This window comes from Sylvia atricapilla, chromosome 6 (genome assembly GCF_009819655.1).
Source record: "Sylvia atricapilla isolate bSylAtr1 chromosome 6, bSylAtr1.pri, whole genome shotgun sequence".
In the NCBI taxonomy this organism is placed as follows: domain Eukaryota; kingdom Metazoa; phylum Chordata; class Aves; order Passeriformes; family Sylviidae; genus Sylvia; species Sylvia atricapilla.
Genome location: NC_089145.1, coordinates 58,126,370 through 58,198,458, shown reverse-complemented (window position 1 = coordinate 58,198,458; position 72,089 = coordinate 58,126,370). Strand labels below are relative to the sequence as shown.

General features: G+C 40.5%; 2 protein-coding genes across 2 annotated transcripts; one reads left to right on the top strand and one right to left on the bottom strand.

Annotated features, from left to right (window-relative positions):
• Positions 1-39,264: 39,264 nt before the first annotated feature.
• SSTR1 (somatostatin receptor 1) lies at positions 39,265-42,351 on the top strand. Its single transcript, XM_066322073.1, has one exon. The coding sequence runs from the start codon at positions 39,376-39,378 to the stop codon at positions 40,585-40,587; it is 1,212 nt and encodes a 403-aa protein (XP_066178170.1). The 5' UTR covers positions 39,265-39,375; the 3' UTR covers positions 40,588-42,351.
• Positions 42,352-50,676: 8,325 nt separating this feature from the next.
• On the bottom strand, positions 50,677-53,140 carry CLEC14A (C-type lectin domain containing 14A). Its single transcript, XM_066322071.1, is given in 3 exon segments — positions 50,677-52,994; positions 52,996-53,059; positions 53,062-53,140. Coding segments are annotated over 3 exon segments (1,371 nt in total). The 3' UTR covers positions 50,677-51,766.
• Between the last annotated feature and the right edge of the window lie 18,949 nt (positions 53,141-72,089).

Sequence of the window (72,089 nt, the reverse complement as noted above, 5' to 3'; positions counted from 1 at the left end):
TTTGCATTTGGACCTACAGCATGATATACAAAACCTGGGCAGTAAGGAAATTGAAGCTATGTGAACTGTAGAACTGAAATATCTCCTTTCTGTAGTTGCATCATTATTTTCCTTTGATATGAGGACTTCTGGCTGTGTTAAATATTTATGCACCAGTGTTTCCTAGCAAAACTATCAGAGGTGACACGAGGTCATTTTACAGCATTGTTCTCAAGATCAACATTTGGAGCAGAGTACAGGACTGCAGCAGTTGTCAGTGTGGTAATTTGCTGGGAGCAATCAAATTCCTCTGAAATCAGAGTAACCATCAGTGCTGATTAGCAGAGGTGTGAAATAATGATGTCTTTTTAATCAAGAGGACTCTCCAGGAGCCCAAGCTTATGCACATATTTTATAGTATTTACATTGTGTTTAATTGGGACGCCTCTAAGGCTTCTCCCTGGATAACTGGGACAGTTGGAATGGGCTCTGGTGGCTGATTAACTCTCAGTTAGAGGTAATTATGAGAGTAAGACCCAAGTGTTCAAACAAGCACTGCACCACACTGTGCTGTGATGCACTTTGCCACGCACCTCTCGCTGTGTCCTCATAACACACTGCATGTTCCTCAGTCAACAGTGTTGAACTGAAACCTGAGGGAGCTTTACTGCCCTGGCTGCAGCTGCCAACTCTCATGATGCTTTGAGTGGAGTGGTGTCCTGGGTTGTAGTTTAGGATGTATTCTATCACCATCTTCAGTTAATGGCCCATCAGTGGCCTTGTGCATGACTCACAGATAACTGCCTCCAGGAGTTATCTCTCTTTAATGGGCCATCAAGGACCCACTGTATGACTCATCATCCCATTGGGAGATGCTCCGCCCACGGGAAGGAGCCAAGCATTCTCACCTGGATATAAGCTGGGATTTGGGACAGTAGAAGGAGCCCTCACCCACTGGATTCCCAGAGGACCAGAGCTACCAGACCTTTCTATGTGATCACTGCTTCAGGAAGACCACCTCATCTGGACTGCTTCCATCACCCTGATCAGGTTGTAGTCTGACTCTGTCAGTGGTTTTTCTTTTTGCATTGTTGCATTTATTTTATTTTATTTTATTTTATTTTATTTTATCTTTCCTTTTCTTCTCATTAAATTTTATTTCTGACTTAGAGCCTCTCACTTGGTTTGTTTTCAAACCACAACAAGTGGTAAAGGGTGAAAGTATTTAAGCTCCTTGAAACGTCATATCCCTTCAGAAAGATATTTCGTTTGTATAAAGCTTTTATTTTTGCCCTCAGAGTCCTAATTGGTGCTGTGCTAAATGGACTTTTGGCTGTCCACAGGAAGCTTTGCTCATCAAGGAAAACCAGGACCAGAGCAACCAGGCTGCTGGATGGCAATGGGAGATGGCAGAAGATGCAAGCAGCTAACAGAAAATGGGAGTGTGTTTGTGAAATTAGGAATCTGCAGCCATGTGTGGGCAAAGCAGAAGGAGGAGAGAGAGCAGGACAGCAGACGTGTCCACACTAAGCTGGGAGATGGCCACAAAACATACCTAGGGGTTGTGACTGGTGGAGAAAATCAGAGCTGGTAAAGTGACCCAGGGAAGGGGTCCTTCTTTTAAGGACTGGGACTTTCCATCACGAAAGACTGAAATAGGAAAGGATTTGGGGAATAGATGAAAGATGTCTTAGTGAGAAGTGTGGACTGCTCTTGGTAGACCCAGAAATTGGATTTGAGAGGGTTGAAGTGCTTTTGGGAAGTCTCAGGAGCTCTGGGAGAGCTGGGAGGCACTTGTTCCCTTACTGCTTCCATTTAATATGCACCTGAATTTCTATTAACATGTGGTAGGGAGAAAGAAGGTTAAGGTAGACAAAAGATGGAGGGTATAACTCTGCAATGCCAACAACAAAATAGTCACTTAGAAGAGTTTTACAGGAGACTTAAAAGTATTTTTAATTGGCTAAAATAATTCGGAGAAGTAGAGTTTGAGCAGCCAAAAAATGCAGGGAAAACAGTAAGGAACGTGAGTGATAGAAAGTCCCTCTATCTATTTCAGTGGCAAAAGAACTCCTACACAGCTCACTGGCATGTCTAGTAGAAGCATAAAATGTTAGACAAAATACGTGTGCCAAAACTGCAGGAGGCAAGATGAACCTCTGCTGCAATCAGCAGAACAGAGAACTGTTCAATGTACTTACCCCAAAATAGAAAGTCTTCCTGGAACCTGCCATGAAGAAGTCCTGCTATAACACTGCACTGCTGTCTTCATAAAAAGCAACAAGAATGGTAACATTTTACCTCACAAAAGGGAATGAGAAGCAGATTTCCCGTGGGGTAAGGCTTTTTATTTGTGTTTTGTACAGAATTAATATTAGAAATGTCAACAAATTGCCTTTGGCATCATCTGCTTATAAATATGTTAAACCTATGGGCTTTATTTTTATATATTAATTTCTCTATTTGCAAAACATTTGTGTCTCAATTCCTCAAAGTTTTGGTTTATAGATGACTCAGTCCTCCATTTTAAACCAGCCTTCTTTTTTTTTTTTTTTCCTTGTGGTTTCCTTTTGTCTGTTTTTCAAGTTTTCTCTGCATTTTGTATATTTTGATTCTAATTAGACATTAATATTCCAAAGAAATGTGTACTCCTTGACTTTGGAGAGTAGTGATAATGTCAGTTACTGTCAACCCTGTAAGTCAAATTCCTCTGAGTCATGAACCTAACCATGTTCCCTATTATTTCTTACATTTTTATATATTTCCTATTGGAATAACACTGAATTCTTGGAGGCCTAATCTGTTTCTGTATATCTCTTTATTCTTACAATTGTGTCGAGTGTTGGGCAGAGAATATTTCCGCACAGTTTTTAACAGATGTGCTCTCCTGACCCCCAGTCATCTTAGAAGACAGGGAGGCTAACTGCTGAGCTGCTGGCCTGACAGGGAGGTCAGGCTGAAGCACAAACCCTCACTTAGATATTACAGATATGGACTAAGTATATAACCAATACAAATGAGCAGGAGCACAAGAACAGGGGCATGTTCTTGCTGCCTTTTTTTTTTTTTTTTTCTTCCCCTTGAAAGACTGTTCAAGGAAAACTCAAGGATTTTACTTACCCCAGTCTGTTGTTCATTGCCATAGTACGTGTTTTTGTGTTCTGTACCCTGTTTCATAGACAAGTGAGAAACACATAATGCAGAAACTAAAGCAGTAAATAAATATATGTCCTCTAAATTTCTAAGGCTTCAGCAAGATGTCCCAGACTGCAACAGTAGCCCTAAATGAGGACAGTGGAGAAATGAGATTGGGAAAGGTAAAAAAGGAAAGCGGAACCAAACCTCAGCTCAGTTCTTTTATTCTGTTATTCAACAAGAACTGTTTGTAGTTAAAACATAACAACAGAAAATTCTTACTGGAACTGGCTAAATAACCCAGCTTAGGTCTATTTCCAAATGACAAGACGGAGAGTCCTCTCATGCTGCTCACATCTCCGTTGTTCCATAGCTTCTGAGCTCTCCTCTCCTCTCCTCTCCTCTCCTCTCCTCTCCTCTCCTCTCCTCTCCTCTCCTCTCCTCTCCTCTCCTCTCCTCTCCTCTCCTCTCCTCTCCTCTCCTCTCCTCTCCTCTCCTCTCCTCTCCCTCGGCCATGCACTCTGTTTTTAAACAGGTTTTTCTCCAGCCCACTGTTGGTCTGAAAACAAATGTTTGTTGAGGTAAAAATAAGAAAGGTGCTTGTTACTGTGTCATACATCTCTCTTTCTTTTTCAGTCCTGTTTTTGGTCAAACTGAGCACTAAACAAAAACCTGTTTTGAATTCTTTGGCTGTATTTTAGCCCCTGTCTGTAGCATGGTGAAGCATAGCTTGGCCCAGATTTTCATGGGTATTTATCCAACTTGTATTCTGTGATTCTACCACTGCCTTGCCTCCGGGTAGTAAACAAATTCAGGCACCCTGAGTTACAAAGAGCTGTGAGACAGACCCACCTTGGCTTTCTGAAGACCACTTCTTGGAAAGAAATGCCTTTCTTTGAAAGCATTCCTAAGGTTTAATTTTGAAACTATAACATATTGCCTTTATGTATTTAATGTTTAATATGGCTAAGCCGAATTTTAGCCTTATTTTTGCTGTATTTATTCAGTAATGCCTATGAGATTAGTATCTCAGCAGGAAAAATCGATAGCACTTCACTATAGACATGTAAAGACAATACAATGCCTCACAGTCTTTTCACACTAAACCGAAACACCACTGAAATGCACCTTTGCCTCTAATACAATACTTTCCAGCCTTTTTTTAATGACAGTCTTTTCTGTACTGGGAATGTTGTAGCAAACATTTTAGGATCAATTTAGTGGATGAAAAATAATAACAACAATTTTTCTATGTCAAAACATCTTTAAAAATGTGAAGGACTACAGAGCAAGTGCTGTTTTATGTCTAACCAAGCCCGAATTTTAAACCCCCCTTTCTGTTGTATTGACATTTAAAATGGGCTAGAAATAGAACTGAGGAGAAAAAAACAAACCACACAACAAAAACCCCTTCCATGATACAAGCCCTATCAAAGAGATATGGCATTGCAATCTCGTAATAAAGGCAGATTGGTCTGAGCATTTGCTGAGGTTCTGGAACCATTTGGAAAAGTTACTCTTTATTTTGAGCATTCTGACTTTTTGTAAATCTGGGCTGAAGTTAGTATTTCATGATAAAAACTCTCAAGTGGTGGTTTAGAGGGCAAAATTTCCCAAAGCAGACAAAAAATTGCTCCTTAGGAACAATATGTCTGCTTATATCTAATGAAAGAAATAGATGAAGAACTCTTCAAAACAAAAGAATACTTAGTACTCCCTGCAGATGTTTTAATAATCACTTGCACAACTGAATATGATCTTCATTTCATTTGCACTATCCTTTCATTACTGTCTTTGCTGATAGAACTCTGCTGTCTAAAAATTTTTCAGATCTCTGAAAAAAAAAAAAATGACCACTATAGTGCTGTGTTCACAGTAATGTTCACTTCCATAATCTGATTTAACACATAAATTTGGATGCAACAAAAGCTTCTTCACCTACTGCACTTGGAAATGTACGTATCAATTATCTGAAGGGATTTATGGGTTCAATTACCATCATTTTGAGCTATTCAGTAGGTCCAAGATACAGACAGATTTTCCTGAGGGAGATGAAAAACAGCTATCTGATATAAAAGCAAGCCACTGCTGAATTGCTCATCTCTGCTTCAACACACAGGATAACAGAGCCTTTCAAAGGAAAAAGCAGACAGAATTTGGAGTGCTGAGCACTTTTTTTCACTATCCTTAAGCTCGAAAATAGTATAATATGGGAAAGATTCTATTAGCTTGTTTTCTCTTTGCAATTCCTGGTATGTAATTTTCTTGTAGGTAATTTTTTCTTTCTGGGAATAATTAGAAAGAAAGTTAGCTTTGGCCTGTGAAAATGTATTTTTCTTCGCATTGAGAGACTCATTCAAGGCTATGAAGAGTCAGAAAGACCTTTCCTTTTAAAATATGGGAGAAAAGGAGAAAAGGAAACAACACTGGAAGTCTGAAAGCTGCTCCTTCCTGCAAGCTCTTTCCTTTACTTTGCCATGTTGTGCAATATGAGATCTTGGCTAGCACCTTCATTTCTACTCTCCCCCTAGATCCATACATCTCTTCTCTGTATACAAAAAAATGCAAATGCTTTATTATCATTACCTTACACAATTCAAATAATCCAGATGAGACTGAGCCCCCAGCTTAGCACCACTTCTGCTCACTCTTAAAAGACGGTCTGTGCTCAGATACAAGATCATGAGTTAGCCTCAGTTCTAGTAATTATTGACCTGACCTAATGCTAGTAAGTCAATGGGAACCTTTAATGAGTTTCAAAGGACTTTGGGTCAGGACTTTTGTGCACAGTAAATCCAATGATGCATTAAAGACCCTCCTTAATTTTTGCTTTTAAACACTGACATTTGGAAAGGTTAGTCTGAAATAATCTTTGAACCCATGATTAAGAAGAGTAAGCAGAGCTAAAATAATAGATTATTATCTCACAAGGATCTTGCTCTATGCATTAACATATTCAAAGTAAGATATTTACATTCTTCAAGGATGGTGAATAGAGAAATAAATTACCTCATATTGCTTATGTTATATCTCTATGAATGCTTCCAGAGTGTTCTCGCAGCTGTTGAGTTTTCCAAGTACAATGCCTTCATAGCTTTTAACCTCTAGTGATTGGGAAAGAATGGTTCAGTCCTTCAGCTGGTACTTTGCTCTGACACATTTAAGGAGTTAGCACAGCCAAGAAAATTAGAAAACAAAGTAGCTCAATGAGAACAGCAGGGAAAGAAAGAGCAGCTCTCACTACTTGTGGTAAGATTTTCTAACATTTAAAATTCACTACTGCAGTTGCTGTTTGTTTAAGACCTCCCATTTAAAGTTTCAGCACTTAGTAAACCAATGTGTCATGTTTAATTCTGTAAACTCCAGAAATAAGCTGATTTTGTTGCTGTTGTTGTGATACTGGGACATGGAGTTACTGTGCCCTGAGCCAGACAGCATGTAAAAGCAAACTCAGCTGGGTGAAAAAACCAATTTGTCTTAGGTCAGTAAAAAGCACAAGAAAAGTGATAAAAATTCAGTCCCTGGAAGAATGCAAAAACTCCTGCAGCGTTTGTACTGAATAAAGTTGGCTTTCTCATATAAGTAAACAATCAAAGGTGATACACTCCACATCTGTGAACATCACTGTGCAAGACAAACCAGATAAAGCAAAACCCAGTTTTACCATACAAAGGAGAGTAAAATGACAAGTTTTTACAATGTGCACATGGTGTGATTCTTGAGCTGTCCTGTGCAGGGCCAAAAGTTGGGCTCGTTGATACTTTTGCATTCCTTCCGACTCAGGATTCTGTGATTCCAGTTTATACTCATTAGTCACTCCTTCAATTCCATCTGTAACCAGAGTGAGTTTGCTATTAGGGAGAACATTCAGTCTCCAGCCTTGTGCCTGATGGATGCCTGGAAGTGAAGGTATAATGAAGGCATGAAAGTGGACTTAAACTTTTTGGGTAGCCACTAAAATCATATTTAATTATCTTTTAATTTTCTGTAACTTAATGTCCTGGTTTCAGTTGGGATAAAGTTTGTTTTCTTTTTAGTGGCTAGTACAGTGCTGTGGTTTGGATTCAGTGTGAAAATAATGTTGGTAAGACCCTGATTTGGTTACTGCCAAGCAGCCCTTACCCTCTGTCAAGGGCTTTTCAGTTCTCATGCTCTGCCAGTGATGAGGTACACAAAAAGCTGGGAGGAGGTCTGGCTAGGACAGGTGACCAAAGTGGCCAAAACAATGTTCCATTCCACAGGACATCATTCTCAGAATATAAACTAGGGGGAGTTAGCCAGGAGCAGAATGGTGATTGTGGTTCAGGGACAGGCTGGTCATCAGTCAGCAGTTGTATTGTGCACCACTTGTTCTTTGGTTTTATCTCCCTCTCCCCCTCTCATTTTTATTACAATTATTGTTATGGTTGTTTCAGTTATAAAACTGTTTTTATCTCAATCCATGGAGTCTATTTTCTTTTCTTTCCTGATTCTCCTCCCCATCTCCTTGCTGGGGGTGGGGAGGGAAGGGGAAATGGGCAGCTGCAAGGTACTTAGGGTACTTACTTGCCAGCTGGAATTGTACCATGACACCACGACGCAGCTGAATTGAACCATGACAATTGACTATATGGCCGTAGAGAGGGTGACCTTCTAGAGCAATAACCTGGATGCATTCCTACAAATGAGCTCTGCCTGGTGATGAGCACGGCCTCTCAGTCAGGCTGAAGATTGCTGCGTTGCTGTGGGAACAGTGGATCACCACTGCTGGCTCTGGGAGGAGCGATTACCCAAAATGTGTTACGGGGTTGTAAACAGCTGAGATGCATATTCTTCATGGAGCTGCAGGAACCAGTTCAAGGACTGATGGTGCCAAATGCTGCATATGTGAAAGGAAATTTCCTCCGTCAGATGCAATCCAGTGACTTTTGACAAGTGGAAAGAAGGGTGTTGGTTCACCCTTTCACACAGAAAGTGTTCTGACACACTCTTACCAGTTACATTCCAAAAAATTGTTGCGGTGAAGTAGAAACTACTACAGAGTTGGAGCAGACTTTTTAATAGTTAACATGGTACAGAGTCAGGGACTGCCCTTGACTATGGAAAATAATGACCTATGTGTGTGCTGGCTCATAATATCATGCTAATAATATCATAAAAATGAACTGAAAGAGAAAATGACAATTCTGAAGGTTTGCTTGCTGCTTTATCCAAGTATAACTTTCTTCCTGAGTATGCTGTAAAGTTCTTGCCACAGGGAAGTAACTGGAAAGTGAAACTATAGAAGATGGAATATCCTGCCGTCAAATGAAATTTGAAATCTTAAGCAACTGCATGATGGAAATAAATGTTTAAAATCATCAAAGACAAAAATATTAAATAAGAGAGGGTAAAACTTATGGAATCTCAGAATATAAATAGCTACTCAGAGCTGATCAAAAATGAAAAAATGCAAACATAGATACAAGAAAACTGATAAATATCCATTATACCACAGAGTGAATTGCACCTATGTCTGGGTACAGCACTGCAGAATTATTCATCTGTTCTAAAGTTCATTTTCTGCTGTTTCCTTTCATCTAAGCCCTGTTAATCCCTCATGTATCATCAGACAGAGGTTGCATCTGACAAAGGAGCTTTCTGCTTAAGAAGGTGCTGCATCTTATGCTAAAAAGTCTTGAATTGGTCCCTGTAGAGACCACTGGAAAATTTGTCTGTCAACTACTGAGTACACTCCTACATATTTTCTTTAATACTTCTTCTTGGAACATCTATGTTCACCATAACTGATGGTCCCTGGTGTATCTATTCTGAAGTTAGCACTGTCAGATGAGGCATTTAATTGGGGGGAAAAAGTGTCTTTTTGGATCTTCCCTAGCTTATGGTTCATGAGAGCCATATTCACCTTATTCACTGACCTGTATGTTATAAGAACCAAATCCAAAACTATAGCTTTTGACAGTGTAAAAATGCATTTTGGTGCAGCTGGTCCAGGCAAACTTGGCATCTAGTGAGAATTTTTATTATGGAGACAGCATCACTTGTCATCAGTGTTACTGAGAGAAGTGTCAGCCTTTACCTTTTAACCAGGGCAACAGTAAAATTAAATATTCTCCATAAAGGCTAATTCAAGTAAAAAATCTGACTTTCTGCTTCATTTGCCCTACTACTATTGCAATTCAGTTGGTCTATCAAGTATGCTGACAGTTTTGCAACACTAGGAGGGAGGTAGCTCATGACAACGGTACCTTTGTCAGATAAAACTCTTGGATAAAACCCCAGCTTCAGTGAGCACAGGATGGGTCACAGATGCCTTATGGAAATGCTCAAAAACACACACTGAGGCTTTGTCCTGTCAGATGATCACCTCTCCTGTGAGCAAGCTGACATCCACCTCGGGCAGGCAGCTGGGTGCTTGCATGTGTCACATCTCACCAACAGGCGCCCACCACGTGTCACACACCTCAGGCAGCTGCTTTTGCCTGTGATGCTGAAGTGTCAGTGGTACTGGATGGTCAGGGAGCAAATAAGCATCTGGTCAGATGGGGTGTCTTCCAGTGCCAGAATAAATCCATATTTTGATGTAACACAGGAAAGTCCCAGGTCAAAGGAGAGAATAGGCACACTTCTATTTACATTACTGATCCTATTTAATACAACCAGTGAGTAAGATCATAGTCTTTGAGAGCCTAAACCACTGAAAACCCTCCATTTCTAACAGCAGTTTACATCTAATCTCTCTTCACTAACCAGTTCAGGTTGGTGTTGGATCCATGAAGTTCAGTAGCAGGGAACTTGCTTTTGACATAGAGTTGTGATCTTAGAATCAGTCAGGCAAATGTGATTCATTGGTTCCCACCAAAGCTGCACAGCAAGACCTGGAAGCATAATTGAGACCATTATCTCTCGTTCTGTTGAATGAAAAAGCAGTGCTCTCCAACCTAAACCATGTCTGTCCTGCTCAGAGCCAGCATTGTTACCCCAAAATCTGCCTGTCCAGCTGGGCACAGCACCTACTCCTAGTGCTGTAACTGCAACTCAGTCATATAGAAACTGGGCGTAGGTGACTTCATTTCTGTTTACATAAATCTGAGGGCATTTCTAATGGGTTTATGCTCCAGCTGATCTGTAAACTAAGTCACACAAGGCCAAGCAAGTTGTCATGACATCAGGCTTTATTTGATCCCACATATTACGAGGGGATTAGACAGATTTTAATTTTAAAAGTCTTGGCACAGAGTCCAGGAAAACATCTAAATGGTTAAAATGTATTCATTGTTTAAGTCATTTGAAAGGCAACATTTACAGCCTGCATAAAAAAGCCAATTAAAGGATAAAACAAATCCAAAAGTCAAAATTATGATGATTATGAAATTCCCTTTAGTTCAGAAAAACAGCTCAGTGTTTTGAGAACTGTCACAGAGCCATTTTGAGGGGCCATGGAATCATGCCTGCGTGTTCTTTTGACAGCCTACAAACACCAAGGGAGTGATGTGTTTTCTCTAGCAGGAAAATACGGAAAAAAATTAACTTAATCCTTCTTGGTTTTGTCCTTCAGATAGAAATGATAAAGTAGACAGTATTCTGAAGCTACAAGAAGCAGTGAGGCTGAAATTCATTCTGCTAAGAAAAGGATTTTTAAGGAAGCAGGATCTAATCTAAAAGAGTCACTTTATAAAAACAAGATTTCACAACACCAAATAAAAGTTATTAAACAAATATAATTTTCTACACACAAGCTTGTCATACCTGGAAACTTTATTGTGCAGGCAGGTTGAACAATCAAACATGGATGAGTTTGCTTTGAGCTCAGATGTCTCTTTACACATGTAAATGATCATAAAATATGTGTCCTAGGAGATACTATTGAACAGAGAAACTCTTTATATCAATATGCCAAAAAATGAATACTGAAATTCTTGTTGCAGTAAAATCAGTGGTGTAAAATCAGAAGTAAAATCAGAAGCCCCACTGGATTTTATCCTGATAGAATTTCATTTTTAGCTCTTCTTTTTCAAATCATAATATCTGAAAGGATGGTTAGAATGTTCTCCTAGAAGAATCTTTACCATGCCACTTTCAACTGGGTTGCTAAGGATCAGCTCAATTTTTGCTTTTTTCAAGTGGCTGATTAGAGCATTTGTACCTGAAGGGGAGACTGATTATTATAGTCTGAAGTGGGATTTTTTTTTTCACAGGCAACAAGCTCTGCACCCTGTGTTTTAGAAGACCAATATGTACTTTTCCCCGCAAAGTGGCTTGCACAGCCTTTCATAAGGAACTACAGAATGTAAAATGCCTCTTTTCTTTATGTTTGTTATTCTGATTTCCACCTTCTAACAATTCTTTTCATTCCTACTGTGTGAGCAAACCATCATTTACAGGTGACCTCTAACAAACTAAACATAATACACTACTGATTTTCAGACACCTGAAACCATTAAAGATACACTCACAAGAGCTTATTTTCTAAAGAATTTGTAGCTATAACCACACAAGATTTTTAGCAGTGATAATAGGTCAGCTTTTACATGCCTGGCTGCCTAGTACAATCTGTAGCCTTATGGGCTGCACAGGGCATTAAAGGACCTGAAGAGAGGGATCAGCAAACTTGGTGTCCTGGAGGGGTGACCGTGATGGGAAATACTCAAGAGACAAATAAGCTTATCTTGTCACACCATTTTCAATGACAGAAGTTCCTTAAGCAGTAAAAAGGCACTCTTTCTGACATTAAACAGCTATGCTAATTATGTTTTTACCTCTTCCAGTTATTTATTAGTGCTGGCAAAGCATTCATCACAGTCCCTATAAACTGCCTAGGAACAAATGACACACTCATCTCCTTTGAGAAATCAGCCTTTGAGAAATCTTCCATTTAGATCATCTTCACTGACTTCATAATCAAATTCCTGACTGCATGAAGCAACTATAGGTGTCTTCACCACAGCTGCTTCTACTGGTAGAGCTGTGAAGACAAGTGTATCCCCTGGAGAGGGAATACTGGGGTGCTCCTACCTCCACTAACAGAGCTGTTGAAGGAGCTGTCAATTGTACAGTCATGCATCAAATATTCTGTCTACTCAGAAAATTATCTACTGCTCCTGGTCACATTCTGTCCCAGAATTTGTTGCTTCACACTCCTCTTTTGATGAGGGTTTGGGATTCTGTACAGGCAGACAGAGCACAGCTCTCTGTACCTGCTGTGTAGAAGTGCCCCTAAACATAAGAGGTGATGGATAAACCTGAAAATTATGAGTCATCACATCAGCAATTTTGACATTCTCTTCAGAGAAGCCTTCATAATTGGATTTTTCCCAAAAAGAATGGTTAGACAGTATTTGGAATCCTGAGTTGATGGGCAAGAACTTGGTGTCTGTTGAACATTTTTGCACATGGCTTGAGGGGAAAAAAAAATCACATGGAACATAAATACTCCTGCAAGTTTTCAAAATAATGGATTGTCTTAATTATATTATTTTGTAATGCATGTTTTGATCAGAACGAATCCTTTCATAAAATGCTCTTTGTTAAGAATTTTAGCAGGGTATGTTGTTGACATAGAGTGCAAGCTGTTGTTTATCAAGAAAACCCAGAAGGATTCTTGTGTGGGATAGAAAGAAATGCTCTTTGTCCCTCAGCCTACTATTTCAGGTCTGTATTTCCTTCAGAAGCCGGTGCGAGATGAAAAAATCTTTTCTTCATTTTGGAAAACAAAAGAACAAAGTTATACTGTACCGTTTACCTAAATGTTATGACTAATAGTATTTACAAATTTATGTTGTGCCAATGCCACAGTTTTTTATCATGAAGATAATTATTCTGAGACAGCCTTTTAGTCATGAATAATTTTATATTTGGTTGACTCATTTTGTCTTGCGATTAAATGTGTGTATGTTTTGATCTTTAAAGATGAATATTGGATATTACGCCAAGAAGTAATTGAATTATTTTGCATGTATTTTGTTTTTGCAATTCAGATGTGTTTAGCTAAATAGACTAAGTCTTGTTCTCTAATGGACTTAATTTCATTTGGTTTTTAATGATTCTACTATCTCCTTGGCAGTGTGAGATGTCTCCTTTTAGGAGGCTAAATACTGAGATAAAAATATCATATTCTGGTTCTTAGGAAATAATCGCCTGTAGGGTTGAGAAACATGTAGCTGACCTTCATTTTGAAGGTTGCTTTTAACATTTTTAATCACTTGTCACTACTTCTACTTAAAGCTTCAACCAGCATCTGTCACTGTACCCACAGTCAGGTCATCTGTTACAGTAACTTGATATGGTTGTATCAGACCAATAAATGGCTGAATCAGACCAATTAATATGCTCTTTTTCACCAACCTCAGATCTGCATCAGATCTTGTCATTTTGTCATACTAAATTTTGCATTATTTCTATTGAAATAGAAATTATTTCTATTGAAGTCTATTTGCATTATTTCCATCGAAGTCAACTACTTAACATTCAAGTTTTATGTTCTAAATATCCTTCATCTGGGGCCATTCTCTAAGCTTTCAGGTGTATTTTGTCGCTGGAGCATCTCTGGATCCTCTCTTTAGAGATGTGTTATGACATCCCACAGTGCAGCTCAGTCCAAATCATGACTCATGTGTCCATATCTTGTATAAAAGCAAACATCATATTAGAGTGATCTTTTTCCTGTTCTTTTTCATTTCCCAATCCTTTCTTTCCTTCACATTTACCCATTCATTAATGGGCACACATCTATATAAAACACATGGTATTATGATTTCATGGGGAAATCCTGCTAGACCTTATTGGTTTTGGAAAGAGCCTGGCCTTGAACTAATACCAAGTCAGAACCTCAGAAACTTAAGGATATTGTTTAGGCACTCTAAATACTTTACACATAGAAAAAAGAAGGGAGTTAAGTGTTCCTCAGGAAATTGGGAAGAAACCCAAAATATTTAGGCATCTTAAATGAAAGGAAACCTGCTAGAGGTCCAGTGAAAACTTAAAATCTACAGCTCCCCATGGACTGTATTTTCTTTTTTGTTTTTGTTTTGTTTGGGATTTTTTGGATTTTTTGCTTTTTTGTTTAGTTGGTTGGTTTTGGTTTGTTGTGTTTTGGGATTTTGGGGGGAATTTTTTTTTTTAACTGAAGGTATTTTACCTGCTGCAAGTCCTTTTGTGGTTATAACTGCATCACCTCCTATTTACGGTTATAACTGCATCAATTCGTGCACTCTTGCATGATACTTACCTGAAATGGTTTCCTTCCCTGTTACTGCAGAGAAGGCATGGAAGAAGGAGTTACAAAGCTTTTTTCTTTTGCTTCAGCTTCTACCTGGCCATCTGTGAATAATCACTGGACTACACACTTAACTAACTCTTACAACCTTCCTATGTTCTTCCATTTAGCTTCACCTTTCACAGGTTGCAGTGGATGGGACCCATCTGGGCCATGCAAAGAGAAATATTTTGCTGTCCACTAATGCCCAAAGCACTGAGGTTGTTTTAGCCTGACCATGTTTCCAATCTGTCTGTAACATTATGAAATGGTCTTCATTTAAAGACAAAGTTGACCATTACTCTTTGAAAAGTATTGCTTCATGCTGTCGAGGGTCACCAATGCTATAAAATGGAGTAAATAAATAAATGGAACCAAGAAACTAAGGACATGCTTAGTTTATAAACTCTGCATTTACAGAGATCCCCCTGGACCATTCATGAACTTTTCACAGCCTTTGAAAACCATCAGTTAATGCATGGCACATCAGCAGGAGAGAAAAAAAGGCCAGAATGCCTGTGGCCATTGTGGGTACAGAATGTCACGTGGCTGGTTTTCCTCAGTGATAAAGAATTCTGACAAGTGGAGAAAGAAATGGTTGAAAACCAAGGCATTTCCTCAGAAGTGTGCATGTACACATGCACAGACACACACACACACACATGCTGCTCTTTTATCTTTTCTGGCTTGATATGGATTTTGTGCTGCTCCAAACTTCTGAGGATGTACTTCTAAGAGAGTTGCGCCCTTTCATTCTTTCTCTTTCATTATTGATGTCAGCAGTTTTTGAAATCCCACATTATCAAAATGATATTGGAGAGAAAGTCTGGCATAATTAAATGCTGTATAACAAGTTTTCTCATTCTTATTTCACTTGATAATGCTGCTTTTGAGAGCAATTCACTGTAACAGAGAGAGAAAAATCGAACTGCAGAAAAAACCAGACCAGACACATTCTCTTTCTTCAGAAATGAACAGGATAATCATCCACTTTGAGGTAAAGTAGGTGGAAAGAAAAGAAACTTGCTTAAATATGCTTATCAGTTTTGGTTAGTTAATGATGTTTTTTCTTTGGACAAGATATATTATCCTAAATATATATCATGTCACTGCAATAAGTTTGAGGGCAACAAAACACTAATGAAGTATAGATCTTGAAAGAAGCAGCAGTCTTTTGAATTTACTGATGAAATATTTAAGAAAATACCAGGGAAAAGTCTTGAAAATTTTCCCTGTTATCTTGTACTTACACATGTGGAAAAGAACTAAGATCTCACCATGTCCCACGCCCAGGGGAGCTTGCAATTCAGTGTCTGATACACTGGAACTTTTAGCAAAGGCTCAAGAAAGACAAATGGTTTTTCAAGACATACTTGTTTTAGATACCCTGACTTTTCTTTTGGGATGAATAGCTTTGTCTGTGCTATAAATAAGGTGGAAATAAAATAAGTCAGAAACTACTCCAGTTATCTGAAAAACTTTGGTGAAAGATCTTACTGACTCTAGAGACTGTGAGTTTTCTCAGAGAATTTCATATTTATCTGGAGTAGAAAAAAAAAGGAAAGAAGAACTCTAGATTATCTTACCTTCTGAGAAGAAAGAGGAAAAATTAAGGATGTACATCTACAACTCTGTTCCACTAGGCCAGTTCATGTGGATTTTCCCTTTTTTTAGGACTGTAGTAAACAGAAACCTTTGGGTACAGGTTGCATGAGGTCTGGTGATGAAACAGAACCATGGAAGAAAACACACTCCACAAGCCATTGAGATTGGCTCAGAAAAAAAAAAATGATAATATAAGAATGGCACCACTGCTCTTTGTTTTCCTTGACCTCAGGAAGTTCTCAGGTTATAACTGGGAACATGCAGCAATAAATGACAAAGAGTCACATCAGGTTTGTTATAATTACATTTACCACAGGTTCTTGTTCGGCTAGTGCATCCATGAACCTTTTGGAAGTCTTTGAACAAGTCACAGAGAATTTCAGCTCTTTCCTCTTTATAATAAAGAGGTGGAAGCATGAGGAGCTCTGCAGCACTAAGTCCACCCCATACCTGTGTGAATGGTGGCCAAAGGATCTACAGCATGAGCAGATTAAAGAGGTGGGAGAGAATTTATCTTCATTTCTGGCACAGGAACAGGGGTGATCAGCCTGTAGAGGCTGAGTACAGCCTGAACTGGGGCCAGCTGTTGCCTGAACTCAGTGGAAGAGCTGACACAACTGCCCCTCCATCACATGGCACCCTACATTATCTCTTTCCTTGCAAAGCAGTGAGGGAACACGAAGAGAAGACTGCCATGATCTGTGCACATGCATGTCCTACCAGAGGCCACCTTGGTGGCTTCTCCCTGTTTGTCTAATGTCTAAGCCACAATCACTTCCCAAAATGAGATTCAGCTTCCTCACTTAACACAGAACTGGAATGTTGAGTAATATTTATAAAATGCACATTCTTGCGTTTAATATTTGTTAGTTTCATTTAATTTATCTAGATAAAATCCCACATGATAAATCACATCTAATCACTCACTGCTCAAGGATTCATATTATTTCTGCAATAATTTAGGCCTGCTGATATGTGAATCTAGGGGCATTTGATCTGCAGGCTCCTTTAGGGAAAAGGATTCAGCATGGGAGTCCAGGATGCAATCTGTGCTGCTTCTCTTGCTAAGTTTCTTGATTCCTGTATGGTGGGTTCTAAAACTCAAAGCACTGAATTTTAATTTAATGCAGGCTGAATTTCTTAAAGGGTTTGCAATGTTAATTTAGCATTTAATAAGCTGTATTTGTGTTAGCCCTGCAAAATCACTGATATTTGTGTGGAGCAAGGACAATATCTACTCTACACTTATGCTTATTATAGAGACTGGACCCTCCTTAAACCTTTCTGTCTGTTTTTTAAGCTTCAACCTTGTGACAAATCTATCTTTGGCTAGCAAAGCAGTAGTGTATAGCCTCTGAATTTGTTGAGAAACTGAGTTAACTCACAAGATAAAATATTAGTTTGGTGCCCTCATTCTCCTCTCCAGTGCATCATGTTGCAAATAGAGATGACCTTCTAGCTCAGTGGAACAACATAAAAGACATGGATTGAAATCTCAAGAAAATATTCTCTTGACACAGATATTTATGACAACAGCACAGAAAGCAACAACAACAAAGGTCTTAGTTGCTAAAATAGAAAGGGAAAGGTACAGGCTTTTCCAGGATGAGGTTTAAAGTCCTGGACTGTTTCCTTCTCTGTAGCCTTCAGCTGCCAGCATGAGAACTTGTGATTCCAAGGAATGCTGCAAAACGACTGTTTGTGGTTGGACTGATTGCAGTCAAGGTGTTTTGGATAACCAATTTTAACTTTCTATCAAACTGCTCAGCAGGAAATCTGAAGCTAAACACCATATTTAACCTTGTTCTTCAGATACACTTTTCTTTCGTATTCCTAGGAAACCAGGGGGTCCCTTTTTTGACTGGTGTTAGCTACTAATAACAGTCAGCTGGAGATTAAATGGAATTAATTTGCACCAGTTATAACATATCCTCCCAATTACCAGCAAAACATCCAGAACTCTCTGTGTATCCAAATAACTGCCACACACATTCTGGGATTTAGGAGTTTCAGGAAAGTCTTTTCCCTGCCTGAAATTCCAGATAGGTCCACTTATGAGGAGTTGTATCTTCATCACTGACACGAACATTATCAGCTCCCAAACACGGTGGGAGTGTGAACCCTCTTGTCCTTATCAATTTCACACTATTGTAGAGGGAACTGCAGCAGCTTCCTGGGAACTGTGCTAGTGCCCTTTACTGTTCACCAGCTGTCTTAGAAACTCCCTGAATGAGACACAAATCAAAGTGAAGTTTTTATTTTTGCAAGCTCAAGTAAGAAAAAAAAAGATTCAGCACATTTAGGAAAAAGTAAACCAAGATTATAACACAACCACACCTCTTGAATAGCTTTTATCTGCATTTCGATTCACTCCAATATATTTTTCCTTCTATGCATTGTTATTATGCACTCGTAAGTCTTTTTCTTTTAATTAAAGCTTTTGTGGCCTCTTGTAGATAAGATTTTACTTTCCATTTAAAAAGCACAGAAACATAATTTAAAGTATTTGAGGCTTTTAATTAGATGGAGCTGAAACATACAATGTATATAAGAAAAATGCATACATACCAATGCGAACATTTTATTTAAAACTTTTTCACGAAGTGTTATTAATTTTAATTTCTGAATGGATGAATTATACCAGACCACTGAGGGAATTTTCAGTAGCACCTACTTTTCAGTAGCCTTCACATAAGAGTTGTACAGTTCCTAATTTGAGTACAAATTAAGTTTCCACAAAATAAGTATTTTGCAGTTGTAATTGTTTTTATTCACTTTACCCTGATTTTAAGAACTGTGATGCTGTGGTCCTTCTGTGGTATTCCAGCACTGGGGCACCTTTAACAGGAGCAAGCCTTCCTGAATTTTCAGTTATCAAACAAATGTATCAAAAACTTTCATTGTGACAATTTGAAAGTGAAATCAGCATGCAAAACTTAGAGGAAGAAAGTCAGGGATAGGATATATGTTATAAGCAAAACCAGGAGTAGAATATAATGTGTGGAACTGGGTCTCTACTGGATTTAATACAATGTTAATGTCAGAACCTTGAGAGCACCAGTGACCATAATGATGTTGGACTCTTTTGGGACTTCCACCCACATCTTCTGCCCACGGGCCTTGAAAGCCCATTTTAACTCAGGCTGAGCCCCCAGTCCCTACACAAGTTACACTGTAGGGATGTCTGTTCCCTGTCCCATTTCACACTTGAGAGCCTTGGACCTGTTATAAATAACGAGTCCAATTTCATAAAAATGCCAATTTATTGATAAAACTTCGTGAAATACAATTTTAGGGAAAAAAAGCCAAAATCAATCGGACACCATGGACCCTGGGGTCGATGCTGGGTGAACCTCAGATCCCACAGTGTGCTGTATCCTCCCTGGTTCACAAATTCTGCCCGTGCACAGTCTGGTTTTATACAGTTTTTCTTCCTCGAGGCAAAAGTTGCCTCACCCCATTGTCTACTCTGCTGGTGTTTCAAATTCGTATTCCTTTTCTTTCCCTCTGCTGGTCTGGTGGATGGTTTTCCTGGCAGTGTTGGGGCTCCTGATCAGATTTACAGGAACTTGGCATTCACATGCCCACCGGGCCGATGTAGGTAAGATCCCAATCAGGTGATGATCACTGGGTCGTTGCCAGTCCCATCTCCTGGTGGGGACACATTTCTTTGTTTTGCAGGTGAATGGGTCCCCTATTCCTGGAAGTGACTTGTAGTTGCACCACACTTTTTATTTCATGGAGGCAATAGCGTTTGATACAGTATATATTTTTATACAGGATATTTATCAAAAAAACCAAATTAATTCTCCAATATTTTTAACAGACCTGTACTGTCCTGTCTGCAGCCCTGTCTCCTGCTGCTTCTGAAGGAACCCTCTGGATGGGGCAGTGGATGAACCCTGTTTCCAGCACCAGTGGCTGCCTTGCTGTGCTCAGGACTGTCCCCTGGTCAGTGAGAGCACTCTCTGGGCTGGGACCTCCCTCAGCTCCTGGCTCACTTTTCCTCAGGATCCTGTCCTTGCTGCTCCATGACAATCCAAGACAGGAATTTTTTATTTTTTTTTTCTTTCCTAAATTGCTGTGTGATCTCTACATAATGCTCATAAAAGTATAAAAAGCTGAGTGTAAGTACTTCAAGGATGCCCAGTACTCAAGGGAAAGGCAATCCACTCACTGCTTGGAGACTTGGAGCCTGCAAGCCATAATACTGTGTCTGACAAAAGAGAGGCAGATGAAAGAGAGAATCAGGATAATCCTCTCAACTGCTAAGAGACCTCTATCATGTAACATGAGTGTTCCAAACAGCAGGAAATGTTCTTTATTCTTGGTTAATGTTTAAAGGCTTCAAAGTGCCATACTGCTATGGCTGTGATTGAAAAGGACAGATTTTGCTCACAAACTTAGCTCCAGGTTTTCCCTCTTATTTTCCATTCAACTTTTTTTCTTTTCTCTAAACACTGACAAAATTGTTGCTTTGAAAGACAATGGCAGCAGCTGAAAACAGTTTGGTTGATTCCATGAACTCAGGTCATAGCACAAAATACCTTCTCTTGTGTGGGTTGCAACACTCGTGTGTTTGCCACTTTATCACTGGAAAAACACTCACTGGTGGTGCTGGGAGGTGCCAACACTCCAGCTTGCAGCTGTTTTGAATTCCCAATTTCCTTTTCCAGGAAACCCTGATATTAGCAAAACCATAGCTTATCTTGGAGCCAAATGAATCAGTTTTAAAAAAAAATTGCCACAGACACAAATTTCTGCAAGTGCTCTCTTTTAGAAATAATTTCTTTGATTAGCTGGGGTATTTCCCTAAGAGAACAGAAATAGCTATACTCATTTTTGGATGCTGTCAGTCAGGAAGATACTTTAGATTCCTTATGATGTTCCTCACTCCTGGGAGCAGCCCCAGATCTGGTTCTCTACAGAGGAAGCAGGAATCTGAGACCTGCTGTGACATCACAGGAGCAAGTACGTTCAGAAACTCCGTGGAATCAGCTTGTATTTCAGCAATTGTTTAAGGAGGTAAAGTTTATTTGTGAAGCAGCATTTCCTTAAAGAAAAAAACAATCCCAGTAATACCGACCCTCTCACTGCAGTGTGTTTTCCTTGGTGCTGGCACAATAACTGCTAATTACTCAGATGTTGAAGTGTAGCTAATTATTTATACAAAGTGGGATGGCTCCAGCAAGAGACACTCTGGCGTCAGAACACAAGGTGGGACTCAGTCTTGTTATAAATGATAAGAAGCCAATTCAAAATAACAGAATTTATTTAGCAAATTTCCTTACATTTACCAGTCTGTATTTTAACCTGAAATTTGGAAGATTAAAAACTGGATCTCCTGTTTTTCTGTGACATACTTAAATCCCTGTGAAACAGGATAATCTAGGGAGGATCCAAATTTGTTTTTTTAAAGGAGCTTCTCTCCTTCCAAGAAATGTATTCAGTAGGTGGTGCTTGAGCAGCAACAGGCATATCCCACAGGCTTGGAGTCAATGTGTACCTTCATTCCAGAGCCAAAACTTGCTGATACTACTCCAGCATCCCTGGCTGGCAATGCCAGAGTCTTTCCTCTTCAGAAATCCTCTTCTTTGATTGCATGTGCTTCATTCTCTGTTTTCCAAGGCATGTGAGCACCTATTCTGAATGCCACAGCAACTCTATTGGTGTCAAACATCTCCCTGTGTTATTCTGAGAAACCAAGCCCAGGTTACTCACAGAACAGTCTAGGACCAGACCTGCAAAGGAACATAGAAAATCCCCAGAGGAGTCAGGTTACTCAGTTGAATCTGGAGAGTAGTAACTAAATCATCAGACAGCCTCCTCTCTCAGGTACACTGCATATGGATAACGCAAAAGTGCAAAAGGGAGTTGTAGATTAGTGAGATTCATCTGGAACATCAAAGAGAGGATTTTCCCTTGAATATTGTGATTAGAACTTGCATAGTTTCAGTGGAGCAAATCTGTACCACTTTACTCTCCTGGAACTGGCAAAGTCAAATTAGTCTAATTTTGGCAATATTCGGCTAATTAGGTAAGAAGTAGAATAATTCATCTATTTGTTCTGTCCTTTTCCCAGAAAAAACCCCAAACCTTTCTCATCCCATTCCATTTGGTTGTCTTTTTAAAGAATCTTATTACTATTATTAGCACTTTTCTCACAAATACAATGAATGCCACCTTCACAGCAAGCTGCTACTGCCATTGTTCACACTAATTTTTGATATTTGAGGAAAAAATCTGTTATTAAGATAATAAACAGCATAGATACAGGATTTAACATCACTGGGTGATATTTCAAGCTTCAGAACATTTTATAGTCCTTTAGTGGTCTACTTCCCAGGGTGATTTAGTTCATTTTTGCTCTTGTATTCCAAAAGCAACTGTAGCAGAAAAGCCTATTACTATCTGGACAGGCTAAAAGGCTGCAGCTTTCTTCTTAAGATGCAAATTTACGTGTGTGGATTGATGGTGACATCTTTGTCACAGGAGGTAGAGAAGCCTGCTAGGACCAAGCTTGCAGGACTCCTGCAAGCTGATTCCAAATGCAGTGGTCTGCCAAAAAAGATAGATGAGAAACATTATACTAATCTCTAAATTGTCCACTGGACCCATTGGAGCCTGGTTTTATTTCAGCACACTGGTCCTTATCTCTAAAGCCTTAATATTTGGTTGACTCTAAGAACAGCTATTTTCTGCCTGCTTGCATGAAAGCTGCAGCTGATGAATTTTTCAGACTTTTCAGCTCTAGACTGAAAGATGAAGGAGGCAGGGGCACAATGTATCAGTTACTTCTCTCCATTTCCCAAGTTTGTAATTTTTCCCTTTCAGACTGCAATATATCAGTTCAGGTTTCCCCATCACAGAATATGATCAGCAAAATCCTCCTCCATATGCAGTTATGACAGGTTTTTTTTCATTACTTTCCTATTAAAGAAAACCCCATGTTGGTGTTGGTAAGTGTATTATTAGCTCTTTTCATGAAGAATTCTGGCAGATAGGATGCTAAGAAATGTTTTTTTAAAACTGCTAATAATAAAGAAGCAAAGATAAAAAAAGAAGAATTTTCATGTATTTTAGCTGAATTCACAATAAACCTAGTTTTGACATGCCTGATATATTTATGCCATCCAGCAGCTCTTTTATTTCATAAAAAAATGTTACCAACTGCATGCAGCAAAAGGATAACTGTACCTCAAGATTTTTTTTGGCAGCAAATGCACCTTGAATGCCTTAGAAGTACCACACAGTTTTTCTGCAAGCAATGATAGATACTAATGCAGTTGTGTCATTTCTAGATTTCAGCCTCAGTCCTGAAGTTATTACATATGTGATTAAATTTGTTAACACTTACAATCATAGTGAAAACAGTGGACTTATTAAAATTAATTACATGCTTAAATGGTTGCAACAGCAAAGTCCTAAATAGCAAGAAGCTGTTTATTATATTTATTTCTTCAGGTTTTTTTATCATAAGGTGTTCTCAGATACATTTTATATGTATAAATCTTCATTTGGCATGGTTGTTGCTGCTGCATACAAATGCAAGGATATTCTAAAAATATAAACTGTAGCAGATAAAGAAGCCAAGAGTCTATATAAGATGGATAAGGAAATGCATTGGGATACCAGCTCCCATTTGTGTTGAGCACCCATCTACTTTGCGAGTGGAACCACATTAATATGCAGGAGAGAGAAGGCTTTGTGTCAGAAATAAAGCAAGCTCCACCCCACCACAGATTCTTTTCTACAGATTGTGATGAAATGCACTGAGATTACAGCAGTGATTAACCATTTCCTCCCAAGCATCTTAAAACTGAGTGAACAATCTGAGACAGAACTTGCCCTATACACAAGAGTAGGTATCCTATGCAGAGTGTCTTATTAGAGGTTGATGGTTCATATGTGTCTAGGCTCAAGATAAAGGATTTCCACTTCTTGGGCAAGAATTTTGATTCTTGGCTGTGGTTTAGAGCAGGCTGGCCTCTCTGATGAAATTCAGTCTTAGAGCACATACTAGATTTCCTCTGACAATACAGAGATGATATCTGTGTCCTTGCCAGGAGATCTCAGGAGGTTTAGGTAGGGGAACTGCTGAGCTGAGGATCCCTGCCAGCCTTGACACTAGGCTGAGCAATGACTGAAGAGATGGGACAGTTCTGTGCTTCTGCATGGAAAAGTGTCTGGAGAAGTTTAATGACTATTTGGGTAATACCTACAGATTTTTGATTCCTCTACACAGTTACAGAACAACTGCAGGAACTCAATTCGTAACTCTGGTCTTGCTGGTATATTTTCTGCTTCTAGATTTTGTTTCAGCTTTTGAATCCTTTCCTTTGTCAAGTCATTAAATTCAGACAACCAAAACCCTGCTCAACTGGTGCCTAACTGTGAAGAAGCCTAAAATTTATGGATAGGTGAGTTTTATGATTAAATGTCTTCACTGCATCTCATGAAGCTGAGCACACTCACTCTTTGCTTCCCTTAACTGGTGACATCTGGTGCTAGTCAGGTTTAATTGTAACTGCTTTGGAAAGCTGCAATCTTTCTTATTTCATTTAGCCTAAATTAATCTCCCTTAACAAGCACTCAGAACAGCCTTTCCCTCTAAGTATGTTGGCCACAGAGCCATTGTTGTGACTTATTACTGAGAATCCTTTCCCTGCCCAGCAAAATTGAGACAAAGGAATGCCTCATCAAGTTTTTACTGTTCTGCTGCCTTGCATTTATAAAGCTCATATGGATGGGCTACATGCAAATGTCCTTCCTGTGGAAGGTCACCCAATTAAGAGCTGGTGCACAGAACCATTAAGTTTTATTAATACAATCCTTTGACTTAAATTATTTTCATCTAAAAGCTTTTTTAAATTGCTGGCAATATTTTTGAGTAAAATTTCAATTAATTTACAGTAATTAGAGAAAATATTGGTCTGATTCTTATATTCCTGTGTATGTTTACCAATATTTTAATGTACAAACATCAAAATATCTTTAAAAAATCCAGTGCTCATTCACTCATTCCTCCAGCTTCTTGAGAAATTTGTAATGCTCTTTCCCTCTCTGCTTTTTGTCATTTTGGACTGTAAATTTTTGAGGCTGAGAATTCTGTTTTATTGTGTCTCTATGCAGGATAAGAGGATAATGTTTTTTCTCAGGCTCACTGGATGTTAGTGCAGTAATTACTAAAATAATTAAGATAAAACCCCAAACAGAGGCTGTAATGAATGGCTGCTCACTTTCCTCTGTCTGGATCATGTGTTACTATGAAGGTGGAAGGAGAAGAGGCTCATCCACTTCCTCTCTTCCCTTTTCATCTCTATTCTGGTGGGAGCTCAGCATGGGAGAGTTGATGCTGTTAGAGATGACAAATATGTTTTCATAGATTCCTAGAGATTACACCCCATAGGGATCATGCAGCCAAACCTCCTGCTGAACAAATAAGTTCTCCATATTCAAACCACAAAGCATGATTAAACTTTCTCTGCTCAGAAGAGTTAATTGTTGTATGCTATGGGCAGAGAACAGGAGACCATTAAGCACTGCCAGTTCCTGAGTTTTAAATACTTTTTTATCAGGGAGGTATTGATGTGATCAAAGAAGGTGAGTAACACCTTTAGCATGTAATGCAGAGGAAAAGGAGAATTGTCTTTTTTCCTGCCACTTCTGTGAAAATACCATATCAATTCATCAGGTATGACTAGAACACAAAAACAAAGCTGATGATCTCAGGTTTTTGGGAAGCTGTGCTCTTCTACTCCATGCTCTGTGTCTTTCTACATATGGCATAATATTTTACAGAAACATGAGGGAAAAAATTATGGAATGCATGTAGACTGTAATAGGGATTTTTTTTTTTTTTTTATTTCTGATCTTTGCCTACAGGGACTAGGTAAGAGCTAAGCTTTTCAGGTCATTTAAAATATATTTAACTTCTTATTTAATTGGTCATAAAGTTCATGCAGTGCTTAATTACCCCAACTGCCCTCATATTGATAACACAATATTAGAATATAGTCAATCTTTGTCAGCAGTGAAACATGCTGTGCTTCATAATTATTATTTATAATTAAGGGATTGGTAAAAGAGTTATAAGGGCATGCTGACAGCAGTTAACTTAGTAGCAAACCTGAAATTGGCCATCATTGCTGTAATAAATCAATTTGACCAGGATTATTGCTACTGTAAAACTAATAGTCTGTAAGCGCAGTATGTGATTAAAGACAGCTCCCTCTCAGATCTTAGTGACCAGAAATTTAGAATGTGAAACTAAATTCCTGATATAGAATCTAAAACTAAGAGAGCTGCTGATAAAAAATTGAGGTTAAATCTTTCCCAAAGTTTCAACAATCAAGGAACAAAGGAAGATGAATAAGAGGAAAGCTTGGCTGAGTTTTCAGGCTGAGAAGAAAACACAAACCAACGTGCATTCTGTCACCAAAAGTTGGCAGCCTGAATGCCTCAAGCCATCTCAGTGTCATTAAACTCCCTGCCCTGACAGTGCTGTGGGAGTTGTGCTTTTACATCATTAAGGGAAGAACAAGGGAGACTGCTGGAATGATACCACAATAAAATAATAAGCATTGCCCTTTCAGCTGTTCTGCCCAGAACACTTGATTAAAGCTAACATCAGGATCAATCAGCACTGCAGTCAAAATGTATTTTCAAAATTCTGTTTGTTCCAAACAAATCTTTCCAGCAAAATATCTGCATTTAGTGCCAGTCATGGCTTCTTCTTCCTAAAGGATCTGTAGGATTTGGGCCAATTTTGTCATGAGAGTACCCACATCACTCTTGCCTTCCAGGAACCATACTCAAAAGCAAAGGATGATTCTTCTCAGGCCATACTTGTCATGTTCCTTGCATGTGACTGGACTCTAAGTTGTGAAAATACACATGATCAATTTCTCTTGCAGATTATCTTCTGTTTCATATTGCCCAAGCAACACTGGATACTTTGCTGTAGTGTAAAGATTTCGAAATTCCAAATATGTCAGAAGATAAATGATGAACCAGTGACAGATCCATGAAAGCTTACACTAAATATTTCACAGGCCTATTTTTTCCCTGCCCCTTACTTACCCCTACTCCAGGGTACATTTCAAAATATTATCAGTTTATAAAGAGAAGAAGGGAAACTTTTTGGTATTTATTGGCCTCTAAAAACCAGTAAATCTTCCTGCAGCCATGAACAAGCCCAGCAGATTTAGAAGTTCACCAAAGTAAAAGTTGAAAATTCGATAAGTAAAAATTCGATTTTTTTAAAAAAAAGTTAAAAGATTAAAAAGACCATTTCCTATATCTATCCTAAATGTTTTAAAAGTACTGACACATTGGTCTGTAGTGTTTGTTGTATATTCATTTAAAATAAACTAGCCCATAGTAAAGATTAAATTCTTTTGAGCAAGCCTTTCAGACAAATACAACAGGAAACAGGTTTATATCCATTTGAATATGTGAATTCAAACTGCACTCAGAAGGATTATTTACTGCCTCTGTTATGAGAAAGAAAATAAATTCATGCAGACTAAAAGATCATAAGAACAAAATCAATGCTAAAATTAGGGACTGAATATATAAGAAATATGCCTAGAACAAAAATTACAGTGAAGCAAAGAGCCACTACTACAGTGTTCAGCTGATTCATAACCAACTTCATTAAACTGCTAAAAGGAGCAACAAGGTCAATGGTTGTTGTTGCAAAACCCATCTCCCTTTTATTCTATCCATAACTTTTTGAAGAACAACTCTTCACATTATCAGCTGTTACAGGAGCACATACCCTTCTCTCTCAAAAGCCCATTTGTGTGCACCTTAAAATTCTGACACTGAGAGCTTACCACCCATTCCAGCTCAGAATAGAATCCACAAGGCTGCAGGACTAATACCACACAAGTGCAAGGACTGTATTGAGTTTAATTAAAGATTTACAGATGATGAAATAATCTTTTCATTCTTGAGACAAGATAGCAGTAGTGTTGTTGAAGTTACCTCCACCTTGTTTTCTTGGAGTGGCCACAGTCAGGAAAGGTTGGAAATTTTGCAGTCCACAGGGAAACTTGTATGGATTATGACTGCTGAGACATGCTGAGCAGAAAATTTAGAGCCTGGGTGTATTCACTGGATATCTGCATAGCTGCAGAAAGAAACAGCATTGTTTTACAATGACTTTTAACTAAACAGACCTGAAATGAAGTGGAATGTGTCTTCTAGTAACTCTCCAGCCCTATAATCTTAGCAGAGTAGACAAAAATTAGGACCAAACTGGGAAGCCTAGATAGGTCTGTGAAGTTAAAGATGTCTGATGATAATTTTATCCATTAGGATATCAGATACCGGTGTCACTCACTGTACAGGAGGAATGTGATTCATTAATCATTACATAGCTCACTTTAATGATATTGAAGGTGGATATTCCTCCACAGAGCTATATGGCCTAAAATAACAACGTTGCAACTTTAAGACTGGTATTTTATTTCTAAAAATACTATCAAAATAACACAGGTTTCAGGCAATTTTTTTGCCTGGTAAATTGAGTGTTTGCAGCTCATGAGAAGTTAAAAGATCAGGCAGCTTCTGTAACAGTCTCTTGCATCTCTTTTATATCTCTTTTATGGAAGAGATTTTATTTAAAGATGATAAGGCAACAGGTTTAAAATTATTTCATCATAAATGAGATAAATGTTAGTAGCCTCCAAAGTTTTTTTTTTATTTTCTCTCCACATCAGAAAATGAGTCTGGTAATGCTTTGACTGAAGTCAGTAGAATTGTCCCTGTTCAATTAAACCCTAAACCTCCAACGGGATTTGCTAATGCATAAAAAGTCAAAGCCAATGCAATAGATATGCGAAGGGTTTTTATGATGCATGGTCAATAATCAACATTTTCCTTTCTTTTCTTTCTTTTTTTTTTTTTTTTTTTTAAGTCCCAATTTCAGAATCAGAGGAATACTCAATACCAAATACCTATTTGAAAAGGGACAATTCTGCAACTAGCACTCCAACTAAACATTCAAAATCTGTTTCAGACCAGCTTTTGTGGCATTAGATGATACCTGAAGTGCATGAAGATTGCAGCATCAGGGCTGATATGAGAAAAGGCCAACAACGACAGAAGGAAACAAGTAAAGGCAATTCAGAAGAAATGCCTTCAGAAAATTTCCCCCTCCCTGTTCTTCTGTAGTTAATATTAAATAAAATCCTAACTTACCAACTCAAATTCCTAAGTCTGAAAATAATTCTGCCCATCCCACAGCATGACCGAGGTCATGAGACCACGGTTACCAAGAACTAAAAACTCAGAACTTTGCTGTCCATCAGGCCACAGGGTACTGCCCACTGTTCCCTTAAACTGTTCCAGAAATAAATGCTGAGACAGAAATGGGAAGGAACTGCAGTCACATTTGGTTTTTTCACCACTGCTGATGGTATACTCCAGCTCAGACTTTTTCCACAGATTCTCCCACATTTACAGAAAGCTGTTCAGTCTGGGGAAGTTAGAAAAGCTGCAGTGTGGTATACCACATCTATATTCTTTCTAGTCTAACTAGAAAATCTCATCTTCATAGTCATGGGTTTATTACCTGATAGTCATGTGCTATCACAATGTGTTGTGTTTATTTCTATCAGTAAAGGGAATGTTGAGTTCTCTGTTCATCCTCCAGTTTGCCTCAGATAAAACATTGGCATCATTTAATTCAGTGAAAATTTTACCACAGCTACATCAGCATACCATGCTTTCTGTTTTAAGGGCTTTAAAATGATAAAAACCTTTCAGTCATTCTAGGTTTTGTAAGAGAAAAAAAAGTTACCACATCCAGGTTTTATTCCCCTTCTCTTTCATGGGAGTCTTTGTGGGAATCCTGAAACACCACAATACAAAATTTCTTATCTGGATACAACTGGTATGCCTGTTAGCATTTTAAAAAAGAGAGCTGTCTCCCAGTCCTCATCTCCTGTGTATGTCTGCTGGTGTCTGAGCTGTAGGGTAAAATTTAAGTGTCTTGGCCACGACTAGAGAAGACATAAAGACCTCTGCTCCCTGTGGTTTCCCCTAGAGCTTAGAGATTGGCAGGCAGATCCCCCAGCAGCTAAAAGCAGGAACTGCTGGCTACTGAAATGCACACTGACAAACCAGGCATGGCCACAGCCCCCAGGGCTTAGTTCACAGAGCCTTAGTTCACAGCACTGATTGCCATTATTCATTTCGACAGCGAAATATTAGATTACATAGACAATTCCTACAGCAGCTTTGCAATGGCACAGCCCTTAATTTTCTGTCATTCTTGTGTTTGATCTCAGAAGCACAGGGAGAAAAGTCCACTTTTGGGGGAAATGAGGGCCTAGCATCCTGTGGAAAAGCAGGTTTCACAGGATAAGAAGTAAATATATGTTTTGACCTATTACCAACTAAAACCCACAGCACAGACCCCACAGACCGTTTGGCATGAAAAAAGGGAATGATGCAAACTACTGGGGAAGAGATGTACAGCATGATAGTGAAACAGGAAAGAAATGAAAGACATTCCATCTGAATGGTGGTCTAAAAAATTTGTTTCTCAGCACACACTATTTGAAAGATTGAGGAGAGCAGAGAGTATCTCCCTTCCGTTGTACAGATGCTAACAAACTTCCATCTCAAACTAGTGCTCTGTCTATGTAAAATCCAGGGCTTGCCTTTACTATCCAGTGGAGCATGACATAGCATAGCAAACCCCTCTGGGCATATCTAAATCAGTGGTTCGATTTGGATCACTTTTCAAGTGTATCTCCTAATGTAACTGTTCAGTTCTTTTTTATTCACACTGTGGAGTGGTGCCCGAGTGCAAAATCTGAGTATGTGCCCCAGTACATGAAGTATTTGCCTTCATCTACTGCCACCACAAACAGGCACTAAATCAGGGGGCTGTATTTGTGCTAATCCAGGCTCTATCCCACTATCAAAGGATTAGTTCTGAAAGAAGCAAAAAGTATGTGAGTCATTATTAATACAGGCAGGTAAGCATGGATGCTATCTACAATATTTTTCTACTTGTCATACCCTCTCACAGATTCAAGAGCTCAAGATTGAACATCTTCTAACAAATGCATGTGCTTAAAAACCGCCTTCTTTTCTGTATTTCATTGGCATATTATCAGGCTCAGTGTGCACTCCAAGGTGATGTCAGGTACATTACTGATCACGGCACAGAGATGAAACAGCTATTTACCATCCTGCCTGCTTCGTGACCTCGACCTAGTCATCTTCTTCCTAGAGAGTTTTGGAAATTGCAAAACGCATTTTCTCTCTGAAAATTACAGCAACTGGATAAATAAGATGGTAGCTAGCATGAAAGACATGAAAACAATTTGTGTTTTGTGTGTCAAAAGAGGATGATATGTATAGGTAAGAAATCAAAAACAAATATCTTGCATTTTAAATTGAGGTGAAAATAAAATTATGGAAAAACTTACATGGGTGCAACTGCCTGTGAAAATGACTAATAGTACCTTCACTCAAGACATAGAAATGTTTTCATTGCCTTTGACCCCTGTCCACACTGTGAGGCACCAATGTGAATATATATATTAAATACCATGATACACTTTATTGATTCACACTGTCATAATTTAACCCCATTCAGAAACTAAGCATCACAGAGCTGCTCACTGGCTTCCCACCCCTCCAGTGGAGAGAAGAATCAACAGGAAAAAAGTTAACCTTGTTGGGTTGAGATAAAACCAGTGCATTTTAATGAACAAATTAAAGTTCAAATTAAACCAAAATACAATAAAATACTAACAATAGCAATAGTTATAATGATTGCAACAATAATTGTAATGAACAGGAGAGGGAGAGAAAGGAATAAAACCCAAGAACAAGAGATTCACAGTGTAATTACTCACTACCCACTGACTAATGTCCAGCCTGTCCCCAGGTAGATTTCAGCAGCTCCTGGATTACTCCTCACAGTTTATACACTGAGCATGGCATTCTGTGGTATGGAATGTCCCTTTGGCCAGTTTGGTCACCTGTCCTCACCAAGCTCCCTCCCAGCTTTTTGTGCAGCTCCTCACTGGCAGAGCACGAGACACTTGTCTCGGGGTGAGCAACATCTAGCAATGGCTAAAAACATCAGTGCATTATCAACATTGTTCTCCTACTGAATCCAGAACACAGCAGTATGTCCTTCTGCAGTAGCATTGATGGCTATTTAAAGCACAGGACATGAGAATACCAGGTAACAGATTAAAAAAAAAAATAAATCTGAAATCTTTTCAGTGACTGTTAAGTGTATAAAATGATGTTCCCCAAATGCGGAACCATTTCCAGAGGTGGACAAGTAATAGACATAACCAAAGTGAACTATAGGATTAGGCTTTTCTTTAGTCAGCCTGGTGCAGCTGGATTTAAACTTCGAGCAGCAAAAACTAGACTGGTGCTGTCACTGTGTGAGCTACTGCTACTTCAGTTGTTAGCAGCAATATTTCCCTTTAATTGTGTGTTATCATTTCTATTATAAAAATAGCTTCCCATTACTCTCAACTTAAAAGAAACAATTACACATCAGAATATGATGAAAACCAAATTTTAACGAGATTTGTGAGCTTAATGATTGTTTGCTGTATAAATATGTTTCAGAAGGCTGAGAAGATATTCATCAGGAAGATCTGTATCATTTATTCATATGACCTTTAAATGAAAACCCTGAGGATTCTTTCCACAACCTGTATGAAATAAGTGATAAAATTCAACTGGATCCCATACAACATCTATGGTTATCCTACAAATTTACTTTGCTCTCTTCAATCATAGAAATATTTATCAATTTGTTTAAAGTTATTTGCTTGCAAACAGTACCCCTCCTCTCCAGCCCACCCCATTCATAATTGATCACTCCTCATTTTCCTCTTACATTTAGTGCAATACTTATGCTGCCAAAATAAACACTTAGCACTGGAAAACAGTATCCAACCAGAATAGGTTTAAATGTAGCAATTACTGTAAGGACTCCTGTGAAGACTAATAACTGAGTCTTTCCAAAATCAGGCTGGATGAAGCAGCACAGAAAACAGTATCTGCCATAAAAACCAAGGAGTAGAAAACTTACTGGCTTTTTCTTCAACAAACTTTATCCCTGAACCAGGCACATTTTAGCCAGGCATGATGAAAATCTGCTAAATACAATTTGTCCTTGGCTCTGTTAACAGCCAAAAGTTACTCCGTAGAATTTTGGTTGCACCTGCTGCTGCTGACACTTGTCACTGAGTAACTTTTTGACAGGAGAGGAGAGATGAAACAGGAGATCCAACCACTTACACATTTATACAAACCTGGTTAACTACCAGTAGACACAATTACTCAGATTTGAAAAAGTGTGTCTGAGGCCAGATTTGGATACTATATTATATCTTATTTGCTGAGGCAGCTACCTTGCTCGTGAGAATTTGGGAGTGTGCTGGCAGCACGTGTGAACAGCCCTTTACCTTTGTGAAAAAAAAAATTAATGACAGAAAGCAGTTTGTTGTATGACTTCTAGATAATTGATTTAAACAATGATACTTTGTGCCACTTACTAACTCCTACAGTAGAAAACGTGATGGAAGTGGGAAGATTTGCAATGTGACACAGCTTTTGTCAGCCATTTGATTTGAATTTTTTCAGCAGGTAGGTTTGAAATAAATGCAACTGGATCAAAACACAAAGATTCATTTATGTGTTCAACAAGCAACAGCTTGACTCTTTCTCTGATGAATCTTGTTTAACTCGTCTGTTTTCACAGAACAGTTGTTAATTTCTCAATTAATTGTAAGGTATAAATGACAAAATTTTTCTTTCAGTAGAAAATGCTTTCTAACATACTATTATAATGAATCACTTCCATCTCTCTATTTGCACTTTATTTCCCATCTCCTAAAATTGATGTAAAGTTTAGGCACTCTGCTAAAAGTAAAATTATAACCATAATCATGACACCTAAGATACAATATCGGTATTAAAAGGGAAGTTTTAAAAAATACGTTGACATTCTAATAAAAAGTTAAAATCTCTGCTGACTCATAGCACATCCAACGATATCAGTCAAAAAGAACAGAATTTACATCTGAGTGGTTCAAGCAGCACAAAATTTTCCATCTTAATCAAAAGGTCATGAAAAATGTATGACTTCCAAAGATGTGCAATTGAAATGGGTACCGAATGACTTTTAACAAAACTATAACAGGTGATAATTAAATTGATTACCCAAATTATATGATATTTTGCTATTTTGTAGAAATATATGGTTGTAAAAGAGTGTTCACTCATTAATTTCTCAGCAAGATCTATGAAACACTTGGTTTGAGTGATACACAGGGTGCCTATTCACAGTTTGAATAGGAGACACTTTACTGAATTAGTCAGTGGGACCTCATTGAAATTATTCAGCTCACAAAAACTTTTTTGAATTTACTTAGAGTTCATGGAGTATGGAAATCAGATCAGTCTCATCAATTACCTCATCACTCCTGTGCTCAAAAGTTGAAAGATACTGAAGAAAACTATTCATATACTCTCTCAGGTGTAAATATTTAATGAATTACTGTAGGCCTCATTTTAAGTGTCATGACTGTTTCTTTTTTCTTGCCACAATAGTCGAGACACAATGACACCAGGAGAAATGTACCTTGACAGAGAGAAAAGGTATCATCTGCCTTGTGAGCTGTTTGTAGGCTTTTTAAATTGGAGATTTTGAGTGTCAGCCTTATGCCACCAGCAGGAGAAATGTCTGCCAGCAAGCTACTCCAATTGCCAGTGGTGCTCTTGTCTCAAATAATTCAGATGGAGCTGAAGGGATCGAGCTTCAATTATTACTGGGAAGGGCTTTAACATGTGGAGCTCCAGGCTTTGCCTCACCTAAGTCTAACCCTACAGTGTGATTGGAATGGACTTGGAATTGGAATGACAACCTAGCCATTTTCTGTAGGAGAATGTGGACAGGAAAAAAAAAATTGCAGTCTTATCCTCACCATTTGGCAGCTCCTCTTAAAGTTCAATTCCCTTGGAGTTCTTGGCTTTGTCTCTTTTTTAGCCCCAGTCCAAGGGTCAGATACAAGTAGTCAAAAGATTTACTGTAGCCAGAGTCCCCATCCTATAGCAGAGAGGAGAAAATGGTTAGGGGATCGCATCTGTGGAGTTTTCCCCTACCTTATTCAGCTTTTAAATCCTTTTCAACCCCTTTCAGCTGGAGCTCTTGGCTTTGTCTCTCTCCTGACCTTAACATAAGCCTAGGCATGGGATGAACCTGAGATGCCGAGTGTTTTCCCAGTGGCACAAACAAGTGTTCTGGTATGAGCTCTTTGCACAGACTACCCCACCACTGCACCCACACCACACCTGGAGCTATGGGCTTCCTGTCCCAACCCTAATTGTAACCCTAGGCATGTCCTATGCCTTAGTCCTGGACTTCCCAGCATGGCTCAGAAGTTTACTTGAGAGAGAACTCTTTTTCTCTCTTCCATGAGAGGCAGGTGCTGCTTCAAAATAGGCAATTGGAAAGTATCTGTTGTATATCTTAAGCCAACCTGCAGACTGTGTTGAGAAGGTCAAGCTGCCCTTCCCCACTTTGTGACAGGTGGATTATGAGCACACAACCTGTCTAAACACAAGTTCAGACCTCTGGTCTCCTCCTTACAGATAAAGTCCTTAGGCAAAAGAAAGAACTCTAAAAAATAAAATTTCTAGGCATGTTCCCAAATTGGTTTATGTCAGAATTTCTGCTTTAAAGGAATCTTTGATTGTTAAAACTATGCCAGGGTTGGTAACTATAATGGCAGTATATAATTACTGAGATAATAAAATGCATTATTTCTTATCAAAAGTTTCTACTTTATCAAATAGTTGAGGTTAGATATCTCGAGCAACATTGAACATTTGTAAAGATCAGTAGCTATAAATTCTCAGCAAATTAATACCTCTAACCTTTGTTAGAGGAATCGATCTAAGTGACTAAGCAGGCACTCAAACAATTCCTTTTTGAAAGTGATTTCATTCCCTATAGTGAAATTTTCCATATTCAAAGGAAACTTTAGTGAATGGAGATACCAAGCCTTCTGAGTGTATGCTATAGCACAAAGTACATTATTATACTTACATCTATGATGGCAATTCTTTTTCTTAGGCACTTATGTCAAGCAGGTATATGTGTGGTGCCTAATTAGGGTACTGTCGCAGGAATTACAATTTATAAGTGATATATTTTGAATAAATGCAGTAAGAAAGAACATCATGCCCACATCTACTTCAACAGAATAGTTTTTACTGACCATTTTGGGTGCAGGGCATGGCCAAATCCAAGCATGGCAAAGTAATGTGAAATCGGCAACAGCATGAATAAAATGTCTAAATGCCAATTTATAACAATATGAAAGAAGGAAACACTTTGATTCATGCTCCATAAGTAAATGACCCCTTAAAACAAATGCTCATGTAAACAAAAACTGGATTATATTTGAATGATAGGTTTTCAAACAGACTAAAGTGCTGAAATCAACCAGATGTTCTTGTTGATGGGTTTGCAGCTATTGACTTCTGCACCTTCTCATATCAATGACTGAAAGCTGATTCATATTCTCCCAGTATACAAACTTTAAAGAAGATAATTCTTCAGCTGAATTTATGTAATTTCAGAAATCTGAGCAGTGTCAGATAGCACATTGCAAAAAGAGATTTTCCATGGTGTTGAATATAATTTTTTTCTCTGTATGCTGGAAGCTCTGATGCTAACACATCAGAATATACAACCTCTAAAACCCCAAATGTAAGCATGAATTTTAATTTGTAGGCATCTCCAAGTGCTCAAACATTTAGCTAAAACCCTCATATACAAGAACAGTCCTAAGAATGGTAAGATCATTTGCAAAGGCTGGTCAATAAATGCATTTCTATACTAGAATATAAATACAAAAAGTCCTCAAAAGTCACAAAGGGTATCATCAAATAGAACTTGTGTGCAATCACTAAAAACTGAATAAGGTTATTTTTATAATGTGTAGGGTTGTATATATACATCTATATGCATTCACAATCTGCTCTTTAAACACAGAAGAAAAAGAAACAGCTTGGTGAGGGTCATGCAAAAGCATGCATGTGCTAAATGTAATACCCTTGACAAGGTATCAAAGAGCACATGCCCATCACATGGGAGTGCCTAGGTGTGTATGATTGGAGGTGATGATTGATATGAGGAAAGTCATACAGCCAGAGAGGTTATATGCATGTGTTTGTATAGATGCTGGTGTTGATGAGGGGTACAAGGACATACATGGTTCTAGAGAGAATAAATTCCTCATGACGGGTTGTAATGGACTGATGGTAATGCTGCACGTCTCTGCGTATTAAAGTGGTGGGTAGTGATAATATGCATAATTGTGATGGTGGGCAGACAGTGATAACAAGATGTGTGAACAGTAGGAGGTGATGGGTATGCATGGTAAAATGCGGAGGTTGCAAGGCTGCATGTGTGATGCTGAGTATAGTGGTGCTGTGGGGAACACGTAGCAGCATATGCACTGTGGTGATATTTGTGTGATGTGGACCTACTGTTCTTGACAAAAGTAGGTGGTGCTCTTAGGCGGCAGTTTATGTGGAGAGACAGGTCATTGCCCATACAGGTGTGCTTTGCTCACACAGATGGGCACTGCAGCCAACAGAACAAATAAGCATTTACTGGGTGTTTTCTGTGTATGCCTGTGCTGAGGGAGTGTTGTTGCAGTGAGCAGGTGAGAGGGGCTGTGTGAACTAGCGAGTAACCACCTCTGGTTAATACAGAATGGTCAGAGGGTATATACACAATGGTAGTGGTGGCATATGAAAATTGATTTAGTAGTTATATACAAGCATGTAAGGACAGGTTGTACACTCAGAACAATAACATAGAGAGAGAAAAGACATATTTCCCAGAAGCAGAGGAGTATGGGAAGGTCATGCTCTTCTTTTTTTAAGACGAGTTTGCTCACCAGAGAACAGAGATGCAGTATCAGGACTATCTGAAGATGTTCATGTGTGTTTAGAACTGGTGGTGTGGATGAGGTGTTTAAGGTGTCAGTGTCTGCCTAGAGATGACAGTACGAGGAGCTACTGATACGTGTGTGTTCATCTAGAATCAGGGTGTATGTAAAAAATAGCACAGCGTAGGTCAATGTATAGAAGTGGGTGCAGCATGGCAGAAGTTATGTAGTGACAGCTACACATATGCAGCATATGAGTGGAGATGGTGCCAATGGTTTGTGTGACTGTACAGACTCAGGAGGGTTTATAGCCTCCCCCGGTGTGGATATAATCCTGTCAGGGATATGCACAGGTTTTAAGTACAATATTAAGAGAGGGGGTTGTAACACTGCTGAGGCAGCACGTGGTCGTTGAGCTCGAAGTGATCCTGTGATTGGAAGCAGATGTGTGGGGACAGAGATGTGGAAAGCATGAGATGTTCTTGGCACCACTGTGGTGTAAATAGTCGTGTCAAGCTGCAGTGTGTAAACCAGTCACTCACCCTTGGATGGGACCGACAGGGGCAAACCATGCCAGGGTGTTAGAGTATGTTGTGGGGGAAGCATCTTTCAGGACAGAGTGTGTGGAGAGGGGCACGGCTGCTCGTGAGTGGTGGTGGTGGTGATGGGACAGGACAAGGCAGGGGGCATGGAGCTGCGTGGTGCTAGGAGGCTGTGTGCACAGGGTGGAATGTTTTGTGCTCCGTCGGTCGGTGCCGTGCCCGGTGCCAGCGCTGTGAGGTGAGCATTGTCCATGGTGCAGTGACAGGAGAGGGTTACAGCAGCCGCGCAGACACGAGGCGTGCTTGCCCAGGTAACACTGCCCGCTCACGCAACACCCAGGCTTTTCTCTTAAAGGAAAAAGGATAGTCCCTTTGCCAGGGGTGCCCCTGGTCCGCACCTAGGTGCCATGGAAGGAGAGCAGCGGAGAACGGAGGTGGAGGAGAGGATGGTGGAGGGGCAGGGAGGGGATCAGTGGGAGGTGGGGGAAACAACACTGGGACACTGGGTGGGTAGAGAAGTGCGGGATCGGGGGGCACTGAGCAGCGTGGGGCAGGCAGCGGGAACAGCGAACAAGCCGCCGCGGAGCTGCCGGATTTGCGAGCAGCCGAGGGGCGGGATGGGAGGCGGGCAAGGGGAGTGCGGGGTGGGAAGGGACACCCACTTACGTCTCCTCCTGCCTTTTTTTTTTTTTCTTTCCCTCCTTCTTTCCTTAGCTGGTGACGCGCCGCTGCTATTAATCATTCACCAGGCGGGGAGCAGCAATCGCCGCTCGGAGCGAGCTGCGCTGGCGGCCGCCCGTCTCCCGATGCCCGCGTCCCGCAGCCGCCGCACCGCGATCCCCGGCGGGATGATGCCCAGCGCAGCCGGCGGCGGACGCCTGCTGCTCTGAGCCGGGCCAGGGAGTCCGGGCAGAGGATGCTCCCCCATGGCACCTGCCCCAGGCTTCCGGGCGGTGCAGGCAGCGACAGCGGCGACAGCGGCGACAGCGACAGCGGCGGCAGCGACAGTGGTGGCGGCAGAGCCGGGGGCGCCTCGGAGGAGGCGGCGGCGGAGGGCATGGACTCGGGCGGCAGGAATTCCTCTGGCGCTCCGAACAGCACCCTGAGTGAGTCTCAGGGCAGCGCCATCCTCATCTCATTCATCTACTCCGTGGTGTGCCTGGTGGGGCTGTGCGGCAACTCCATGGTCATCTACGTGATCCTACGTTACGCCAAGATGAAGACGGCCACCAACATCTACATCCTCAACTTGGCCATCGCGGATGAGCTGCTGATGCTTAGCGTCCCCTTTCTGGTTACCTCCACCCTGCTGCACCACTGGCCCTTTGGCTCCCTGCTCTGCCGCCTGGTGCTCAGTGTGGATGCCATCAACATGTTCACCAGCATCTACTGCCTGACCGTGCTCAGTGTGGACCGTTACATCGCCGTGGTGCACCCCATCAAGGCGGCCAGGTACCGCCGGCCCACTGTGGCCAAGATGGTCAATCTGGGTGTCTGGGTGCTTTCCATCCTCATCATCCTGCCCATCATCATCTTCTCCAACACAGCAGCCAACAGCGATGGAACGGTGGCTTGCAACATGCTCATGCCAGAGCCCACCCAGAGATGGCTGGTGGTCTTTGTGGTCTACACCTTTCTGATGGGCTTCTTGCTGCCTGTGGTGGCCATCTGCCTCTGCTACATCCTCATCATTGCTAAGATGCGCATGGTGGCCCTGAAGGCTGGCTGGCAGCAACGCAAACGCTCAGAGCGCAAGATCACCCTCATGGTCATGATGGTGGTGATGGTCTTTGTCATCTGCTGGATGCCCTTCTACATTGTGCAGCTGGTCAATGTCTTTGTAGAGCAGGATGATGCCACCATCAGCCAGCTCTCTGTCATCTTGGGCTATGCCAACAGCTGTGCCAACCCTATCCTCTATGGTTTTCTCTCAGACAATTTCAAGCGGTCCTTCCAGCGGCTGCTCTGCCTCAGCTGGATGGACAATGCTGCAGAGGAACCCATCGACTACTATGCCACTGCCCTCAAGAGCAGGGCATACAGCGTGGAGGACTTTCCCCCAGACAACTTGGAGTCAGGGAGCATGTACAGGAATGGCACTTGCACCTCCAGGATTACCACCCTCTGAGGAATCATTCCTGCCCCCCAGCTCCCTTACTGCCCCCCACCTGGAGGGTGAGCGAAGCCAGGGCTGTGGCACGGGGAGGCTGGGAGGGAGGGGATTTTGGTCCTGCCCACCACCAGCAGTGTTTGGCACAAGAAAGAGAGAAGAAAACCCCACATCCTTGATTTGCTGCTCCCCTGCATCCTGGTTGCCCCCCTTGAGAGCAGGTGCATTCTCTGAGGTTTTGACATCCACTCAGTGAATTGTGGCTCTCATGGGTTAGCTTAGCAGCTGGTAGCCTGGCTCTGCCACTCCTCTCTGTGTCTGACAAGTGGCTGTAAAGGTCCTGCAGTGACTCTCACTCTGTCTTTTGTACAGTTTCCCCTTCCCCTTGGCTGGTGGGATACCCCAGGCCACTGAGTCGAGCCTGCCTCAGTCAAGCCTCAGAGTTCAGGCTCAGACTCACCCCAGCTGAAAATGACCCTGCCCAACATCTGTCAGTACACACCTCCCTTTCAGAGATTAGAAATGCTGGAAAAATTCCCCCCAACACACACCTTGCCCTCCCCCAGGAAAGAGTAAGTAGCTTCTCTCTGCACCTACCCTTCCCTCTCCCTGGAATATAAAAAGAAAGCAGGGAACAAAAAGTCCCTGAGAAGGAAGCAGCATAGTCACAGGAGATGTTTTTTTGCCTTGCAGACAGCTTCCAACTCACTGGGACTTTAGCCCTGTGCTACTTGGCAGAAGCAGAGCAGAAAAGATCTTAGGAAAAAATCTGATTATTGCTGTGCTTTGGAGCTGTGCGGCAGGTTGCTGATAATGGGAGATAAGCAGTCCCGTGACTCATAAGGAGCAGAGAGCTGGGACTCACTGAGACAGGAGCTGGGGGGACAGCTGAGCTGGAAAATGTTTGAATCTGTCCACACACACAATAAAGTGTACTATAATAAAGTTTAAAGGGAGTGCTAGATTGTGAATCTGCTGTCTTGAGCCTGCTCTATCATCTGTGAAACAGCGATGAAGAGAGCTGAGACAGTTTTTGAATGACCGGGGTGATGGCAAAGTCACTTCAGCTTATATGGAAAAAGGGGGAGTCATTTAAAAATGACCAGTCTCTGAAATTAATACTTGACAAAAAAAGTAGCTGTTCAACAATAGCTATTACCCTAGCTCCAGTTTCTTCTGTTGCACTAAAAAAACTCAACAAAATGGGTTTCATATGTTGCCAATGTAATATACTACCCAAGGCTTCTTACTGTTTCATTTCTGAGAATTCTTGTTTTTAATGTGTGCCAGATGTCTTCTCGTTTGATTTTTTTATTTAATTCTAGTCACCGTGTTGTGAACGTGTTTTTCTGAAGCAATTTATACTGTGTACTTACGTCTGTGGTGGCTACTTGCAAGGTTGCATTTAAAATGGGTGATGCTCAAGAAGGCTCCTTTCCAGATAAAAACATTGTCATTTTTTCTAACTCTTTCATTTACATTGTCTCCCCCATGGAAATTCTCTCTGGATTTTTCTTTCTTCTCCTCTTATGAAGCAAATTTCATATAGACAGATGCAGCTTTCTTTGATAAATGACAGCTGATTAAATGAAACCTTCTATCCTTACTCCCTCTTATCCCACACAGAAGAGTCGGTACGGACTGTGTTGAAATTAGCAGATTTTTTATTTTTTTTTGCTTTCTACCACCTATGCTAACAGTGTCACACAGTGGCAAGTGTCCCAGTAGCTGTGACAAATCACTTCTCTAGCACAATCCTGTGTTTGTATTAATTATAACTACTGCCAATTTGAAGCAAGAGACTGGAAAAAATCTCTAGTAGCAGCATACCCATAGCCTTGTACTCGTAGCTGCAGTGCTTAAGTACAGTGTTAAGTGTAAGGTTGACAGTTAAGGCATCTAGTATTTGTGGTGGTGGACTTACTACAGGTTTTTTTGTTAAATTATACCCTTTAACTTTTCTCGGCAGCAAAAAGCAGGATGCTACTTTGTACATTTCTTTCACCAAAACTTAGGTACTGTTAAATGAATGTATAAATTTAGTATTTCAAAGTTGTCTGATTCAAAGTCCATCAAAAGGAGAGAAAAATCTTAATTCACTTCAATGGACTGTGAGTCAGCTCCTTTTAGTCTCAAAATCGCTAATGTGGAAACTGTTACATCCTTATTAAAATATTTCATGAAAAGCTTTAACAATTGTACAGTTTCTTTTCTTTTACTTCCTAGTGGACACGATGTAAAGAACACATGCAAATATTAAATTTTGTAATGTTCTACATGTACACGTGGGGAAATAAGGATGAAATTGCTTTATAAGCTCAATTAACTTTTCACAGAAATCAAACATCTGTCAAAATAGTAAAATGCCCCATGATATCCATGATGCTATTTCCAGGGCTTCACTTGAATTCTCACTCATAATATCTTCAAGGTGACATAAATCTCATAATCTTATGTGGCCCTTTTCACCCAGGCATATTCTTATGTATGGCCAGATTAAACAGAGACTCAGTCTACTTTTTACTGTTGAATTTGTTTAATATCAGACACGATGAAGCAAGAGTGAAAAAAAGCATGAAGATTCATACTGCATACTCAGCTTTGATGAAAAGTTGAACTGGGTTTTGTTCCTTCTATTTTTTTTTCACTCTTTGCCTTGTAAAGGCTGCGTTGGAAGGCTGCACACCGACCAGCATATGCACTTTAATTTCAGTTCTCAAAGGCACATTGCAGAGGTTGGGGCTTCAGTAGATGGCAGGCTTGCCTTCAGATGGATGGGCTGATTCACTCCCAGCCAGCACTGCCCCTATGATTCCTGGCTAAAACACTCTGTGTAGTTTCAGGTGGAAACAAAATCTGTTTATCCCAAACTAACAGTTGTTCCTGCTATTTTTCTCTCTGAGAGAGGTGATCAGCAGCAGTAAATCATTCAATTTAGCTAGAAAGAAAGAAAGTTAGTTCATTCTGTGTTACTATATTACACAGTAGAACATAATTCCCACGAAGAAAAAAAGTTGTTCTCATGAAATATTATGTACCAGAAAATAAACAGAACTCTTTTTAATGCTTTCTAAGTGGCAAATAAGAGTATTCAGATTTCACACAGAAATTATTTTAACTAATGCTTAATTCACTTAAAAAAGAGTACAGTGGTTTATTTCTTGGTTACAGTTTGACATTATGTACTGCAAGTGGATGAATTGTAATTTGTAAACAGTAGTGATTTTTTTGTTTTTTCCTTATGAGTTTTGGTTTATATTTTAAAAATATTGCACTCACTTTGTCATGGAAATTGGCCTTGTGGCCATGAAATTGCAGGCAACTTTTGCACTTTGCTTAGCCTGAGACATATAGCCAGCAGTGGGACAGTGCCAAGAGTATCCAGTCAATGGACTGGACAGTTTCCTGTGGCATGTATTCCAGAGAACAGTCTTCACATGGAACCTATATCAGGTGGGCAGCACACAGCAGCTGCAGCATTTTCCCACTCAAAGAAAGGAGCACAGGAAATCACTTTCCTTTCTCACCAGGCTTCCCAGTGCAGTAGCAAAGACAACATGTCTCAGAATCCTGAGGCTAGCTGCTACCTGCAGTTAGTGGACTTGAACAAGATGGTCATAGAGGCGCTTTATTTATGGGCAGTGGATGAAAAAGACCATGGCTGCATGCAGGTATTCTGCCTCTCCAGATGGTCCCTACAGCAGAGAACATTACACAGGGTATGGTTTCTTTGCGTTTGATAGCTAAAGAACCCATTCAATTTCTTCACAGAGAATGAGAATCAGTTTTCTGAATGTAAGAATTATATTACATTCTTACATTTCTGATGTAAGAATTTCTGAAATGCCAGCTTTCCAGTGAATCAGAATTTTTAAAAAGGCTTTCTGGTTCTTTCTGGAAATAAAAAAAACCCGTGCATTTCCAATGTATGTGGCTTTATTAACACTGTGCTATTTGCTGTATTTTAACCTGTTTCCAAAATCAGCATCCTAATTCTAAATATTAAACTAAGTCTTACTGAAATAAAATAACCCAGTGATGTCATACATTCATGTTATATAAGGTTTGACTTTACTCTGCCATATTTCTAGAACAGTGACATTTTAATGTCTTATAATCCTGATCAAAAAAAGATCCAAGAAAAGTATTTTTTTAAAAATCAGAAGAAATTAGCCAAGAAAGAAATATCAATCCAGTGTTCCAAACTCTGTGATTTCAGTTCCTAGGAACCTTACTTGACACCAGGGCTCTACAGACAAGGATGTGAATTATGAATCTCTAGAGGAGAATAAAATATTTCTACTGAATTGTGTACTCAGCATTTCCATCCTCTTCCCCATGGCCCTATTTGGCTGATAACTTCAGGCTAAGCCATGGGAAGAAAGGATGGTTTACTAATTAGATTTCTCTTTAAGAAAAATGCTTTTAGATATTACATTTTGTGGAAAGAAGTGGCCAAGAAAAATAGGTGAACCTGAGTATACTTTGAGAGTATTTGCAAGTATATTGTTAGATGGCTACAGACCAAGCACAATTTTGACAAGACAGATGCTTTTCAATAAAAGCTAACTATTCTCACTCCCTTCCAACTCTTTTTTTCTCCAAAAGCCTAAAATATGGGTTTGGCAGAGCAATAAGCAGCTATGAAGCAAGGTGCTGTATCCTGCCTGAGGTATATAGGGGTTTGTGTCCAGTCTGGGTGGAATACATTTGTCATTATGTGATTATCATGTTTATGATGGGTAGAGTCACCTTGAAAACTGTATCAATGTACAGAAAATTCCTTCTACTCTCCGTTACCACACACCCCACCCCACACCAAATGTCTTTTCTATGCAGATTCTAGCACTGTGTAATATGCCTAAAGGGCTGCTCTGTGGGTTCTTGAGATTCCTAACTAAAAAGGCTCAGATTAAAGTGCCCAAATTTACAGCACAGGGAGGCTGTGGGACAGATAACAATTACCAGATTTCTGACTTGGGATCTGAACTGTGCTGTCTTCATGACTTGGAACAGGATTGTATTGTCTCCACTCACCCTGTTGGTGACGGTGCTGTTTTCAGTGCACGTGTGAGTCCCACCAGCCCAGGGGAAGCTTCTGAAGGGTGCTGGGCTGCACTGCACTTCAAAAAGCTGAGCAATGCCAGGGAACACCAGTGCTGCTCCACGGGCTGAGTACAGCACAGGCTCAGCTCATTCACACAGCCCTTGCCTGTGCTCGGATTCACAATGGAAACCCCAAGGGACTGCTGGTGAACTAGAGTGGTCCAAAACATGCCAAAGCTGGATATTTGGAGGGAAATGGATTTAAAAGAAGGCAAAACTGGTGGATATTTGATACTGAGCAGACAGAGAGAGAAGGAATCTGAAATGGAGAAGGATCAAGTATGTGATGGCCAGGAGAGGCCATTTTGTCAAGAACAGAGGAAAATAAGTAGAGTCCAGTACAGGCATTGTAGGGCAGGACTTGGCTCTTTCACATAATTAACTTTCACTGTTTAGAGAACAGCAAATACATAAACTCCCAACTCAGCAAAAATATGAAATTGTGCTTTTTATGACAGCTGCTGTTTTCAAAGCTGGCTGTTATTTTTGAAGGTTAGAAAGTATCTAGGCTTTTTTTCTAAGAACTAAATGACAATTTAGGTAATTTACGGAATTACTAGAAACTCAGGAAAACATGACAGAAACAGCTAGATAATAGATTTCCCTGAATGTTAATTTGTTTTGGATTTTTCAGATGCTTTGAATTTCACAGATTTTTTTTTTCCTTTATCACTAAAATAGAGAAAAAGACCTAACAATTTTTTGCTCAACACAAACCAAGAAGAACCCCATATTGACAAGACAGAAATTGAATACAGAAGAATTTTCACTGCTTTTTCACTGTCATAAAGTAAAATTTACAGAATTTCTTACTTGAAAAGAATCTTCAGTACAATAACTGGGAAAAATCCTTTCTCTTAGAGAAAGATACACCCTTAAGAATGAAAAGTAATGTAAAACACTCCTCTGCACAGACATTACAGACTTAGATTACCTGTATATAATCTCACTCAAACAATCTGCACTTACAATCTGTTATGCTCCAGAGAACAGTGTAAATCATTCTTATCAGTCAAAAACACAAGGCCTCCTGGTTACATTCCAAAAACAAACCCATGCTTTTCTGACAGGTTACAGCCCATGTGCTGTTCCTGGCTTAATGGCTGAAAATGTTTATTTGTTTGCAATCCACCACATTTTGAGTAACACCTGAAAACATATGCAGGAAGAAGATAATTAGGACAGATATATTCTGGTAAACATGGATGCTTGCCTGTCTTTCTCATCTTTCCCTCCTCAGCTCATTGTCTCTCTGGACCTGCAGTCTTCTTTCTCTTCTATTACCCATAAAATGCATAATAGCAGTTGTTTTCCCGTTTTTCTGACTCAGAACGCAAAACGACTGGCAAGTGGAAGGAGGGGAAGGACATCAGAAATGCAGGACCACCACCATATCTCTGCATTCCCCAGCTCCCCTGCTGCTTCCACTCCACCTGGAGTACTGTGTTCTCCTCTGGGGCTCCCAGTATAAGAAGAATATTGACATGCTGGAGTCCAGAGGAGGCCACCAAGACAATCAGAGGGTTGTAACACCTCTCCTGCAAAGACAGGCTGAAAGAGTTTGGGTTGTTCAGCTTGGAAAAGAGAAGGCTTCCCGTACCTACAAACAACCTTCCAGTATCTGCAAGAAAGTTGAAGAAGAACATTTTCCTGGTGGAAACTGGCCTTGTGGTGACTGGCCAAAGGGGAGTGGCTTCAAACAAAGAGGGTAGGCATGGATTAGATACGAGGAAGAAATTCTTTGCTGTGAGAGTGGTGGGATACTGGATCAGTTTGCTCAGCAAAGTTGTGAATGCCCCATCTCTTGAAGTGTTCAAGGTCATGCTGGATGGGGCTCTGAGCAACCTGGTCTACTGAAGGTGTCCCTGCACAGAGTAGGGGGGTGGAATGAGATGGTCATTAAGGTCCCTTCCATCCCAAACCATTCTATGATTCTGTGATTCTAGTCAGCAATACAGAAAAGGGATAAGACTTGCTTGCTAAAGATCCCTTTACACATCTGCTTTCAAGTCTTCCAGTCCCAGACCACAGGCCCAGAAGAGAAAGACAAGGCTTGGGGAGAAAAGAAAAGACATTAAGTTTAATGTTTTGAAGCACTGGGAATGTGGTTACTGCTGCTGCTGCCCTGCTGTATTTGCCTTTTGAGTTAATTATGTATCTTTAGTGAAATATCTGAATCGCTTCACTACAGCCTTGATAACTGTCCACATACTGAAGAAATACAAAAAATGTTACTTCTAGGAGGAGCTACATTGCATCTACCAGTGGTTGACCTCCATGTAATAAATGAGGAAAGATAACTGGGATTTCAAACATGAAAAAAAATAAGTGATAGGAAATTTCTAGGGGAAGCCTAGAAATATTAAATATTAATATTAAATATTCTTTAAACTGTACAATACACTTAAACAAGAAGAAATGTTGTCAGAAGTACTTGAATTTTTCCCATGCCCACTTAGAGATTTCATTTCAATCCTATAGAACATCTAATTAAGCCCTTAGTAGCATAAATCATTACTTTTTAAAAAAATGTGGAAATTAAAATTTTATTTCCAATTATTTGATGAAAAAAACCATTAAAAATTCATCACTTGTTCATAAATAAAATGTGCAGCTGACAAACGCCTACCAATCAAAATGTCTTTGTAGGAATTAGGTAAATCTAAAATTGGCAACATGGGACACTTTTTGGAATAACTGATAGACAAGAGATCTGGACATTCCTATTCTTTGCAGGAATCACCATTTTCAAATGTAGACTAACAGTTTCTTGCTATCCCAATTTCATTACAAATGGAAGCATTGTAAAACTCACAGATACAAAGTTTGTTTGTGATTTATATGGCTTTAATACAGGATAAAATCGTACTTTTTCCTACGCTGGAAAAACATTATATAAGAAAATTATATATTCTTATATAATGTTTTGTCAATGGACATGTATGTGACATGAGAGAAAAGACAAGATTTGTCTCTATCCTTGCCATGTTTTGTAAAAATACTTGCATTTGATTGTGTGCTTTTTATATGGTGCTACATAATTTTTTTTAAAAAAATTGCATCCACTTTCATAACCAGATATTTTTTATTATCATAACTTGTTATGATTCTCTGTACTCATTATGATCTTACTTATTCTCCTTCTATGGATGTAAACAGCAAACCCCAGCCTGAATCTGCCTTGCAGACCAGTGAATCATGGCTGTGATATGAACCAATGCTGCATGACAGATACATGTTGGTTTATTATTCACTAAAGACCCGATTTGATCAAGAGTTGAAAGCAAAAATGATCAATCCTTTCTCCCAAACCATCTTCTTTTTGGTCTGAACCATTAGAGAATGAGGAATTTATGCATTTCAAACCTGCTCAGGTTCCAAACAAATCCAAATGCTATTTTTTTTGTATTCTACTGACTGCAAAAATGAGGTAAAGAACCCCAGATATACCAAACAAGAATAACATATAAAAGCAATAATAAAATTATGACCATTTAGCCTTGCCTTGAAGAGACAGATTGCACCATGAGTTTGCTTTTAGAAAAGTGACTTGCACAGCTGGAGACTTAAGTGAGCTGATTTTTCTGATTTAATTTTAAAAGCGTATTTTATAGGCATTTAAATATAAATAGCCTCCTTCTTTACAGTCAATGCAGAGTAAGGGCACTTTCAGAATGTAATTCATTGGTCCTGTTTTCACCATCTAGTCTAAAATGAGATTAATTGCAAGCATATATTTCTCTCTATAGGCAGTAAAGGAGTCTAGGTCAGTAAAAAAGTCTAGATGAACTGTTGGAGATGTCTACAGATGATAAGATGGATCCCATCCTTAGATGCAAAACAGTCTGGTTTCAGATGAGTCAAATTATAAGCCAGGGGAAGCTGTGTAGTCCTCTAGATAAATGTCTAATGATCCTGAATTATGTGAGACAACTCTCAAATCAAAACATGATTTCACAGGAAGAGCAAAATGGAAATTATGGGACAGGTGAATGGCTTTCAAGGCCATGAACTTGTTTATTTTAACTAAATAGTCTGAGTCACACACTGAGAGATGCCAAAGTAAGTAGTGAGGTGTTGAATCCAGCACTTTATTGTGTGCTTGCTAAGACTCCAGAAACAGAGAATGAGAGAGTTTCTAGAATTTAGAAAAACACACCTGGACAGTCCCATCAAGCATTCAGCTATCTGATATGTGAGAAAGACTAAAACATAGAAAAAATAATTTAGAGAGGCTCTCATTCATCTTAGTTGCTATTTGCTTATATAGCCCCTGATAGAAGAAGAGAGCTCCACATACACCACCCCATAAAAGAAATCACTTACAGTGACAGCAACAGGAGTGTTATTAAGAAATAAGGCATTAATGGCTAAGTCACTTTCCAAATCTGTGCACATCTGAATGTAGAATCAAGCCTCCTGCCCAAGATGAAAAAATGCCTGCCTTCTGAAATACAAATGTCAGATAAACAGATTAGAAAAGTATGCAGATTATGAGTCACCTTGTAATGAGTAGCATTCTCACCTAGCTGGATTTAATTCCTATCATGACACAAGGGAATTTATTGCTACAGTCAATCTGATGGCTCACAAACATCAGTGACCTCTTTACCAAAAGCAAAAGACTCTTTCCCAGATAGCAACTGCCTATCTGGAGAGAGAGGAAAAAGAAAAAAAAACTTATACTATATAATTCTTTATCCTTAGCAATTGTTAACACCACATTTATCAAGCCTTTGCTTGCAAGAAAAATAGATAATAATAACACACATTATTTTTTGAAACAGAGTTCTTCAAACTCAACAGGAAAGTATCAAAATTAGAGCAGTAGTCAGAATGTTAGGTCTCAAGAGAGGAAAACAAATAAACAAGCAAGTGTACTTAAAGAGACATTTCAGAGCTTAAAGTTCTCTTAAGGGAAGAAAATATTTCCCTATTCTCCCTGCACACCAAAAGGCTTGACCAGCTAGCTGTGTATAACTGCACTCAGAAAACCTTGAATCAATATTTAATATTACAACTTCAATTGAAAACCAACACGATAATAATAATAGTAATAAGTGAGCATCAGCACTCTGAACTGCACAGAGAAAGCAAGTCCTGTAGCCAGGATGAAAGCTCCTCCACAGGAATTCCCAAGGGAAATCACAGAGGAAGTGTTTACCTCATTTAGAAAAGGGCACAAACGGTGAATCTTTCCTTACTCTCAAGGGACTCCATGGAAAACAATGTATCTGCCAAAAGAGAATGAGATTTGCATGATGTGTTTGGACTCACGTTAACTCCTCTTTCAGTGTGGCATGTCAGCACCTTGTCTGATTCTAAGGGAGCCGCATACAGAAAGCAAGTTTAGTAACAACGCAACTTAGGAGAAAGAACTGTAACTGAAAAATTTATTCTCTGCTACAATAAAAATGAGTATGAAGTAACAAACAGGGCAGTGATTTACATAATCCTTCTTTTCACCAGCTGAAGTATAAAACTGACTCCCCATTAACCTCTCACTTCCTCAGCCGTTTAATGGCTTTCTAAGTATAGAAATGCTCTTTCATTTTTTAAGAACGTCAGTATGAAAGCATATGGGTTGCAGTTTCATCCAAAATTATGGCAGTTCACCTCTCCAAAAGTTCCAGCGATTAGATTGAAAGCGAGAGCCTCCAAGCACCACTCAGGCGAGGGGTGACTTCGAAATTACAAGACGCAAGTGCTCAAAGCGGTCCACTTCTTGCTTGCTCCAAGGAAGGCACCCGACGAACAGTTTCTGAGAGGATAAAAACGCACAATTGCTGCAGCTGCAATCGCTCTGTCGGCCGGGCTGATCTATTTATACTTTAGTGAAATCAGCACCGAAATAACTGGTTTTTCAGCCCGACAAAAACCTCCTGACTGTCTAGACTTCAATCCCCTCAAAAGAGCGTGGCTACACGCTCCTCAGCGCCGGCTGATGCTCAAGCCCTGCCCAGGCAGGACCCGCGGCGCCTGTCCCTCGGCTCCCCGCGGCAGCAGGGCTGGGGGCAGGAGGGACGTGGGGACCCGGGTGGGAGCTGCCGCTCAGGGCAGCCCCGAGGGACGCGGCCTCGGCGCTCCGGGGCTATTCACTGCCCGCGGCTCCGCTGGGCTCCGCGGAGCCTGCCTCCGCCTTGCTGCCGGCCTCCGGCGACTCCTTGTCCCCGCGGCCCTCGGATTTCTCGTTAAAGCAGATTTTGAACACCCCCAGCACGGTCATGACCAGGATGATCAGCACCACCACCGCGACCGTCACCAGGATGAAAACGTAGTTGGAAGAGGAGGAGGAGGACGGGGAGGAGGGCGGTGGAGCAGCCGTCTTCTCTCCGCCGGCGGCGGCCCTGGTGGCGGCGGGCGGCTCCGTGGAGCCGCGGGGTGTCGGGGAGGAGGGATGCCGGCCCTCCGCCCTGCCACGGGACGGCTCCTCGGGGCCGCCCGGAGCCGTGGGGGCCGGCGCCGTGCCCGGGCAGGGAGCTCCGTCCGGGGCGCAGGCACAGGCGAAGCCGCCGGCGGCGTCGCGGCACCCGGCGGCCTCGGCGCACCGCCCGCTGTCCGGGCTCCTGCGGCCGAAGGGGCAGGGGCAGAGGGGCTTCTCTGCCGCCTTCCAGGCGAAGCCGCCCGGCCCGGGCTGGCAGGTGAGCCGCAGCGCCCCGCCGGGACACGCCACCGTCAGCACGGTGCCCGGCGGGCTGAAGCCGGGGCCGCCGCTGCGCTCCTCGAAGGGGAGGCGGTAGTCGAGGTCGAGGGCGCCCGCGGGGCTGAGGTCGGGGCAGGCGCCCTCGTCCTGGTACTTGCAGAGGTAGCCCGAGCTTTTCAGATGGCAGGCCCGCTCCTTCCAGCCCCAGCCGTCCCCGGGGGCAGCCGCCAGGCGCAGCCCAGCGCAGCGGGCGATAACGCAGGACCGCAGCGGCTCCTGCAGCCACCGGCCGAGCGCCGCCGGCACCTCCTGCGGGGCCGTCCCATCCTCGGCGGCCTCCCAGGAGAAGCCGCGGAGCGGCTGCTCCTCGTGGGTGCAGGCCGAGGCGTTCCTCTTCAGCCCGACCCAGAAGAGCGCGGGCGCGGGCAGCTCTGCCAGCAGCCCCAGCAGCAGGCGCAGCTCCGGCTCGCCGCTGACCCAGGCGAGGCTGCCGCTCCGCTGGCCGCAGGCGCCGCGGGCCTCGGCGTACGAGACGCTGGCGAGGTGGGCGCTGAAGCAGGAGGCGGCGGGCGGGCAGCGCACGGCGGCCCGCGGCGGCGGCGGGGCCCGGCCCAGGGCGCAGGCCGCGGCCAGCAGCAGGCTCCAGGGCGCGGCCCGCCTCATGCCGGCGGCGCGCTGAGGGCCGCGGGCTGCCCCTGCGGCTGTGCCGGCGTCCGGCCCCGGCCTGCGCCGGCCTCTGCTGCCCGCGCCGGCCCCGCTCCCACGGCCCTGCCCCGGAGCTGCCGGAGGAAACGTGTCGGGAGCCGTGGCTGACCTCGGCATCCTCCGTTTGTTGGAGGGCCCGGGACAAGCGGCTCCCGGCGCCGCCAGGAAGCGCCCAGCCCGGCGGGCGGTGCCCAGCCGCGGGGTCCGCGGTGCTTTCCCCCTGTCCGAGGGGCCGGAGGGTGGCGAAGCCCAGAGCCGCAGCTGTGGGACCGGGATCTCGGGCCCCGTGTCAGGCCCGTGTCCCACAGATGCCCGGGCCCATCTTCCTTGCTTGTTGCACTTTCTGGAGAAAAGCGGTCCAGCTCCACTTGTCTCCTCTTGAAGGATGGAGGTTTCTTGGTTAGGTGAGGCCGTGCGATCAACCCCGTAGCTCCCGGTACAGGCGGCGATTTAACCATCACGAAAACTGTTCTGAAACATCACTGAAAATCAGCTCACGGTTTTCCAGCAGGCTGGCCTAAATGCATCATACATCAGGTGTGTCTGCGTTGACTTCAGTAGTTGTTCTTGAATGAGTTTCACTGATCCACTGCAAGTGTTCCTCAGAATGTAGTCCCCATATTGCCTCATTTTCCTTACAGTTATTTCTGTGTGCTGTTGTCTGACAGATGTACATGTAGATTCAGCACGCAATCTGAATGTACATTCAGATACAGCACGCAAATTAGTCTCTTCCCAGGTATTTTATGTGGCATGAAACTGCAGGCATATATGTGCATTTTGTTTTCCGGGTTTTACTTTGGAAAAACCCATGCCAATGTTTTGGTTTTGTGAATAAACATAATACAAATTTCTAGTATTTGAATACCAAGGGAGCGGGTATGGAAAAGGAGAAAAAAGCAAAAAATAAATAATCAATCTGGAGTTTTTAAAACATAAAGTTTTTCAGTAGTTGCAGTCCATTTGGATGCCAGTAGACTTGGTTTTATGGAAAGTAGGTTTTCATAACAAAATAAGAACATGTTGGTTAGTTCTAGATGAAGTTGGATTTTTGGTTAATCAAAATGTTGAGATGCTAACTGTTACAAATGAGGCTGAAAATCCGAAATTAGAAAGAAAATTTGCCAATTGTTTATTGTAACAAAAGGACTATTGGAACAGCTGGAATTAACACTTATGAGATACATAAGCATTTATGACAGACATGTACAAAGTTACAAATAGAAATGGAAACATATAGGATACATATCTATGCACTCAGAACTAAAACTTTTCACTTTAAACGTTTATGACACAAACAGCCACCTAAGTCAAAGTATACAGTGTTGTAGCATCTGTATATTCAGAGTTCTGCTGCCTACTGGAATTGTAATTCCTGCTTTCATTCTTCTCCATGGTGCACCAGGGCAGAGGCATCGAGCCATCTACCTGTGTGGGTCAGCACCTGGAGATTCTTACTGCCTGCCTGCATTTTAAGCTAGAAAGCTGTGAATCATTTTGCATCAGGAAGCTTTATCACCTGCTATTCACATTCCTAGTTCTTCACTGGATCTGGCTTTAAATGTACCCAATCTGAATGAATTGTTCCTTGAGCCCCCTGTTTTTCTTGATGTACAAAAGCACAGGCTTCTGCACATACCTGTCATGTTAGTATCTTTAGCCATTTTCCCCAAATCTGGTTGATGGGTTTGAGAGAGAAGTTTGCTACAGCTCTGCTGTTGCCATCTTACTGGAGAATGCTTACAAGGCTTTGCCTAATACTCCACTGCAATCCTGCAGCTTCACTTTGTTTTCTCTTTCAAAATGGAGTTCATTTATTACAGCTGAATAGAAGCTAAGCTTTATAAATAGAAGGAATAATGTAGAAGCCCCAAAATTTTCATGTTGTTCTTCAAACCTAGGACTCTGTCCCTGAGGAGGAGAATGCAGCTGAGTCCATGAAAGCCTTTGCTCCCTTGTGTCTCTTCTCAGCTGTCAGCCAAGGGCAGGATTTGAGCCGTCTGAGCTGGCCTCTCTACCAGGTAATTGATGGCTATTATTGGCTCATTTCACACGGGCCGTGACTTTAATTTCCTAGGCTGTATATGAACCAGCAAACTGGCAAACCAGTTCAGAAACAATCGGTTTGCCACCAGTGCCCTGGGCAGTCCAGTTTCATCTGAAGAAGTTGTACTGCACAGAAAGATGAAAACACTGTATTGCCAAAGCTGAAGGCTTTTGCCAGCTGAAAGCAGAGGCAATGGCTGTCTGTCTGCTCAATCTGCCTGTATAGCTGCTCTCCTCTCCTATTGCTGCCCCTGAATGTCCTGCAAAATATTTTAGAAATAACAGGTCTGCTGGATCTCCAGAAAACAGCTCTTCCTCTGTTTTTTATTGGTCTTTCTAGTTCTTACATTTAGGTAAATGAGAAATCACTCTTCTTGGGGCTTTTTCTGGAGAAGTCCTTTCTTGAAAGAGGATAAGCTACTCCCACAGAAATGCTGGTACCTATCCACATGTGAGGCAACTAAACTTCCACATATAAAGAAGGCTTTATTACACAGATGTGAATGTTAGAACTGATGGATGTATAAGCTCTAATGTAGCTGTTGCTTTCAATAGTTAAAGCCTTATTTGGGTGCAGTCATTTCTTGGGTTTTTTTTCCTGTTAAGATCTTAGCCCTTGAAAAAACAGTGATTTGCTTTAATTGTATTTTAATAAGAGCATTGGGGGGTTTTATTTCATTATGTAACTGTATCCATCTTATAATAACCCATACATTTTTACTAAGGAGCTGTGTGAGAAGTGCTGAATTTTCTCTTTTAGGGTAGATTCCTTTTGTACTTTTATATGGTAAATTACACCTATTCTTTTTGCAACTAACCAGGAAATATGTCATCCATATATCAGCACATATTTTGCTACTGCTTAGGCCTAAGGGGGTGTATTTTCATTAGAAGTAGTCTTGTTGAGGGATACAGTATCCAGATCTTGCTAAGAGCCATATTTTACTTCTCAAAAGTAGATGGATGGTGCAGTAAAGAGATCTGCCTTGCTTTGAAGGGGGCAAGTAAAATGATCATGTCACACTAAAATGTGTAGAGCATAAGGACAGTAAATTTCTCTTCTCCAGAGGGGATACAGGAAAATGTCTGGAAATAGATCTGTCTAGCTGTTATGAGACAAAACCTGGAGACAGTACCTGATGTCAGAAGCAGCTATCTATGTGCACCTTCATTTATCACCTGGTTTGCTGCATGATGCGGATTTGTTTGTGGCTGGAAACTATGGACAGGGGGAAAGAAATGAAGATTGCTCTGGCAGCACTGCCTATTTGCACAGCTTCAGCCTTTTAGCTTGCTGCAGTGTTGCAGAGTCTACACCAGCTGGGTGTGGTCTGGCTGTACCACATGAGTAGGTGTGATCCCTATGAGCTCTCTCCTTCACTCTTATCCCGACTAGTATCTCTACTGGATCCAGACATACTTCTGCTGAACTTGTTGTGGGTAAAGTCAAGACTTACTTCCCATCTTTCAGTGTTCTGCTAAGATATAGGTAATAATTTAAATAACCTAATGTAAATGGGTATTTTAAACAAGTGAAAATTGCAGTCACTTGGCAGTGTGCCTCAAAAATTGTGTTAATCCTCCTTTTGTCTCTAATGGCTCCCTGAAACAATATCGATATTATACAAAAATATAGATGGTATATTATGGTATAATATGTAAATATATATATGGTTTGGCAAATAAGACAGCTGTATATTTTACAGGTGTTTAGACAAAGTATTTTCTCACTAAACAATCATATTATTCTTTAAGAAAATACCTTAGTTTTGAAAATAAGACTATCTTGAAGTCAGTGAGATCTGTCTCATTTCGACAGTGTGACGAGATTTCTCATTAATTTCTCTGCATTCAGTCAAACAACTTGCATCAAGGAGTAAAAATGCCAGGTGGAATCCAGCATGCTTTTGTTACTTTTCCAGAGAACAGGATAGGAAATGAAAATAAGAATCTCTGCCTTATTGTAACAAATTACACAATCATAAGAATGTAATTATTCATCTCTCAAAAGGACTTAGTAGATTAAAAAGTTCACTTACAGAGTTTGGAAGAGACAACCCAGCAGGGGTCATGCAAGTCCCTGTCTACTGCAATAATAATTTCCAGTGACATTATCACGTAGCTATGGGACTCAATAACAAGGAATGATATTTAGCTGCTGGTGTGAATACAGTGGTATATCTATTATGTTTAGGATATAGACATAAAATATAACTAATCCTGACCTGCTAAGGGGACATTTAATAGATGAACTGCATTGCTGTGGCTGTAACATTCCCCCATATGCATATGTTCCCCTAAAAGCTGGATCAGTTTATATGTTCATGTTTCCATTGCTAAGTATGCGAGAAAAAGAATGTATTCTGTTACCACTTCCATTCATCTTTAATGAGTTATTAAGGAAGATTCCAATTCTGTAATTAGCTAGGGGAAATGAACTCCAGAACTCTAAATTAAATACACTAAATCTTTTCCAAAAATACTGTAGAGTATAAATACTTTTTATTCTCACTCTAGCTCACTCTCTTCCTTTTGTTGACTGCATAATTCATACTAGTTCCACACCAGCTTCCAAATTCTTCACATCTCCTGTATTATATAGCACTGTCTAGCCCCAGATGAGCTTTGTGTTGAGTATACATTGGTGTGAGGGGATCCAGAAGAACTGGAGGTGGGTATGGCCATATGGTCTATTTTGCAGTAAACAATGTCAGAATTAGTTAACGCACTGAAATGTACCATGGTATCAAACCTCTCTGCATCATCTTCTCTTTTCTCTATACATTCAATAACAGACATGGAGAGGAGAGGAGAGGAGAGGAGAGGAGAGGAGAGGAGAGGAGAGGAGAGGAGAGGAGAGGAGAGGAGAGGAGAGGAGAGGAGAGGAGAGGAGAGGAGAGGAGAGGAGAGGAGAGGAGAGGAGAGGAGAGGAGAGGAGAGGAGAGGAGGAGAGGAGAGGAGAGGAGAGGAGAGGAGAGGAGAGGAGAGGAGAGGAGAGGAGAGGAGAGGAGAGGAGAGGAGAGGAGAGGAGAGGAGAGGAGAGGAGAAGGAGAGGAGAGGAGAGGAGAGGAGAGGAGAGGAGAGGAATCAGCAAAGGGTAAGTTAAAGGAATAGAGAGCTGCAGCACAGAGAAAAATGAGTAGGCAGGAAAATAGGGACTATACAGAAAAGGAAGAGAACAGGGAAGACATCAAAAAAGAGAATGAGATCATTCACCAGTGCCAGAGTGGCAGAGGGAGCCATGGGGCCGTGTCTGTGCTGCCACTGCCCAATGTGTCACACTGGTGTGTGAGCTGCTGCTGGTGCCCACAGGTGTATGTGCACTGCTGGGCTGTCCCCACAGCAGCCTGATGCCACGTGGAGCAAGGGACAGTCACAGCCAAAGTAAAGTGCAGTTACCACATAAAGTCAGCATGTGGGTCTTCAAGCATATCCTTTTAGGCAGCTGCAGGAGACACGATGTGCCCTGAGCGATGTTCACAGCCTTGGAGCTACTTTGTGGCTCAAGGGCCATCGTTAAAAAGCATTATTGTGATAAGCTCCACACCACCTTTATGCAATTTGCTTCCTGGTCCACAGGGGTACTATCCTTAGCCAATGTAAACCATAAGTTTTTGAGCTCTGGAAAAATGCTGAGTTCTGATGTCCTCTCATCCTAGAAAAAAAAGCAAACAGAAGAGGAAAATTAGAGACCAATTCAGATTTACCCCAATACAATTACATGTTTCTAGTCTTTTATCAGATTTTGACCTAAATAAAAGCATTTTTGGAAGTCAGTGAATTTCCTACTGAGGTGAGAAACACCTACATTTTTAGTAACTTTCTATACTATTGTAATTCTACAACAAACTTCTAGGGCTGGCAGGCTTTTTGAGATGAGACAAAATTTCCTAGGGAAATAAAGTAAAATAGAAGGAAATCTATTGGTAAAGGGCTGATTTCACTTCCTGGCCTTTTGCCCAGACTGACCATTTCAGAGAGTGTCTTGTAGTATTTGCTTGAAAATGGGTGAGGGATACAGACTAGTAAGAATAAAAGCAAGAAGGAGCAGCTGTGAGATGGAGAGGCAGCAGATGCTTGTCTACACAAGCAGCTAATTCAAAATGAAAAAAAATAAAAGGAAGGAAGAAAATTCTGAGCCTAGTGAAATAATTGTTGTCATGGAGATTATGGGAGGTAAATATACCTTTTATGGAAATATTTATTGCCATTTTTTTTTGTGAGACTAGACAGACTAAAAAGGCTTTAGTTCACTTTACTGTTGCATTTCCCTCCTTTCCTTTTTTATATAATGGCAATTCTTAAAACATTTCCTTTTCAAGAAAGTCTGTTTTAAATGTTCCTCATTGTTTGCTTGCAAGACATAGAAGCATAGTATGTGTATACTGTTGAAGGGGGAGAAGAGAATCTTGCTGCATGGCACATGGCTTTTTTCCTTTCCTATTTATCATAGTAAAAAGGCCAACAGTGCTGTCCTTTGCACTTGTGTGTTAAATGTGTGTTCAGTGGTACTTAATCTCACTATCCTAAATGGTTCTACACTCATCAGTTGGTACCTAGGAGCCTGAAATTTTACAGCAAATAAAGACAAGGGAGTTCTTTATGTGCTCTGGAAGTCCCTTTTGAATGCAGATAGGCTCAAGAAAAAAACTAGTGTCTGACTTTGGACTTCCCACACACCAGGATGTAGAGTATTCAGGACTGGGGTGTTACTCTGTGTTTAATTAAAATAAGAAAATTAAATTCATATCTTAGCTTTATTTTCCAGAAATGATTCATGGTCTAAGTAGTGGATGTGCATTACCTGCATTTCTTTCATGTGAAGGTTAAAATCCTAGCAGCTCTGACAGTTTTTCCCAATTTAAATGAAACAAATATCTCTGTTATGACATAAGAAGATGAGAGATTGAGGTTTATTAACACTAAAGACATCAAAGAAAAATCATTTCAGAACACAGTCACATATTCCATACATTACCAATTACACATTCACAAGACTTGATATACATTTTCATCCACAAGCAGGTTCTGTTACTTTAATATAGTTTTTTAATTTTTGTATTATGGCTGTGTGCCAGGCCGGGATTGATTGATTTATTATTTCCACTGAATTATATCATGCAGTAGCAATAAAGATGCAGTCCTTGAACTGCTGATATGAATATCTCAGGGCTGCATAAAACACATGAACATCCTGTGTCTCCTGTGAGTCTCACCTGAGCCTGTCAATCTGTTCTGTGGTGGGCATGTATGTGGAAGGAAAGGTGCTCCTCTGCAAATTGTGTATATGTGTGTGTATGCCCCTATCTGGACATATATGTAGGTATATGTGTGTGTATGCCCCTATAATTTGTGGTTATTCTTCCCCTCATATTCTGGGAACACTTGAGAAAAATATGCAACTATTCATACAATAAAATAAAGCCCTAACTACTTTTTAGCTGAAGATGAAAAACAATCCTAGTGTCCATCTAATCATATTTAAAACAAGCCATGCATAATAGGATGTGAAAACAAAAAGTGGCCTCATTTCCTGGCGTCATTTAGTGTGATGCCAGCCAGAGGCTGCTCTTGAAGATCACCAGGGTTCAGGGATTGCCCGTGAGGGGAGGGACTGTCATCACTGTTCTGCTGGTTTCAGATTTCAGCATCGTAACCTTGTCCATTTCTATGTGGCATGGAAACAGATGTGCTTGGTGCTCATCAGGCACACTGTAATTGAGGGGAGAGGTTAGGGTCTGCAGGAATCTAATTTAGGTATCAATGAGCTCCACCAACAGGCCAAGTTCCCCGGGGGATTGGTTTACATTTAGCAGCATTTTCCCAGGTAAGGCACCATCGAGTGGTGAATGTTGCGTGTTGTTGCTTTAGCTGCCCATAACTCAGGACAGTGGACAGCCTGCAATCCAGCTGCACCAGTTGGCACTTGGGTTCAAAGGGCCTTGGTTTCATATTAGTTGAATAGAAAAGGTCAATAAGAGGTGAGAGACAATTGAATGTGGATAAATAATACGGGAATGAGAGCTGCAAGCGTTTGACTCATCTCTGCTGATGTGATATTGATCTGAACTAGAAATGTCAAACCCTTCTCCACCCAGAGGTTTAGAAATGCTTCTGATGTGTGTCACTAAGAGATAAGAATCAGACCAAGAATATATTAGTGGGTGCCACAGGGAATAAAGCATAAACAACCCAAGAACAATAGTTCCTGTGTGTCGGCTACAAATAAGGTGTTCTTACTTGGCAGAGCACGGTCTGCTTACGCCTGACCCTTCAGGGCAGTCTGGGCATGCCAAAGACAGTTCTCCCGGGAGGAGAGGTCAGGTACAAGGAGACTGTATAAGGATGAGGTGGCAGATTCATGGGACTGCACCTGTGCCCTCACATGGAGAGGTGGAGGAAAGGATTGAAGTCAGTGAATTTGCTCTGCAGTGGATTTCCACCCTATGTATTTTCTGACTTGCCTTCATATTTTACTCTGAGAGTACCCAACTGGATTCCTAAAGGATTTTAGCCATCATGCTGCAACTTCCAGTTAAAAAATGGATCTTCATAGGCTCTGCTATGCCACAATTTCACCCTCTAGAGGCACCTCCCCAACACACTAATTTTTCTTCCTGTAAAATACTTCACATTTTTACCATTAGACACATGGGCAGCTTGACTTTGCACTTCACAAGAATTGTCCCTTCTGTATTATGTTTATTCTTTGATCTCAGATGAATAAAATCAGCTTAATTCGCCTAATGCATAAAGCCTTGCACAAAATGCAGTCACATCGCAAAAGGACAGAGAAAGGAAATCCTGTAGCCTGGAGGTTAAGGCATTTTTCATGACAAAGCAGAGTTACTTCTGCTGCAGTGATTATTTCTGTATTTTGTATCCACTGGGAAAAAAAATAAAAACTGTCAGGAGAGACAGATGCGGAAACCCAGCTAAGATTGACTGATCTTCTCAAGCACAGGGTTTTGCTTCACATCCCTGCTCCACAGTCTGACAGAAGAAGGATTTGAACATACATCCCTGACATTCAAGTAAGCATATTAATCACTGAGCTGTCTGACTTTTTTCCTTTTTCTTATTTAGAGAGACTGACTACATACCAGTTTTCTGATGTATTGGAAAGCAACCAGTGGGGATTTGGCCTAAACAAACCTCTTTTCCTTCCTTCTTCCCTGACAGGAAGGGCGTCAGTATGTCTCCATCTTCAAACAAGCTAGGAACATGGGATATTTGACAGAGATTGTTCCTTTGAAGTCAATGCTAAATTGAGGCCTGTCTGCAATATTGAATTTCTATACCAGAGGAAAGAGCACTTACAGAAATATCTAGAGAAACAGTGTTTTTGCTGAAATATTCTGTGTTAGACTCTTGCTATATCAGGACCAAGGTGGCAATGCTGCTGCTATAAAATCGGTGAGAATCATCTACTTTTAAATGTATTGGTTTTAGTCTTACCCATGCTTTGCACCAGTGCACAAAAAGAGGGATTTTTTTCTTCAGCATTTAAATATTAAAGGGGAAAAAAAAGTGAAAAATTACTTACTTCAGTAATTCCTTAAGAGTTTCCATGTCAGCATAAGAAAACTTAGGGGAATGAATGTACTTAATCTTAGCTAAAATCTCAACACTATATCTTAACAAAGATTTCCAAGTAATTGTGACTTGAAGTCACTGCTCACAACAGATAACATTTCCAGGGAAACAGGAATGGGGCTGGGTTGGTGTTTTTGATTTTGACTCCTCTGGTGGGAGAGAAGCAAGGGAGACAGAAGATGAAATAAACCTTCAGACTCTGAATCCTCTTGCCAGACTGGTGGCATTATAAGCTACAGAGAAAGAATTTATCCTGTCCTGACACTGTAAAGATTAGCTTACTTGTTTAATTATAATTGGTCATGCAACATACACAGGGGTTTTTTTCTCTTTTTTTTTTTATTCCTTTTTGTTTTTAGTGTGAAGGGACTATGCCATACATCTGTAACAGCCACTAGATTTACAGTTTCTCTCAGGAAAATAAGTTAAACAGGATTAAGGAATCTTAAAATAATTTAAATCACTTTTTCTAGGTCAAGCAAATGTTATATGAACGTCCTTCCCTGAAAAGTAGGCTTTATGTAGAGTTTTAAATTTAGACTTTAGACTTGTATAGTTACACATATTAATACATGAATCTATGTATGTCATCTGCAATGACAGCTCAGAGGTGTGCTTGAATGTATTCATTGTTTATATGCTGGATTTATGGCAACTAGACCAGAGGTCTGTGAAACTTTGCTCCTCTCATTCCCAGCAGGACTGAAATGCTTCTGCTGTTCAGTAGTCTTGTATGCTTGTCACCATTAATGTTCCCTCTAATTTATTTCTCTGTGTGTGACAAATAACCTTCTGAATCCCAATGGGAAACTTGTAGCCCTAATTCACACAATGGAACAGCAAAATAAATGAGTGTGCAATCAATCCTCTTTTTAATTTTTATATTATTATTATTATTATTATTATTGTTATTATTATTATGGGGCTCACTCAGTTCATGGTGTAAGTTTCTACAGATTTATGGTTTCTTCATCATGTTAAAATGTAAAATTAAATTACTTTGCAGTGCATTGCGTGCAGACCCTCAAATTACAGTGTCCAAGAAAATAGCTGCATCACTGGTGCAAAATCACCTCTTGTGCAAAAACCTCAAACAGACTGAAAATGCATCCTCCCAGCCAAGTCTTCACTTTGAGTTTTGTCATTCCTGTAATAGGTAAAGAGAGAGAAAGAGAGAGAGAGAAGAGAGAGGCATTCAGAGTATTCAGAGCTATCCTTTACCTCACTGGGACCAGTAGTGCACTGCCTGCTTGGGAGGAAAATCCCCAAGAGAAGCAGTTTGCCACTCTGGATCTATCTCTGTGCTCCAGAGTTCTGGGCAAAAGACATGAAGGAGGTCAATGGAAGTGGATTTTGAGGCTGTGAGGGCATGGGAGCATGTGGAAGATGTGTCACATCTCAGCATGCCATGTCCCAGTCTCTAGGTTTGCAAGCGAAGGTTTTGCAGATGGGCTTACAGGGATCCTGAACTTGTGTTGCTCTGAGATATTACCAAATTCCATGTACTTTTGCTCCCTGCTGGGGGCAATAAGCTCAGGGACTGCCATAAATTCAGGGGTACTGATTATACCCCTATGACATCCAGACATCCTGGCCATTGCAGTGGTCACTAGTAAACCTGTTTGTGGCTACAGCTGTGCCTAGCACAGACTGCTCACTTTCGTGGCTCCTCTGTGAGGCACAGCTCAGAGGGTGGAAGCCCATTGCTGTGTCAAGTGGCTACATACAGTGTGTAATACATCTCAAGTAGTCAAGCACACAAGTACAAAATTAAACTTTCTAGCAGTAAAACTTTATTGCTCCAGTGATGACATTAATTGAATTCAAAGAGTGAGCTGGCTTGAGTGGAATGCCTTCATTCTGAACCCTTAATGGAGAAAAATATTTCAGAGCCATGTACCACTCTGTTGCTATAGTGCCATGTTTTCTAAGGTGATTTATTAGACCCCAGTTTGGACTCCAGGGTGAGGTTTCTAGAATGTTGTGATGACCCACCCTTAAGAGGAAGATTCTTTGAGCCTCTGGTTATGTTTAGTGTGCATTAGCAGCACATCCTCTCTCTGAATTTGCAGGGTCTCCCTACCTGTAGATTGTGCCACTTAAAACAACAACCCTTTGTGTCTGAAAAGCAGGGTAAGGGGCTGAGTGAGCAGGGATTCTGGAAAAACAATACTTGAACACCAAACTAAAGTGGTCTACCTAAGTGTGTGGCCTTAAGAACGCCTGTGTAAATATGCATACGTGGAAAAGAAAATACCTACCCCTATTAAAAGCAGTGGGAATTTTACCACTAGATTCAGAAAGGCTAGATTGCCATCTAGGGCATATTGGAAAGTATAATTAATGGTTTCTGGAAAAACATTGAAATGGAAATGTCAAAATTTCCTTCAAAAAAAGAAAACAGCATTTTTTATTTTAGAAGAATGCATTTGAAAAAAATCTCTTAAACTGACATTTTCTTGTTATTACCCACATCAGAAATGAAAAGTGGCTATTATCCAGTGACATAGAAGTAGGTTACTGAAATTACTGGAGTTTCAGTGCTCCAGCTTGCCTGACACTAAGTGTGATGTCAGTTCTTTAGATAAAAAGATTTTATATGGCTATATAGAGTAACAGGCAACTCCCTTATTATCTTCAGATTGTGAGCATATGCAGATTATAAGCATCAAAAAAACTCTACCTATATGTTCTGGAGAGAGACTGCTTCACAGTATTGATGATAACTCTTCTGCTTCATTGCCCTTAATATCATAATTCTTAAATTGGATAATCTCAGGATGTCCCACCTATGTCTAGGCAGGAAATTGAGCCTAATTTTCATTCCTGCAGTTATCTGCCTGATGATGGCTGGATGAGTGTGGAGCACTATGTACTGCAGTTACCTGTGATGTGTAAGTTCAGCTGAGAAAAGCGTGCAGTTATTTTTTTCCAGCACTATCTACTTGGCACACATCTTCAAAAAGAAACTGTGAAGAGACAGACAAGGGTTGCATTTATTGTCTTGATTTTATGCGTATCAGCCCTTGGCAGGACTAAATGACAGTGAAATCAACAGTCATAAACAGAGCAAGAACAAAGGTTTGTGGTATAAGCTGTTTCCTTTGTTCTTTGTTTGCAATTCTTGTGAATACAAAATTAAAACACTAAGCAGCTGTTATCTCTTGTTTGTGGCTTAGAGCAAAAGCCCAGCAAACCCCAGAATTTTACATAGTTCCACATCAAAATCATGATTCAAGCTTGTCCTGATTCAAACAAAACTCACTCCTTCCTCAAAGTACTGATGCAAATGGAGTAAATTTTACTTCTGGGTTTTTCTGTTGACTTTATAGGTTGGATGTACTGATTGCACCATAAACACTTTTGGTTATCTCCTCTTTCCTTAGCACAGTTTGAAACCCCTGAAGTCCCTGAAACCCCAGCAGAATCCTCATGGGCAAATAATAGTATTCCACTTGAGGAATGCATTCCATTTCAACCACGTTGTCCATTTGTCATTCTATTTGTCTTTTAAGTTGAAAAACAGAATTGCTATCTAGCTCTCTTCATAGTCTTGAAAAGGACTGTGAATAATTCCTGTTGAGGCTGTACTGATGGTCAGAGAGGGGTCAGAGAGAAACCATTCCTTGCTTTCTATGCTTAGAAAGCAAACCAAGGAGTCATTCAGGGGGCAATAACTGTTTAAGCATGGCCATGTTGAAAGTTGCTTAAGAGCACACATTGTAGTTGGATGTAAACACAGACACGTGGTAAGTGTTCCTCTGGAAAATGTTTGTGAAAGCTTGAACCAGTAGATCTGCTAATCCTTATTCAGCTGGTCCTCACAATCTGTGCCCTTTGAAGCCAAGGTTCTGGAGATATCTAATAGTTTATTGCTGGGTGATGGTCCATAACCAGTTTCCTAAACTGTTCCAAATTCTTTTAGAAATACAGTGAAGGAAAATACTGCTTTTTAATGTTAAAATTCAAAAGGCAGCATCAGAGAGAGAAGAGACAGAGACTTCTGTTGCCTTAGTAGAAATGCATTGTAATACAGCAGAATTCTGAATGCCAAGTTTAAGTGTCTCAAATATCAATATCAATAGATTTCTCCAGAGATCATAGGCAGATACATTAGCTAAAAGACTAAAGCACTGTTTCTGGAAGATACTGAATTTCCCTCAACTCCCTCTGAACTCAGTGGGAAAGATAGGGGTGTCCAGGGCAGGACAAATTATAAAGGTATTGAATAATAATGTTCATCATCTTGCTTCCTAAGATGCACTTTGGGTTTCTTTTTGTCTCTCATCACTTCTAGATTAAAGCTCAGGGAGAGGGTAGAATATTAAAATATCATCCAATTTATAATTGCTTACTAAAGTCAATTCACAGATGACCTTGAAAAAGAATTACTCCAGCAAGCTTATAAAAGAGGATGATGACCCTGTCATTCTGATTAAGATCAGAGCATGTGATAGAACAGCAATGTGGTGGGAGTGAAAGTTGACGGAGAAGATTAAAGTACCCAGGATATGAAAGGATTTCTCTAGAAATTTCTTTTTCCCTTGCATCCTGACAAAAATGCCCAGATTCAAGTTGACAGTATAAATATATTATAAATTCAGGATCTGGTCAACAGCTCTTGCTACAGGTAAAGCAGGCAACTTAAAATTCTGTCAAAGTATTACCAGGTCAGATCTTTCCATATTTGAAGGAGAGTCTTTCTATAAAATTGCAATCCAAATTCATAAACATTCAAGAGTCTAGAATTTATTTCTGGATTTATTTTCTTTGTCTCTTAAAGCAAACTTTTATTGCCACTTTACCTTGATCGTGAGAAATAACAAATAGGTGGTGGATGGTGAGAGAAAGGGGTTTCCTCAACATTGTTAGAAGCAAGATAAAGCTGCATGTCCTTAAATGATTACTACTATTTTTAAAATATGGAACTTCAGGGGTTTTCTTCAAATCAGACAGTTATGCATCTTCAGATGTCTCTTTGCAGCATATCTGGAAGGGACAGACTAACATTTGTGGGTTTGTGTGGTCTAGAAGTTCAGACACTTAAATGGATGGAAAGGAGAGAAAGATCTGAAACCAGGTTCATAGGCTGAAATGGAGTCTTGAGGGAACTGAAGACCAAGGGGAGCTGGAGTGGCTGGCACAGAACAGCTGTAGTGCAGATGCACCAGCAGTCTTAGTAAGAAACTTTTAAACTTTCTTACACTGAGTGACTTCTCGACAAAACTTTTAAAATAAACAGAGAAAACTTCAACTAACATGAAATGGTCATGCTCCGATTTCATCTATTTGCCAGGTGACTGCAGACAAGAATTATTTCCAGTTCTGAGTCCTACAGCTCCTTACTAGTGATCCCCAAGGGCAAGAAGACAGCTGTTTTTAAACTCTTAAAAGCTATGTATTGAGATTTACCGTCAGGTAAACCTTGAAAGTTTAGTGCTGATTTCCATAATCTTCATGTCAGATGTAAAAATGCAGTGCTATATAACAATAAAATCAAAGAAGACAAGCAGTAAGCACACATCTTTTTAAAATGAACAAAGCACTGCACCAAACATACAATTTCTTCCTCAAGGTACGATGAGTGACAAATGATTATTATGTTTCTTAATGTACTCCTGGAGGCTTTCCCATTAAATACATAAAATCCAAACAGAACTGGCAATAGTTTTGCAGAAGTGAAAACTTTGTTTCAAATCAGGAACAATATGAAATGTCAGTTCAGTTCAGCTCCAGTGAATTTTAACCTAGTTTTAATCCTCTGTGGTCAGACAAAAGTCTCTATATAGATACTAGGGCAGGAGAGGAGCGGGGAGTTACATCTGTGGCTGAAACACCAGAAGAGAAAATAATCTGTAGTTGATGGTGTGTCCAACACTCAAGGCAAGGTTTTTGTCAAGGTTTTTAGTATGGTGACTGAGGAAAAGATTTTAGCCCTGAAATAGTGCCACTTTCACTTAAAATTTTTATGTCAATATTGTTCCTAATTAACAGGAATCATTATAAAAACAAAAATAAGAGAGCCTAACATCAGACTGTTGTAATTCTCTGTGATTTTCTCAACTGTTAGTTATTAATGTTTATTTAATGACAGCAGTGAATAAAGTTATTATTAATCTTAACTTACTTTGCTTTTTACTGTTGCAGCAATCCTTCTCACATTACGAGACTGAATACAAAACCACAATATTTAATGTTAGATTTGATGTTATTTTGGGAGTTTTGTAGTTAGTGGCCATAAAGAGCTCTGCCTTTGGATTTTGCAGAAATTGTTTGTTATTCCGTATTTTTAGCTAACATAATAATTATTATTTGATAGTGAGCCATTTTATTTTTCTCTGTGTGGCTTCGTGCTGTGCTTTTAATTTTAGAAAAGATATGCAACTGGACAGTCTTGTCAAATGTATTACTTCAGCAGGCAGATAGTGAAAATTAACTTTATCATTAGTAACTCATTACTGTTCTCACATCCATCAAAATCAAATCTCTTCAAATTGTTTGCTTCCACTGGATACAATCATTGCAATTATATCATACATAGACCTACACATTCAGAAGAGCCCAAGCATTTTTTTCTATGCTACTTTAATTACACAGTACATAGTAAAAACAATTTATTAGTAGGACAGGTACATCACACTCATTTGAATATGTCACACCCACTCCCTTAAACTCTTTTTTTTTGCTTTTGAAAAAAGGGAACACAGAAACACATATTATCTTGTTCAATATCCTATTTCCAACAGCAGCCAACACCAAATACTCCCAATGGGCAAAAAAGACCCTCCAATTAAAGATTAGTGAGTCTACTGCAGAGATTTCTGCAAAACCTACCTTGTTGGACTAGATGATGTGAGGTTTGACTCAATTATCTTTCAGAAGATGTCTTCCAGCCAAACCTTTTTATGATTCTATGAATGTAAGGAAAGACAATATCTTGAGACACTATTTCCTTGAAATCTGGAGAGCTTACTTCTTTTTGAACTTTTGGACTGTTCCAGAACAATCCAATACATAGTATTTTACATTTATTCATACCTCATTAAGGCTTTATCCACTGGGCATTTGGAATATCATAGAAGTTACTGCTCTTTCTAAGTTTTGTACTTGTACAGTACAAAGGAAAAGGGAAAACAAAACTAAGATTTAAGCGGGCCATTGCCTGAGGCATTAAGGAACTTTGTTAAACACCAATTCATCATGCTCTAGTGCTACAGCTGGGGGATAAGGCTGCCAGTGATCATGCCAGTGATGTCTGTCTTTCTTCTCATGCTTGGCAAACTTAGAAACAAGTACTAATGCAAAATTTCAGAAATGTCAGTTCAGTTGCTTTAAGGTAACAAACATGAAAAGTACAGTTTGAGAAGCTTAAAGAAAGATCAGCTGAAGTTTCAGACTAGCTGCTCTGGGGAGAGCTTAAACTCACAGAAAGGTTTGTGATGGTCTAGTCAGATGAGGGAAACACAGCAGCTTCTCTTCAGTGTTATGCTATTTTGTATAAGAAATTGTGAATTTGAATGTCTAACCAACAGTTACCCTGTGTCTGTTCTTTCAGCTTAGAGTCTCAGTAAAACTGTTACAGCTCATATTTATATACATTCTCACTCAGAGTCATTGATAGTTCCCTCTACACAACAGGGGTGCTTAGGAGCAGGTATGCACACAGTGCTTTAGGAAGTATATTTCATTAAGATCTAATTATGAAGTTACCACATTATCAAAATTGCTTTATAACAGTCCAAACACACTAAACATGAACTGCTCTGGAAGTTGGGTGGACAGTGGGGCCTGCTAGGCACCAGGCTCTGCTCCCTGGCACAGCTTCCTCCCCGATGGACTGTGCCACCCATGTTTGGCTTCACAGGCAGCTTTCCCCACCTCCCACACCTCTCAGCACTCCAGCACAGCCTGCCCAAGAAGGTTGCTATGAGTACATAGTACATCTTCAGCTATCTCCCTCTGGAGTCCTGAGTGAGCATGCAAAGGAAAGGAGGCCTGCTATAGCTCACAGCCTGTAACTTCATTGCTGCTTTTGTTACTGATTGTCCTTTCCTAATGCAGTGTGAAAAGGTTGAGAAACCAGCAGGAAGGACACATTGTAGGTTTCATTAATCCTTTCCCTTTGGAAAGCTGGATATCAACTCTTGCTTACATTTCAGGCTCCATTTCCATCCAGGTACAGCAGGATCCCAATGGGTTTAGGCAGAAGGGAGAATTTTCAGCAGTTTCTGAGTCTCAGTCTCAGACTAGTGCAATGTTGCTCCTCCCTTTTATCTGAGAACAAACATCTTGTCTTTGCTTCTGAAATATAGCTGGGTTCTGTTTCAAGCTCAGTGTGCTGCTCAGAGATGCCTTGCCAAGGTTTACACACAGGTCATCTGTTGTTTCTGGTGCTGCTGAATAATTCTTCCTATTGCTCTAGTTTCTTGTCTATGGATGAACTTCTTGGTGAACAAGAAAATGTGTTGCTATCTAAAGCCCTGATCCTGCCAGGTGAGAAATACCATCAGTTCTGAATAAATCATCACTCCAGCAAATGCTGAGATTGCATATACACTGTAGGACCAGAAATTAGCACATAGTGCCATGATACTCACTAGGCAGAATTAGACATGCTGCTGTTCTGAATCCAAATGCCTTCTGGAACTGCATCAGCAGCTCCCGTAGCCCTGGCAGGAGGCATTCATTTCCCTGGTGGAGGTCACTGCCCTTCACCTTATCCTGAAATCAGGCTCCTGGGAAAGAGGTGATTATTTTTCCATTCCTTGCCAAAAATGAGTATTTCAATATTTTACCAAATGGCTGTATAACGTAAAACTCAAACATGTTTAGAAATAAGCTCCCAATGCTATTCCTTCTCTAATAAACAACTGAACTTCCAGCATAGTGACTTGTGTTCAACTCTTGATTGTTGTCTTTGTATGTAGTTCTTTGAGTTCTGCAGGGAGGGTATATCAGCTTCAACTCAAGCAGCAAAAGCACTTGAGTATGTTTTGCTTAATTGGAAGCCAGATGGTTATGAATTTTCTGCTGGGAGCGACACAATAATGAATGCCCTCCTGAGGGGGAACTGAGCTGATTCCTTTTCCCTGGATGACACAGTGAGTTGGTAGCACAGGGCCTCATGTGGCACCATTTGTGGCACAAGCAGAATCAGCACATTTGTGATTCTTGTCTCCAGATTAAATACTTAATTGATATAAGCAAAACGATAGATAAGTGATAGGCTCTATGGTATTTTAACACATTGCAGCAAATCTCTTTATGATCATAATTTATAAAAAAAATTGAGTGAAATCAGAACTGGACATGTATTTTTTCAAGACTGTATCTTCAAATAGCATCGAAATACTTCATGCAGATTATGTGACCTCAAATATATTTGTGGTGATTAATAAAACATGAGCACAGGCATGAACTGTTT

Bases quoted from the DNA above. Each gene is read 5' to 3' on its own strand.
- SSTR1 (XM_066322073.1), top strand. From the start codon at position 39,376: ATGCTCCCCCATGGCACCTGCCCCAGGCTTCCGGGCGGTGCAGGCAGC.